Source organism: Sciurus carolinensis (assembly GCF_902686445.1).
Source record: "Sciurus carolinensis chromosome 14 unlocalized genomic scaffold, mSciCar1.2 SUPER_6_x, whole genome shotgun sequence".
Taxonomy (NCBI): domain Eukaryota; kingdom Metazoa; phylum Chordata; class Mammalia; order Rodentia; family Sciuridae; genus Sciurus; species Sciurus carolinensis.
Window position 1 is genome coordinate 824,877 of NW_025920104.1, and position 72,089 is coordinate 896,965.

General features: G+C 36.9%; 6 pseudogenes; 4 read left to right on the plus strand and 2 right to left on the minus strand.

The window, feature by feature from the left end:
- The first annotated feature begins 2,064 nt into the window (after nucleotides 1–2,064).
- On the plus strand, nucleotides 2,065–3,007 carry LOC124973136 (integral membrane protein GPR137C-like; annotated as a pseudogene).
- A 7,924-nt stretch (nucleotides 3,008–10,931) lies between these two features.
- Nucleotides 10,932–11,710, minus strand: LOC124973138 (BAG family molecular chaperone regulator 1-like; annotated as a pseudogene).
- A 6,921-nt stretch (nucleotides 11,711–18,631) lies between these two features.
- On the plus strand, nucleotides 18,632–20,479 carry LOC124973128 (afadin- and alpha-actinin-binding protein-like; annotated as a pseudogene).
- A 16,104-nt stretch (nucleotides 20,480–36,583) lies between these two features.
- On the minus strand, nucleotides 36,584–37,386 carry LOC124973125 (tetraspanin-17-like; annotated as a pseudogene).
- LOC124973139 (zinc finger protein 212-like) lies at nucleotides 37,385–40,136 on the plus strand (annotated as a pseudogene).
- A 5,029-nt stretch (nucleotides 40,137–45,165) lies between these two features.
- Nucleotides 45,166–46,682, plus strand: LOC124973140 (protein mono-ADP-ribosyltransferase PARP16-like; annotated as a pseudogene).
- The last annotated feature ends 25,407 nt before the right edge of the window (nucleotides 46,683–72,089 follow it).

The window sequence follows — 72,089 nt, forward strand, 5'->3', positions numbered from 1 at the left end:
AAATAATCTGCTGTTGAATACCTTCATAGTTTCCTTCTCCTGTTAGCATTTCTACATTTTTGGGGGGAAAGCCTGTGGCAGCATTATGTCATGCCATTTCTAATGAGGCTTCCTGCCATGCAGTTTTCCACACTAGGTACTGCCCCCCTGATAGCACAGCTTTACATAGCCTTTTCCAATCTTCCAGCACTAGATGCAGCCCCACTACTGATTCCAACATACGAATTGTAAATGGGTCCTGTGGACCATATGTAGCCACTGCCTCCTTAAATTTTTTTACTGTTTTGAAATCCAGAGGTTGGTGGAATCTTTGTCTATTTTGATTCTCTAGTACAGGGAACAATTGTGGGACTGCTGAGGTTTCCTTAAGGGGGGTTTCTTCTCCCCATGGTGAAAAATCCATCTGATTTATAGCATGAGAACTCCCCCCAAGGGTACTTTGGGGGACATAGGGGGCAGGCTGCTTGAGGGGGAGTGGCTGCCTCCAGGAAGGGATTGGTATTCCTTCCTGATATAACTCATGGGGGCGACCATGTCCTTGATGCTCTTTCTAATTCCTCCCCAGTAAGCCCCTCCTCCTCTTCTTCCTCTTTATGAGAAGTTACACTTAGTTGTTTCTTTATCTCTTCCAAACACATACTTCCTTTTTTTACTAAAGTTATTATTTTACCTTTTTTAGATGTTAGACATTCCTTAATGAGCTGCCACATGGGAAAAGTACCTCTAGGTAATGGGGATTGCTTTTCTGCTTTAATAAGATCCTCTTTATCATGTTCCCATTGTGGAATATTTAGGACTCCCTCTTCCAAAAACCAAGGACTAACCTTGGCCAGTGTAGTTACATATGCTCTTACAGTAGATCATTTTACGGCAGTTCCATTAGCCTTAAGTACATCTTGTATGATTCCTATCATTTGATTTCTAGACACTTGTGACCCCATCCTAGAGTTACGAGACCTCCCTTTACTGGGGCTATGCAGATTCCCTTCACTGAGGTTATGTGGCCTCCCTTTACCGGGGTTATGCAGACGCCCTTTACCAGGGTTATTTGGCCTTCCTTTACTGGGGTTATGCAGACTCCCTTTAATGGGGATATGTGGCCTCCCTTTATCAGAGTTATTCTACAGTTTTCCTATAGCTTACCTAAAGTTACTTAGTTTTTCTATTGCTTACCTTAAGTTACTTACATGGGAGGATGCAGAGGGAGGAAGAAGCTCCTCCTGCGGGCCACTACTTGTTCCATCCAGCGGAACCGGTGCAGAGAAAGGAGACACCACCAATCTTTAGTTGACCAGATTTATTGCTCCTCCCTGTTTTTCTACCTCCTTTGTTCTGCTACTATCTCCCCTCTTCTACCCTCTCCCTCTCTTCTCCCCCAGGCTCCTAGCTTATCAGCCAATTATAGCAAAGCTTTCTCTCACACAGGAGAGCATGCAGAGGAATGTCAGCATAGCACTCTATGAATCATGAACTCTCCATGCATGGCATGATATTAGATAGCCAATCCTAGAGTCTGGCAGTCAACATGTCATAAGTCTCCAAGGAAGTAGTAGGCAAGCAACCTTTTTTGGTACTTCCTTATTTTGGTATCCAGTGCCCTTTGGCTCACTGCCAGGGGCCATCTTGTCCAAGATGGCCCTCAACAATCACTGTTCACTGTTATTTTTTCTCTTAAAACTGTAAACCTTATTTTAAATGAGTAGTCTTCTTAAAGTAGTAGTTAAACATAGATATAACTTTGAGGAGACAATAAAATGTAAAGACACTCATTGCAACCTTAGCTTAAAAGGTTTATCTAGAGCAGAGAGTTGTTTTTTGCAGCTATGGAGCAGAGCAGCAACAGGAGGAGCCTAGACCCCTGGGGGGGAGGGGGGCGGAGAAGAGAAGGCTGGGTCCAGGAGCTGCAGCTGCTCTGCAAGAGGCTCCAGGTCCTGTCAAGGCGCTTCCAGGGGTTGGAGGCTGGGGTGGGTGAGGGGTAAGAGGGTAATCCTTCTCCCCCTCGACTGTGGCCCGGGATCTGACCCCTTTCTTCCTGCGCTCCCTCTCTCGTCCCCCAGCCCCCTCATGAGGGTGTCAGGGCCTGGTCCAGCGACCACCGTCGCCCCCACTGCCAGCCGCAAACCCTCTACACTGGGCGCCAGCGGCAGAGGAGGTGTCATCGCTAGTGCCTCTGGCGCAGGGGTGCCGGGCTCCGTGCAGCTGGCGCTGAGCGTCCTGCATGCCCTGCTCTAAGCCACGCTCTTAGCCTTTGCCTACCTGCAGCTGTGGCGGCTGCTCCTCTACCGCTAGCGGCGGCTGAGTTACCAGAGCCTCTGCCTCTTCCTCTGCCTCCTGTGGGCAAGGCTCAGGACCACCCTCTTCTCTGCCGCCTTCCTCGCTCAGCCCCTGCCCCTGCTCCGGCCGCCTGCTCACCTGCACTTCTTCCCCCACTGGCTGCTCTACTGCTTTCCCTCCTGTCTCCAGTTCTCCACACTCTGTCTCCTCAACCTCTACCTGGCAGAGTTAGTTACATATGCAAAATTACAAAAATGTCATCAGCAAATGTCTACCTGGATCAAAGAGTATGTCTCTGTGCCAGACTGTGGTCGTAGGTTCTGTAGTCATTCTTCTCTACTCGTCCAGAGCTTGTTATAATTTGGTGGTGATCACTATATCTCAGGATACATTAGAAAGTTCTTTTAATTATGGTTGGGATAATCTTTGAGATAAGGCACCTGCCGGCATGATAAACAGTCACAATTATAGTTCCAGAGCTTACTTTTTTGACAATCCAAGATGATATGATAGTGATGATGGCTTGCCAAGACTAGGAAGTTCAAGAGAAGGAAGTTTATCAAATTCGCAAAGTTTCGGTTGGTATAGCACCATGACTGGGTGTGGCAGCAACACTTACACAGTCACTCCCCACCTGAATGGACCTGTGACTGATATGGCTTCTTTGCTCTTTACTTGTAGCAATTTAGATATGAGCAGTCACCATAGCTTATATGTAACACCACAAAACTGATAGCATTACCAAGTTATGATTCTCAAATTGTTTTTCATGAATATGTATATTCAACGTGTTTAAATCCCATCTACGTGAACATTCCACTATCTGTTGCAACTGAAAACAAAATCTGGAAACCTGGCTGTGCTTGGTGAAGAACACAGCTATTACTTTTGACCTCTGCTTAGTAAAATCAAGTAAAATAGAAAGTTTGGAGCAGAAGAGAGATTCAATTTTAAGGCCTCTAAACATCCTGACTTAGGAACATCAACCACATATTTGCATATTTGCACTTTTATCTTTGTTCTGAAAGAGTACACTGCAGTCCCCAATGTCATACTCCAGTGTTCACATTGGAATATTATGTACACCAAATTGGAAGCCTAGTTTTCTACAAAAATTAAAGCGTATATACTTTGTGGTGTACTCTGTGGACTTTTTACTCAATACAATTTTATGGTGTGAGCAGTGCACAGTTAAGGCATAAAAATACATCATTCATTTTAAAATTTACTAGATATATGTAATCATTGAAGACATTTCTTTTAAACATGAGCTTAAAATACCAAATGAAATAATTCAAACAATCATTTTAAACAACTAATAGTAGTAATCCTTTACAGTGATGACTAGCAGTGTTCTTTGGAAAGCCACAGTAATTTCTTCAAGAAGAAAATATACCAGTGAAATTTGTGTGGCTACTTTGAGTAGAATTGGTCAAGTGATTATTTTGGACAATTAGGATATATATGTAGTAGTTTAAGCATGATTCTTCAAGAAAGCAATAGTGATTTATGCATAGGGAGATTTTGGTAGAAACTTCTTGGGACTAAACAAGTTTACAGATGCATTTAAGAATTGTTCATAAAAGATGCATCATCCTAAATTTAAATGCAAATATTTTCAAAAGCATCTGATCTAAAACAAAATAGTTGATCTTACCTATTGAATCAGGATTGTCCTCAGGTAAATTCAATCATGAAACATTTTTGCAGTGAACTTAAGTGCAATACTTTGTAAGGCATATAATTCCTCCTTTAGTTTTTACATTTTTATACATTGTATATGGTTTGGAAAATAAATTGAATTCAAATTAATTCCAGCACTGTACTAAATGAGCAAACTTAACATAAAAGTATGAACTAAGTATGTATAAAACCTGAGGTTAACAATATTGGAATATTTTAGAATTACATTGAAACTGTATTGAATGAACAACACCAAGTCTAAAACATATATACATATCGTAGGCTAAGACAATACAGAATTTTAAAATGCACATTCTACCAGTGTCTATATGAAAAGTAGATGCTGAATACCTCAAGAAGCCAAGGGAACAGGCAACAGGGAAGTTGTTACAACATGCTTAATGATGATTTTATACAATTGTCTTCTGATCTTTTTCTTCAGAATTGGAAATAATACAACTGTCCTTTTTCTTCTACTTTGGCTAGAAAGTTGTTTTATATCTACTCCTATTTAAAATATCTGTCAGCTTTTTAATAAATGATACAGGAACTTCACAAAAGTTTAACAGTAGATGAAACTCTTAAGAAAAAAATGAAATTGTTAATGCTTTTTATCTTTAGGGAGGCTAGTACAAAGCCAAACAAATTTTCTCTTTTTATGACACAAAGGATTTTAAATTCAGTAGATGTGCTGCCAAATTGAGCATGAAAGGCCTTTACATTCAATCAGATGCATATTTATAAATGTTGCCTGGTATTTATTTATAAATTCTCCTATACTGAAATTATTTAAAATTTTATAGTGAAAAAGTAAACCTTGGTATTAAGGTGACAACAAAGCAGTATATTTTTACTACATCCTCAGTTACTAGATTTCAGAATGCCAACTATTTATTTTGTTGATGATGTTAGGTATCTAAATATCTACAGCTGTCTGAAAAGATCTGTGTTGTCTTTCTTAAGCCTCAAGTTCTAGGTGATAAAATAAAATTTTTTAGATCAAATTTCCCATTTGACCAGGTAAACAAAGATTAGTTTAATTTTTTTCTCAGATAAAACTACTTGGTTCTTTTAGTTGCATTAGTTGACTACATCAAATTTGGAATTTGTACATTTTTCCTGTTATCACTGACTAGGATACCTAAATTCTTGCATTTCTCTCCTGATACACATCTCATACAATACATCACCAAAGACAAAGAAAGATAAACTCTGGCCCAATTTTTGCTTAAAAATTCCAAAGCACTAGGAGCACTTTAAGTTTGGTCTTGAAAGCAGTTGTTTATAGAATCAAAGGGCTACCAAGTCCCTGTTAATCCTGCACTGAAGCACATGATGACAAATTCAGACCTTTCTTTTGTATTCATTAATTAGGAAAGTGAATTTCATTGCTTAAATGTGTAATTCTACAGTGACTAGCAATATTTGTTATTTCATTTGAATGGTCATTAATTTCAAAACTCTTACCACTCATTGTAGCTGGTTGTAGTTTTATGGAAGATGTAATTTATAGCTAAAGTGGCTTTTTTATGCATAGCTGCTTTTTTATTGTTTATCAGTGTTTCTCAGCTATATAATCAGTTTTAAACTGGTTATAAAAGTATAACTGTGGCCAATGAATGTATTTATTTGTTGTTTCACTAAATTGTAACAAAACACTACTATTAAAAATAAAAAAAGGTCTATCTATTGCAGAATGTGGGAGCCAATTTTATCCTTTTACCACAAGCTCAATTAGATGTAGAGAGTATGCAGCAGGAAAATATTATCTTTTCTTCAAATGAGAATTTAACGAAAATGTCTTGCAAAGTCCATTGCTTCTGTTTTTCTACCAGATATAATTAGTATTTCATCAATATGGATTCGGTGACTGAAGTCTGGGAACAGGATGCGGCAGAACATATCACCTTGGAGGTTACTTTGTGGAATATTAATCATAAAAATCACCCAAATACTAGTTTGAGAATTTATCTAGTAGCTCCAAATCTCAAGAAATGATATGATTTTCTCACTTTATGACTATTCTCAAAGTTTGTTGATCTTTTCTTTTACATCCCAGTCCCGTTATCACACTTTCTTTCCCTTAAAGTATGACCATGATCATAAGCGTACTATCCTAATGGTCTCGTTATTGAGGTCCCTGATTTACTCCTAACATCCCTTCCCGGCACTAGGACACCAATTTCATAATGCAAAAAAGCTTATTTTTTTGGTACATTCCTTGGGTAAGGGTTTTCATATATTAAAAAATATGAACAAATACCACTATTTCAACATAAAAAATGGAAAGAAATACACACCAGAATTTATGTTTCATTAAAACATGTAGAAAACCATAACTGTAGAGTGCAGTGTTTAATCCTGAAATATTTATTTGGTATTAACCTTTATCAGAATGCTTTCTTTGTTACTTTCTCATATTATCATGTCCATAATATATATACATACATATATATATTAATATATATAATTTGTTTGACTATGACCAATCCAGTCTCTTTTGTTTGTAGGCCAAAGAGAATCTCCTGACATTCCTGGTTTCTAATTTTAAAGTTTAGCACTTAATTTGCCATTTTAGTGTGGATATCCTATATCTTAAATTTACCCTAAAAACACTTTGGGTTATTTTATTTTTTTCTGCTAGAACTGCTGTGTCTTGAATCCACTGCCATTGATTTTCCATAGACAAACAACTGAATGCTACCTAACTTAGAGATTCCATTGCCTCACTGGTAATCAACATTTCACACATAGTCATTTTTTTGATCCTTAAAACAATTAGCCTACACTAAAAAATGCTAGTTCCTTCCATAAAGTTAGTTTTCATTTTAAAATAATTGTATTCCTGCATAGTGAGCTTCATTTACTAAGTAAGTCCTAACCAAATTTCAAGTAAGCAAACATTATGTACTCTCATCTCTTTGAGCATATTTCTCTCCTGTATCTTATCTAAGTAAAACTTCAACTATGTAAAACCCTTTTAACTCTTCAAAACTCAATTGAGTTCATAAAATTGATTGCACCTACAACCTTTCCAAAAATCAAAGCTTTCATTTTCTTATTGCAAATATTTCAAACCAATTCATTCTAAATTAGGTGAGGATAACCAATAGTAATTTACCTAGAGGTAGTTCACTTTAACAGTTTGTTAATGTCAATTTATTTTCACTTATATAGTTTCAGAAGTTTATATATTCTCTAAAAAATCAAAATGGAAATGTCCTCAGTGAGACAAAGACATATCCCAGGAAGGTACTTGTTCTCCACTTACTGAGTCATATGATCACAGCCCTTAGAATCATCTGGCTCAGCTCAACTTTACCACTCCTTGGTGTCTATCCCAAAAGAATCAAAGACATCAGATGACAGTGGCACATGCAAACACACAACTGTCAAACTATGGAACCAGGCTAAGTATTCATCAACTGATGAATGGTTAAAGAAAATGTGGTACATATATAGGAAGGAGTTTTACAAAGTCGTTAAAAAAATGATGAAATCCCATAATTTGTAGGAAAATGACAGAACTTGAAACCATCATGTCAATTCAAAGCAGCCAAACTCAGAATGTAGAGCTGCATGTTTTCTCCTATACATGGAAGCCAGAGAGGAAAAAGGAAAAGAAAGATGTGGTTGGGTTTCCTTGAAAATTAAAGGAAAACCAGTGGAAAGAGACCAGGGTGGGATTTAGAGAGGAGGGGAAGAGGGAATAGAGGGGAATGATATTGGCCACATTCTGCTGTTGCCCTGTGTGCATGCACAAACATGCCACAACAAATGTCACCATCATGCACAACTACAGTGCACCAAAAACAACAAAAAGGAGTGGAGAGAAGAATCTTTGAGTTCTCTGATAAAAAAAAAAAATCATGTGCTTTAATGTCTGATTTTTCTAATTGAAAAAGCTTGTGCCCCAGAGATCAGGGTTATCCATCACGTAACCTACGATTCCTGAATTTCATTTCACTCCTTACCTCTGAACCCACAGATTCTGGAAACTCTTTTACATACCAAATCTTAATAGTAGTGCCCCAGATTTTCATATCTAGGAGCTGTGTGTAGAGCGAGTTTCTTAAGAAAGTGAGCATGAGTAGTTTTACATTCCAAGTCTACCTGGGATTTATATTGTATCTAACTAAATACCAAACAACAGATATTCTCAGTATTCATAACATCCCTAAGAAAGTTGAGGACCATTTTTATGTTCATTTCATGGAGGAATAAAGTTGCTTACAGTCTTGTGGTCTATTCATCCCTCATATTAAATCTTTTGTTTAAAATTGTCATGTCTGCCTTTGTGGAGAAAAGAAAAGTTAAATTTAGACTTTGTATACAATGTTAGAGTCAAGAGAAATTACATGCTATATTTAGAAAATAATTTAAAATTCAAATTCTAGTTATTTTTTCTGCATATGCTTTAAAGCTAATTGCTACATACACTTAAACAAATTAAAAGTTACTCAAGTGGCATATACATTGTAAATGAGTATCTCATTTAAGAATCAAATAATAAGCACAATAAAAAATGCAATTAAGGAACAGATGGGGAAAAAAAGCACTTTTATACTCAATTCTGTAGTTTTCACCTGTAGCTCTACATCAGGAGTTGCAGGGTAGGGATTATCCAATTCTTCACTTATTTTTCAAGTTGTATCTCTTATCTACTCGGTGATTAGATATAAAAAGGAAAAAGAGAGTCAAGTTCCAAAGCAAAAACAGCACTTTGTTCTATTTTGTCTCCATGTCTTATTATTTCCAGGAGTTTTAGGCCCCCTGCAATGGGATTGTTTGGTTTTGGTCTTGGGAATTGAACCCAGGGACCCTTAACCACTGACTCACATCCTCAGTCCTTTTCATTTATGTATCCACTTTAATTTTGAAACAGGGTCTCACTAAATTGCTTAGGCTTCACTATTTGCCCAGGCTGACTGAATTTGCCATCCTCCTGGCTCAGCCTCCTGAGTAGAGTCTGCTGGGATTACAGGCTTGCGCCACCACCCCACAGGGGCTCTGGATTTTTATCTCAGGAAAGTGGAATGAATTTGCTCAAATGAGGGAAGGGAGGCGAGGGGAAGTCTGGGCTAGGTCACCACAGCGCGCAGGGCCTGCAGGGAAGGCTCAGAGATTTTCTGCAGCAGAGATTTCATCTGCCTTCGGGAGCAGACTGATCACCAACAGAATAAGAAGTCAGGTATGGAGGGCCAGGTCCCTGGCTGCTGATGGAAGTTGGCGGAGGGTGGGAGCCTGGACGCTGGGGCAGGGGCTTCCAAGGGCGGTGGGTTTGCTTACTCTGCTGCCCCAGATGCAGGGCAGCAGGGCCAGTACGACGAAGAAAGCCCCCCCGGGACTGAGCATGGAAAGGCGCCTCACCAACTCTGCTAGGCCTCTAGGTTCAGCGCTCAGGAAATGCTTCGTCCGCGAGAAGTCACCCAAGCCCGAGCACCCAGCGACCCTGGCAGGGTCTGTGGCACTCAGAGGCCAGGGAACATGCCCGCCTCCCACACAACCACCTGCCCAGAAGGCAACGAGACAGGTACCCTGCTCTCAGTACCTGGAACATCTCCAGGAACAGGCTACCAGAGTTATGGATGAATGTTTCCAAAGACTGCGTGAGTAACCAAAGGGAAGGGGCTTTATAAATGTGTAGCTAGTGTATTTTTATTTTTTTGTCCACATATAGGTTATTATTATTATTATTATTATTATTATTATTATTATTTAGTAGAGCATTAGTAATAACACTATAAGTAATCAAAGAAAATCATATACATGGGTTATGATTTTGAAAAATGTTTAAGAAATATAAATGGGGCCTTTGAGATTAGTACATTTTAAGAACAATTTCTTACCATTAAGTCACACTTAGGTTACTGTATTTTTCACATAGTCACAATTTTTATAATTTGAAACTGGACAAATCAACACTTATTTTAAATTCACTGGTTTATAAAATAGTTGACATGACTTGAAGGAAGGTCATGAGAGGGCTATAGGTACATTGTTGTAACAAGCAACTTCTTGAGTTTGCAAAAGAGTAGCTATTTTGAAGTAGAAAAAACAGGTTTGTTGAAATTATAACAGATGACATATCACTATTAATATGTTCTGGTTAGATACCTAGTTTTTGTTTGTTGCTGAGGCTGATTATAAACACTGGTATTGATAGCAATGGAGGTGGAAGGAAACTCATGAAACAAAGGACAGCCTTGAAGATTTCAGAAGGGAATGGTTAATAGAAACATCCTTGAAGGAATCATATGACACTCCAGCTCTCTACCCTTACTGCTTTATTCATTGTGGCTCCCCCTCTTTGTCCTTTCTGAGCCACGTCTCCATCCTGCTGTCAAGCAAAGACTGAAGTGAACACTTGAACACACTGAGGGTCTGCTTAGGGGCAAAAGTCCATGTACCAAGTCACCCCAGGAATGCTCCCTGGTATCTTAAGACCTGTGACTGGGCAGGGCCACTGGGAAGTGAGGACAAGGGTCTTTAAACCAACAATCCAGTCAGATGTTCAGGAATTAGATCTCAAGGGACACTGTGGATTATTTGTGTGCCAAACACCCATTCCAAGACATTCTCAACATTCCTCACTAGTAATTCTGGTTTTACATCTACAGGCCTCTGGAATTACAAAGTCAAGAAAGTCCTCAAATGTCTGAAAACCAGGGTGCCCTATAAACCTGTAACCAAATCAGGATACACAAGAGTTCTCACCAGCCTAAGAAGGCACCTGAAGGTCAAAAGAACTGGGAAATGGCAGCTGCTGAATTGTACAGCCACACAGAAACAGAATAAGAAAAGAGACAGGAGCTCTACTTAAGGTTGCAAATATAATACTTTTTCATGGAGAATTGATGTCAGAGTAGGAAAATTGATAACTGGCCAGTTGCCTTTAATGACCCTGGAGAAGGCAACTTCTGTTCCAGAGAGGACAGAGCCACTTTTCAGTCAGCCCCTTTCTCCACTGCACCTCACTCAGCAAGGGCCAAGTTTGTAGCTGGCAGCCCCTGAGTTTTCCCACAGATGCTCTGCTCCACTCTGTCACACTCAGCTGGGAATGCCTCAACTTTTTTCACCAAATCCTTCTTTTTAGTCTACTGTCCTTGAAGTTTTCTGGTAGGATCATCATGTCAATCTCCTCTAACATCTTCATAAACTGCTCAATTGTGCCTTTTACTGCCTATCAAGTTTGCAGAGAGCTTCAGCTCACAAATCCTTGGCCAGAAAACCCTGCTAGGTTCCAGTAAGTTCTTGATTCAAATCTTCCAGGTGGTCAGCTGTCTTCTTTGCTGACTTCTTCAAATCTTCCAATTTCTTTAGTTTAGCCTCTTCCTCTGGACTGTTCTTTATTCCAAATAACATGACCTGCAAATCATTTTGTATTCCAAGTGCTGAAAATGGTGTTTCCATTTCCTTCAAAGATTTTCCCTTAAATGTGAGTTTCTTAAAATCCAGTGAAACCCCTATGGCCTTTTCAACAACTAGGGCCAGGTCCTGGACAACGCGTTCACTGCTGCCGTGCTGTGGGGGAACATGAAGGTCGTACTTCTCAGGGTTGTGGGTGATGGTCACACCAAGCTCAGCTGCTACTATTTCCTGGGTTCTATCAGAGCCTCCTCCTCTTCCTGGGTCACCTCCTTGCCCCCCAGGCTACTTCTGGGCCTGGTTCACCTTCTTGCTTGGGTTGGTCTGGGACGTGACTTCTTTATCCTGGGCCTGCAAGCAACAGCGCACCTGGTGGATTGGTCATATCTGCTGGTTGCACTCCAGAAAGATGGACACTGAGAGCAAGGTAGGTTGCCCTGGGACTGGGATCCCAAGTGGTACAACTGCCCACCAGACTGAGGGGAGCACCGTGGGTGGTCAGGTACTCCAGGTCACCTCATAGCTTCTGCTTGCTGCCCTACTCCAACAAGGCCTGCACTTGTTGACTGCCCCCCTAGTTTTAAGATTAAGAATATTTTCTTTCCAGTCACAATGGCAATTTTCAAGAACATAAGCAAAACTAAGTGTTGGCGAGGATGTGGGGAAAAAAGTACACTCATAAATTGCTGGTGGGAATGCAAATTGGTTCAACCACTCTGGAAAGCAGTATGAAGATTCCTCAGAAAACTTGGAATGAAACTACCATTTGACCCAGGTAGCCCACTCCTTTGTCTATACCTAAAGGACTTAAAATAAGCATACTGCAGTGACACAACCACATTAATATTCATAAAAGCTCAATTCACAATAACTATACTATGGAACCAATGTACTTGCCCTTCAACAGATTAATAAATAAAGAAAATGTGGTACATATACACAATAGAGCATTACTCAGTCTTAAGAATGAAATTATGGCATTTGCCAGTAAATGGGTGGAGCTGGAGAATATCATGCTAAGTAAAATAAGCCAAACCCTAAAAACAAAGGCTGAATGTTTTCTCTGATAAGTAGATGCTGATCCATAATGGGGGAGAGGGAGGAAGGGAAGAATGGAATAACTCTGAATTGGGCAGAAGGGAGTCAGGAGAGGGGAGGGCATGATATCTGGGTGAGAAGGATGGTGGAATGAGAGAGGCATTATTATCCTATATTTATGTATGATTACAGTACCAGTGTGACTCTAAGCCAGAGGAAAGAGAATTTGTATAATGTGTACAATGTGTCAACATGCACTGTACTGTCCTGTATAACTAATTAGAATAAATTAAAAAATAAAAATAAGCAATAAAAATGTATCATTAATATTCATTTTAATACTTTTGGCATATGCATCATCTACACACAATACACCCTTCTCTTTCCTCTAAATACAATAAACTAACACATACATCATATAAACGGGGACTAGGAATAAAGAATATTTTATGTCAGAACCCCAATGTTAGCAAAATAATCTTTCTACAATGTATACTCCACAGAAAACTTCCTTCTGTAGGTTGATTATTCTCATATATAATTTTGGAATAGAAATTGTGTACATATTACTGTTACTTAGATCCTCTTCAAAATTCTGAGCTTATCACATGTAAAAAATTTAAAAACACCCAAAGTAAAAATGCTTTCCTCTTTGAAATATAAAAGCACAAAATGACTTCTTTCTCTGAGCATATGATTAAGAATCTAATAACCAATTAACCTTTCAAACTATTAGAAAAAATATAACATGGGTCACTATCATTCTGTTATTAATTGCTGAATATTCCTAAATAAACTCAGTGATATTAGCATGATACACATTTCTGTAGTAAATCATTCTTACATTTTCTATTGAAATACTTCAGTGATTTTCTTTTGAAATTTAGGTTTTAGTGCATCCTTACAATTCCAAGGTTGGTATAAGTAACATATAATGTAGGTAATCCAACATTATCATCTGTTAAAGAAATACACTGAACTAGAATACAATTTGGTGTCACATTTTTGCTTAATAGGCAAACCATATATGTTTGATACACAAAGTTTGGCTCACAAATCAGCATTATGAGTATCACTTGGGTAACAATTAGAAATTCAGAGTTGCAGTTGAGTCTGCATTATAACAATGTCCTCCAGTGATTCATAAACAAAATGAAGTTTGAGAAGCCATAGTATAGATTTTAAAGAAAATTATTGAGCCAGCATGTTATGCATTACTCCTCAAAAGTAAAGATACAATTATTTTTCCCTGTGTTGGAATGGGTGAGGGTAGATTACATTTAAAGGTGAGCATGGACATTTTTAGGATGTGGGTGTGAATTGTTGACTTGATTGTATTAAGAGAAGCCTTAGATTAAGAGGTTTCTGGGTATGTTCTGGGTATGTCTATGAGGGTGTCTCTAGGATTCACTTGTGGGAAAACAAACTGAGGGAGAGATTGACTCTAAATGTGGGCAGTACAGTTCAACAGTTTGGGGACCTGGATGGAACACAAAGGTAGAAGAACAAAAAGGTGGAAACAGCAGCAGACACAAGCTCAATTTTTCTTGAATGGGTTCTTTGATTGTAGCTGAGATCATCTGAAGACCTCAGACTCAAGTTCCTTCAGGGTCCCAAAGTAGACTGGAGACTTTCCAGGGAAATTCCAGGCCTTTGTTCCAGGTCTTTGGTCCTGGATTTTGATATATGACTTTTGGTATTCATGCCATGTAACTAGTTAAGCTATAAGGGAAGAGAGAATGGAGAGAGAAGGCCATCAAGGAACAAACCTTAAGTCATTCCACTTTATGCTGTTAAGTAGAGATGCACCAGAGAAAACTGACAAGCAAAAGAGTTTTCAGTTTTATAAGTATGGATTGCTAGAATTTATATTGCTTAATATTTTTAGAGTTTATTGGTGGTTTTCACTTCATATATATTTCTAAAAATGAATAAATATGTGGTAATATGATAAATTAATTTGAAAACACCATTTAATTATATATTATATTTAATTTGTTAGATTAATTTCAACATATTAACAGTATTTATTTTTTATTATTGGTGATATTACTCTTGTTTCTTAATATCATATACATGTAATAGTCCTAAATCTTAAGTAAACTTATTTAATGCTTTTATGTTAATGTATTGATGCATTAATGTATTTATATTTGGCATTTATAATTGATGTTACTTCATGTATAATATTTGTAGTAATTTTATTAGATTACATGTATTGTTCTGTCATTTGCTCATGTGATTATGTGATTGGCCTAATGTTCTCATGTAGATTGTTTCCCAATTGCAGACCACTGTCAATGACTGTTAGAAGAGAGGTAAAAAGAGCACCTTTTTCTATACTCTAGGCATTCACAAATATCCCATTGTGCTTTAGTATATTTTCCCCATCTACTCATTAATGAACAATATTAAATGATTTAAAAGTCATAAGTTATCTTGAATGAATTTCTGTAGGATTGCAAGTCACCTGTGTGCAATGAAATACCATTCAATTATATGGACTTGTATTTTTTAAAAATGAACTTGATTTATCTTGCAAGTTTTTAATTATTACTCCAGATGGAAGTTTCCTTTTTTACTTTCTTTCATTCACATCTTATACACTTTAGCTCTTTTTCCCTTTGAGACCAATCTGAGCTTTATTTCTTTGATGTTTAGAAATTTTTCCAGTTTTTTTTTCAATTGCCTCAAAAAGACAGAAAAAAACAAAACAAAACAAAACAAACAAATCAAAACCATGTAAGGCTACATGAGTGGAAGGGAAGAGAGATCCTTCCTGCTGTGCCTTTAGAAGTCATAAATTTTGATCCTGTGCCTGATAGAAGAAAAAGTAGACCCAAATTTCTATCATGTCAGATTAGGAATCAAACTAAAAAGTTTCTTCACAGAAAAGGAAACAATCAAGAACATGAAGAAAAGTCTACAGAATGGGAGAAAATCTTTACCATACGCACCTCAGATAGAGCATTAATAATCTCCAGAAACATAAAGAACTCAAAAAACTTAACTCCCAAACAACAAATAACCCACTCAATAAATGGGCACAGGAACTGAACACTTTGCAGAGGAAGAAATATTCAGTCAACAAATATGTTAAAAACTGTTCAACATCTCTAGCAATTAGGGAAATGCAAATTAAAACTACAGTGAGATTTCATGTCACTCCAGTCAGGACAGCAATTATCAGCAATACAAGCAACAACAAATATTGGTGATGACGTGGGGAAAAGGTACTCTCATGCATTGCTGGTGGGACTGCAAATTGGTGCAACCACTCTGTAAAGCAGTGTGAAGATTTCTAGGAAAATGGGGAATGGAAACACCATTTGACCCAGCTATCCCATTCCTCAGTTTACACCCAGTGACTTAAAATCAGCATACTATAGTGACACAGCCACATCAATGTTTATAGCAGTTCAATCCACAATAGCTTAACTATGAAGCCAACCTAGGTGCCCTTCAACAGATGAATGGACAAAGAAAATGTGGTGCATTTACACAATGGAGTATTACTCATCTTAAGGAAGAATGAAATTAAGGCATTTGCCAGTAAATGGATGGAACTATAGAATATCATGCTAAGCAAAATGAGCTAATTCCAAAGAACCAAAGGCTGAATGTTTTCTCTGTTATGCGGATGCTAATTCACAATAACCAGGTGGAGGCTAGTGCAGAATAGAGGCACTTTGGATTAGACAGAGGAGAGTGAAGGGAGGAGAGTGACCGTGAGGGTAGGAAGGATAGTAGAGTGAATCAGGCATTATTACCATATGTGCATATATGATTGATTACATGATTGGTATAATTCTGTATCATGTACAACCAGAAAAATGAGAAGATACACTCTACTTATGTATGGTGTGTCAAAATGCATTCTATTGTGATGTATAACTATTAGAACAAATAAAAAGAGTTCTGAAAATGAAGGAATAAATTTTACTTTTTCATCTTTTCTCCTGAATGTGTACAAACATTTTGATAAGAGTGTGAATGGTAAGCAAAACCAGCTAGAAAACTCAGTGAGGAGGGCAGAACCAACTATCCATCACTGCAAGGCCTACATACTCTGAGAAGCACACACCCAGGCAGTATTAAATGTTTAAAGATTTTATTAGTGAAAAAAACCTTGTTTGAGGGAAAATGACAAGAGTGCAGGATCAAGATGTGTACTTACAAGAAGACAAAAGAAGTCTGAGCTTGAGGAATGTTGAAAAACTGTGTGAAAGCATCTTACAAGGAAGTTTCAGGAAGGTTTCAGGATGTCCTTAAAGCAAATTCAAACTTTAGGGGAAGCCTGATACAAGGCCCAAATTAATACAACTAATGCATTCTGGCATTTGCTGGGACCAAACCATGGGAAGAAAAATCTGGACACAAATGTGAGGAATGATTTCACATTGCAGTGCTTGAAGTTCTTCATTGATTACAGTCCCATGGGTGTATGTCAGCTGCTGATGTCTCCTGGATGACACATGTGGAATATTATTTTAAAATATAAACAAATTTCTTCCATGTGGAGAGGCTGCATTTGGCTTTTAATGTATAATAAAAGCATATCACATATAGAAAAGTGGCTTTGCTTTTAAGAAAATCATCTAAAGTGAACTTATAATAATAATACAGGGTTTTAAAAATCAGTTTCCTTGGAAAAGCAAGTATGAAAATATGCATTTGTGGCATATTACCCCAATTTTACTTTGAAACACTTGAATGTTTTAAAATGAATTACAATTTTTAAATGTTTAAAAATAAAGAGGTCTGAGAGAGACCACCTTGAACAAATGACTAATCTCAGCACCACCTATGTTGTAGCAACCTGACACTTTGTCCCCTAATGTGATACTCTGCAAAGTTCAGAGTATTGATGAAAATGGAAAAGTAATAAACCAAAATGTGAAATTAGTTACTTCAGAGTGCTGAAATTCTGGGTAATTTTTACATTATGATCTATGATTTTCTGAAACTTCCAGGGTTATTTCTATGTGTTTAATAACCAACAGAAGACTTTAGAGTCTTTCTTCAGATCACTTAATGTTATGAAGACTGTGAGTGTTGATTTTGACACATTTTCCTCCCATGATAACCTGATTCTGGGTGGCAATGTGAATCCACATCACTCTCAAGAACTGAGACTGACACTTTATCATACTCTCTGTATTGTTCATAGATGTAGTTTTCTTTCATCTATGAGAAACACCCTTCATTTTTGCATATAACCCTTAACTCCACTCTATCTTCAGCTCTATTTTCATGGCAGTTTGCCTATACCTAGATGACAGAGCAAAATATCATTTCTCCTTGTCAAATACTGTTTGACAATGTAATATTGAAATCTGTTACATTTATGAATTCTCTAGAACATATTCAGTAAAATGAAACAAAATAAATTAATGATACTTATAATAATAGTTGACATTGAGAAATATAATATCATCATCCATTATTGATATGACTTCTTGGGTGGAAGACACAGAGAAGTCTACAGGTATACCATTAGAACTGGTAAGAAAACTTATGAGTACTGCAAAATTGTACAAGAAAAAACAATCCCATGTGATATCTATAAACAACTAGAAAATACAATTTTAAAGTAATTATGCCAAAGTATGAGAAAACATTGATAAAATCCTAAGAACAAATCTAACAAGAGTTTTGCAAAACTCACATACAGTGAATGGTAAATGTACTATTGACAGATTTAAGAGAAACATAAAGAAATGATGGGATACATAACTCTGCTCTATGCATATGAAATAAATGACAAATGTATAATATAAATATGTACAGGCAAGCTGTATATTTGGAGAGTATTATTTCTGAAATATAAGCCATTGGATAGAACATAGGAATAAATTTAGCCAAAAGGCATTCAAGACCTCCACACAGGAAGCTCCAAAAATGTTCAAATAAATTAAGTAAATTTATAAATTTTTGGTACCAGTTATTGATTATATTTATCTTCATTTTTCAACAGATTTTCTATTTTGTGTTCAACCTTGTTTTTCTTCATTTTTTACCCCTTTCTCTTGAGTTTTGTACTTGTTCTTGAAGGTATAACTTATTTTAGTTTCCCATTTTTTAATGTTATCTATTATCTCTACAAATATATTTTGACATTGTTATTTCTACCCTTCTTCTGGAACTAATTTTATACTCATTCCATAAATCAATGACAATTCACTTCAGTAACCATACTTCCAGAAGTCAGCCAATCAATAAACAAAAGCAAAACTCCATTAAACATGCTTAGGCTCTGGAAATTTCTATGGGAGATTGCATGACCATTACAGATCCAGGTCTGTCTGCAGAAGTAAAAATATCTCTCAATATACCTCAGAAACAAAGATGTCTCCATAAAGTCTATACTCACAGCAAGTGCTATGTTTTTCAATACCTTTATCAAAAAATGTGCACAACTTTTTCAATGCCTTCTGCACAAAAGAGAATATTGAACAAAGTATTTCATATCTTCATCAGGAATTGACTACTTTTGGTTTTCCCTCATTATATGAAGAATCCAAAAGTAAAGAGACAAAGAGAAAATTAAATATAGTTGCTGTTTTAAATTGTATGAATGAGCTACTTGTACTTCAGTGGAAGAACGTTCTAGCTCAGGAAAATGTGGAAACAAAGAATCTGAAACTGGGAAGTGATATGGACCATCTACAGAACTGCTATGCAAAACTTAAGGAACAACTGGAAACCTGCAAGTGCGAAATGATTGAGCTTCAGGAGAGAGACAGACAGTTGCAATTCAAGAACAGGAATTTGCATCAGCTCCTGAAAAATGAGAAAGATGAGGTACAGAAATTACAAAATATCATTGCAAGTGGAGTTACTCAGTATAATCATGATATGAAGAGAAAAGAGCATGAATATAATAAACTAAAGGAATGTTTGCATCAACTTGTTATGAACAAGAAGGATAAAAAAATAAGCACAGGTGTTTTAAATTATGTGGGGGGAGCTGATGGAAAAAGAGGCTCCTGGAGGACCCGTAAAACAGAAGCCAGGAATGAAGATGAAATGTATAAAATTCTTTTGAATGATTATGAATATCGTCAGAAACAAATCCTAAATGGAAAATGCTGAACTTAAGAAGGTTCTTCAGCAAATGAAAAAGGAAATGATTTCTTTTCTTTCTCCCCAAAAGAAGAGACCTAGAGAAAGAGCAGATGATAGCACAGGAACAGTTAACTCTGATGTTGAAAAAGATGCTGGAGAACTAACCAAAGAGAGTATGTGGGACATTTCCTGTGAAAATGTGAGAAAGCAGCTTACAAACAGCATCCAAAAGCAGTGGAGAATTTTGAAAAGTCATGTAGAAAAACTTGATAACCAAGTTTCAAAGGTACACTTAGAAGGTTTTAATGATGAAGATGTGATATCACAACAAGTCCATGAACAAGAAACTGAGAAACTGGAGTTAGAAATTCAGCAATGTAAAGAAATGATTAAAACACAGCAGCAACTTTGACAGCAGCAGCTCGCTACTGCATGTGATGATGATATCACTTCACTATTATGAGACTGTTATTTGTTGGAAGAAAAGGAATGCCTCAAAGAAGAATGGTTCCTTTTTAAAGAGCAAAAAAAAAATAATTTTGAGAAAGAAAGACAAAGCTTTACAGAGGTTACTATTCTCCTAGGATTGGAGAGAAAGGTTTTTGAAGAAGAAAGAGCCAGTTGGCTAAAGCTGCACTTTTCAAATATGACTACATTTGACCACCAGAACTCAGAAAATGTGAAACTTTTCAGTGCCTTCTCAGGAAGTTCTGATTGGGACAATCTTACAGTGCACTCAGGGACACAGCAAAAGAAGCCTCACAGTATGTCTAATGGGTCTCCAGTTTGCATGTCTAAACTGACTAAATCTCTTACTGCTTCACCTTCTACTTCAGACTTTTGCCTAACACGTTCCTGTGTATCTGAACATAGTTCAATCAATGTACTGAATATAACTCCTGAAGAAACTACACCAAATCAGGTTGGAAGAGAATGTATAAATCAGAAGTGTAGTGTGGCATCAAGACCCGGGTCACAGGAAAGTTGCTACAGTGGATGCTCCTTGACCTATACAAATTTTCATGTAGAAAAAGATGACTTACCTTAGACATGTAGATGGGATTTTTTTTTCATTAAGATTCATCAGATTTCACATTTAATTTGAAACAGGGTATGTCATAAAATCAGTCATCTTTAATAATTCAGGATGGTCTGAGTTATTTGTTTGAACTTCCCTGTCTTTCCCCAAAGAGATGCTAAATGCTAAATAAATGCTAAATCTATTTAAAAGGATATAAAAGTTTTGCATATGTATTTTTAGGAATAAATAGAAACATCTGGTTCTGTGAATAAAGGAATGTATAGATGTTTGGATGGAAACAAAAGCACTAGAATAAGTTTCCTCTTTATAGGTATTAAAAATAGCACTTTCAGAAAACTGATTATTGTAAATGTTTAATTTTTGTCCCACACATAGTTGGCATTGGAAGTTTAATCTTTACTTGAATGTATACTGTAGATTTTTAACAAAGCAGGTTCTATATTTATTATGTTTAGTGTGATTTTAAAATTACCTCTTTCATATGTTTTAAATAAAATGAAATTTATGTATGTTTTGTACATAGATATACATGATTATGTTAAGAGACTTTAAGACTCAAAAACTTCTACACAACCATGAGTATGGCAAGATTTTTCAGTTGTATTCTGTTTACAGGTGTGTTAGGACCATTGCCACATTGCATTTAAGATTTTTTTTAAATCCATATGGGCAATAAATATTCAAAAATCTGAAAAAAAGAGTCATAGGGATAAAAGGTATCTGTGAGTCCTTTTGTTTCATCTTCAAGATCTGCTTCAGTTTCACAAAACAATTTGAGCTCTGATGTATTGATGTTCTGTTTCTCAAATATATTTTATCCAGAATTCATAAGCAAATAGGTTTTTACATAAATTAATTAGATGTTTGGATCAGAAGAACAAAATTTGAGATTAGTCTGTTTTTTTATTAATATTTGTACTCTTCCTTTTTGTAAAACAAACTTTTATGTAGAATAATCTACATTCACAGAGAAAAAAACAGAAAGGAAAATTTGAAGTTTTCATATCTTCCTTCTTGATTTTTCCCTATTATTAGCAGTACTATGTAAGTATGGTACAATTGTTATAACTAATGAACTTATATGATATGTTATGATTAATGAAGTATTTAACTTACTAAAAATTCTTTAGCTTTTTTTTTCATTTAACTTTCATTTTGTGTTCTAGGATATCATCTAAAATGAATTATATGTAGTCACCATGTTTTCTTGGCTGTGTCAGTTATTACTTATTATTTTGTTATGTGAAATTGTATTAACATTTAATTATGTTTTCCCTTTTGAGTTGGTGAGGGAATAGGTGAAGACATAGACTTGGTGAGTCTCAAATTCATGTAGCCCAAATGACTCATTTTAAATTCATTCATCTGATGTTAATTCACAAAAAGAAAATTTCTCACATTTTGCATTGTGTTTCTATCGAAACTTAGGATATTCTCTGATAAAAAAGAAAAAATCCCAAATTAGGACCACTTTTCTTATTCTGTATTTTACAATCAATAATAGGTGAGATTTTAATTTTAACATTATCTGTTGTCTCTGCTTAGGCAGGAAACAGATGTATTAAACATTCATGCTATAATTTAATGGTTTCCATCTTATGTGTTCATGACTTCATCTACAAGAAAGATACAATTATCACAATGAGTCCCAATTTTATGTATAATTATAATGTACTAATGAAAAGAACGTTCATAAAAATGAAAAAAGGAGGACCAGAAGAGGAGAGGACTGGAAAGAGGGGGAGGGAGGAAAGGTGGAATGGGGAGATACTGAGAAATAAGTAATGTCATGAGCACATGTGACTATGTTGCAATGAATCCCACTATTATGAATAATTATAATGCACTAATGAAAACACTTAAAAAGAAAGCTGGTATTTCTTCCAAAAGAATTCTCTCAACAAAAGCATAACTTCCTCCTTTATGTTGATATTTCACCTAAATATTCACAAAGATATATAGAATGACAAAGTTGACAGATGTGCATATTTGCAAAACCATTTCAAACAACTGGAGAGGATAACAAATATAAAGAATCGGTGATCACAACCTAACACTACAGCTCAAAGCCCTAGAAAAAAAAGAACAGATCAACACCAAAAGTAGTAGAAGACAAAAAATAGTTAAACTCAGAGCTGAAATCAATGAAATTGAAAAAAAAAAGAAATAATACAAAAAATTGACAAAATAAATAGTTAGTTCTTTGAAAAAATAAACAAAATTGATAAACCCTTAGCCACACCAACAAAGAGAAGATGAGAGAAAACCCAAATCACTAAAATTCAGAATGAACAAGGAAATATCACAACAGACACGACTGAAATACAAAACATAATTAGAAGTTATTTTGAAAATCTATAATCCAAAAAATAGAAAATTTCAAAGACATAAAGAGGTTTCTAGACACATATGAATTGCCTAAACTGAATGAGGAGGACACACACAATTTAAATAGACCAATTTCAAGTAATGAAATAGAAGAAGTCATCAAAAGCCTACCAACAAAGAAAAGTCCAGGATCAGATGGGTTCTCAGTCGAGTTCTACAAAATCTTTAAAGAAGAGCTCATTCCAATACTTCTCAAAGTATTCCATAAAATAGAAGAGGAGGGAACCCTCCCAAACTCATTCTATGAAGCCAATATTACCCTGATACCGAAAACAGACAGAGACACATCGAGGAAAGAAAATTTCAGACCAATATCCTTAATGAACATCGATGCAAAAATTCTCAACAAAATTTTAGCAAATTGCATACAAAAACATATTAAAAAGATAGTGCACCATGATCAAGTGGGTTTCAGCCCAGGGATGCAAGGTTGGTTCAACATCAGGAAATCAATAAATGTAATTCACCATATCAATAGATTTAAAGGCAAGAATCACATGATTATTTCAATAGATGCAGAGAAAGCATTTGATAAAATACAGCACCCCTTCATTATCAAAACACTAGAAAAAATAGGGATAGTGGGAACATTCTTTAACATTGTAAAGGCCATCTATGCTAAGCCCATGGCTAATATCATTCTAAATGGTGAAAAACTGAAAGCATTCCCTCTAAAAACTGGAACAAGGCAGGGATGCCCTCTTTCACCACTTCTTTTCAATATCATCCTTGAAACTCTAGCCAGAGCAATTAGACAGACCAAAGAAATTAAAGGGATATGAATAGGAAAAGAAGAACTCAAACTATCCCTATTTGCTGATGATATAATTATATACTTAGAGGAACCAGGAAATTTCACCAGAAAACTTTTAGATCTCATAAGTGAATTCAGTAAACTAGTGGGTTATAAGATCAATGCACACAAATCTAAGGCATTTTTATACATAAGTGATGAATCTTCAGAAAGAGAAATTAGGAAAACTACCCCATACACTATAGCATCGAAAAAAATAAAATACTTGGGAATCAATCTCACAAAAGAGGTGAAAGACCTCTACAACGAGAACTACAGAACACTAAAGAAAGAAATTAAAGAAAACCTTAGAAGATGGAAAGATCTTGGATAGGAAGAATTAATATTGTCAAAATGGCCATACTACCAAATGTTCTATACAGATTCAATGCAATTCCAATCAAAATCCCAATGATGTACCTTACAAATATAGAGCAAGCAATTATGAAATTCATCTGGAGGAATAAAAAACCCAGAATAACTAAAGCAATCCTTGGCAGAAAGAGTGAAGCAGGGGGTATCGCAATACCAGATCTTTAACTGTACTACAAAGCAATAGTAACAAAAACAGCATGGTATTGGTACCAAAATAGAAAGGTGGATCAATGGTACAGAATAGAGGACATGGACACAAACCCAAATAGATACAATTTTCTCATACTAGACAAAGGGGCCAAAAATATGCTATGGAGAAAAGATAGCCTCTTCAACAAATGGTGCTGGGAGAATTGGAAATCCATATGCAACAGAATGAAACTAAACCCATATCTCTCACCATGCATGAAACTAAACTCAAAATGGATTAAGGATCTTGGAATCAGACCAGAGACCTTGCATCTTATAGAAGAAAAAGTAGGTCCAGATCTTCAACATGTCGGCTTAGGACCAGACTTCCTCAACAGGATTCCCAGAGCACAAGAAATAAAAGCAAGAATCAATAACTGGGATAGATTCAAACTAAAGCGCTTTCTCTCAGCAAAGGAAACCATCAGCAATGTGAAGAAAGAGCCTATAGAGTGGGAGAAAATATTTGCCAATCATACTTCAGATAGAGCACTAATCTCCAGAATCTATAAAGAACTCAAAAAACTACAAGAATGCAAATAATCCAATTGACAAATGGGCTAAGGAAATTAACAGACACTTCACAGAAGAAGATCAACAAGCAATCAACAAACATATGAAAAAAAGTTCAACATGTCTAGTAATAAGAGAAATGCAAATCAAAACCACCCTAAGATTCCATCTCACCCCAATTAGAATGGTGATTATCAAGAATACAAGCAACAACAGGTGTTGGTGAGGATGTGGGGAGAAAGGTACACTCACACATTGCTGGTGGGGTTGCAAATTAGTGCAGCCACTCTGGAAAGCAGTGTGGAAACTCATTGGAAAACTTGGAATGGAACCACCATTTGACCCAGCTATCCCACTCCTTGGTCTATACCCAAAGGACTTAAAATCAGCATATTACAGAGATACAGCCACATCAATGTTCATAGCTGCTCAGTTCACAATAGCCAGATTGTGGAACCAACCTAGATGTCCTTCAATTGATGAAATGATAAAGGAACTGTGGTATATATACACAATGGAATATTACTCAGCCATAAAGAATGATAAAATTATGGCATTTGCAGGCAAATGGATGAAATTGGAGAATATCATGCTAAGTGAAATAAGCCAATCTCACAAAACCAAAGGACGAATGATATCACTAATAAGTGGATGATGACACATAATTGGAGGGTGGGAGGGGTTAGTGTTAGGGTTAGAGTTAGGGTTAGGGAGGGGGGCAAGAATTGAGTAAGGAAGGACTGTATAGAGGGAAAAGAGTGGTGAGAGGGGTGGGGAGAAGGGAAAAAATAACAAAGTGAATCAAACAACATTACCCTATGTAAATTTATGATTACACAAATGGTATGTCTTTATGCCATGTACAAACAGAGAAACAGCATATATCCCATTTGTTTACAATAAAAAAAAAGAATCAGTGATCAACTTTCTTAGATTTGCATCTTGAGGCCTCAAAATTAAAGATATGTTCTTTTCTATTCTCTCTAGTGATAGTCTATATTAAACATGCTCTAACCAGATTAAAGGAAAATTTAAAAGACTTTACATTTGTTCAAACACATTTAAACCTAGGCTTCTTAAGTTGTCTCACTCCTTGTATTTGTTTTATTCTAATAATTAAAAGGAAATGAAAACATAAATCTTTCTCCTTTGTTCTGCCCCTTACCCTGACTTCTGTAAATGAGCTAACCATTCATTAATCTGTGTGTTTGTGTGTATGTGTGTGTGTGTTTCTCCTTTCCTCTAAGGCAAAAGGAAAAGAAGCATTTCAATATACATATTCCATAAAATTTCCTGGGTCAGATTTTGGATCTGTACAATTTAAATTTAAAACTCAGAATATAGCAAATTCAGGTCACTAATTAAAGATTTTCTTAAATTTCAGGAAAATGTGGAAATTTTCTTCAGAATAAGGATTTTGATAAATGCCACTTAATGACTAGTTTACAGATTTATTGGCACCCTACAGGGGAATTATTATAAAAATCAGTATAATATAAAAATTCAACAGAATATATAAATAGTATAGGTTATCAGCATTCAAATAAATTAATATGAAGTTAAAAGTATAATACTGGCAATATAAAACTATTTCATTAAGATAGACAGTTGACAGTTGAAATTGCAAACAGTAAATGACATAGAGTTTCAACAAATGACTGAAAATAGATAAGAAAATGAAAATATAGTGCTTTCCATAAAGGATACAGAGTAACCTGTGGTATTTATGACTTGAGAACTTAGAGACACTTTATAATAGACAAGCAAAAGAGAGCAACTAGGAAACCACTATTACATATTTGCTATGGAAAAAAAGGGAGAAAACAATTTAAAATACAATAAATCAGGCTGCTATAAGAAGTGTAAAATATAAAATAAATTCTTGCCCTGGCTCTAAGGACCCAAATGTTGTTGTCCATAAATTTATACAAAAATAAGTTTGCTTTCTATCTCTGTATTTAATCCCTGTATCACAGATCATCCAATTCCTTGGAGCACTAAAAGATCCAGTAGTAGATACTTTTAACAAGTGCAAAGTTCTTTCCTGTCTCCAACTGTCCAACTGTTGCATTAAAAGCTCCATCATTAGAATACTCATCTATTTTTTGGGTGGATTTTCTAAAATCAAATAAATTGTGTTTTTGTGAATTGAAATACCAGATACAGCTGCACTGTGGCCTGATCTCTAAGATGGTGCCTGGCAGCTTGCCAGACATAGCTGCACTCATATACAAGTTTTAGGAAGTAACTCTGGTTGGCTGTTGTACATGAGGCAATCCTGGTATCTGCCTGGAGACTGCTCCTTGATAGGCTTACTTTCCTGGTAGTCTACTCTCTGATAGGCTGATGTTCTCAATATAAGTCTGAGACTTGTGGAATAAACGCTTTTGGTTCCTGTGATCAAGAGCGTACATGTTGTGATTGTCCCCGTGGGTGGTGGGCGATCATAAGTGGTGCCGAAACCCGGGAACTCGAGTTACAAAGAAGGAACTGATTGGGTAAATACAGGGAAAGTAAAGTACAGTCTGGCCAGGTTCAAGTTCGCAGGATAAGCGACAAGTTAAAGTTCACGGGAAAAGTGACGAGTTAAAGTTTTCGGGAAAAGCGACGAGTTAAAGTTTGCGGGATAAGCGACGAGTTAAAGTTCGCAGGATAAGGGACGGAGATTGAGTGTTTGTAAGTGCTTTCACTTTTGTTTTGCTAGTTAAAGTGCTTTGCATTGTTAGTTTAATAGAGAAATATGGACACTGAAATGTCACGAATGCACATGGAAGGTCCCTTAAAGGATTTGCTCCAGGCCAATGGAATTTCTCTTGAAACTAAAACAGCCCTAAACTTTTTACGCACAGTGGAAGATATTGTGCCATGGTTCTTGGACAAGGGATTACTGAATATCCCTCAATGGGAGCTTCTAGGGGAGGATTTGAGAGCGACAGAGAGAGTAAAACCATTACCCCTGGGAACCATGGCCATATGGATGTTAGAGGGTGTTTAGATACTCCTAATACCAAATCCAGAGAGGAAATAAAACAAGGGGAAGAGGTTTTGGAGGAAATAAAAGAGGAAAGGTCTAAAGCATCAGAAAGGGCGTCAATAAGATCAGAGACAGACAAGGAAAATGAAACTGGGTGTGAGGATAGTTCAGATGAAGAGGAGGATTTACTATGCAGAACAAAAAATCTTACTATTACAGGATCTACTAAATCAAATGTAGCAGTTAAAAGGAAAACTCACAGACTTACACCATCTGCTCCCCCACCATATAATTATGAGCATTTAGGGGGACAAAAATGTTATTGTAGCCATCCTAATTCTAATTCAACAGGATGGGACTTCCTACAACAAGATGCAACAGTATTCCCAGTGTTTGAGGATCAAAATAATCAGAGATATCATCAACCTTTAGATTTTAAATTAGTAAAACAATTAAAAGAGGCTGTCATAACCTATGGCCCCCAAGCAGCCTTTACTTTATCACTTGTAGAATCCATAGGGGGAATGAATCTTACTCCTGATGATTGGGGTAACGTGGCATGAGCCACGTTGTCAGGGGGGCAATATCTGGTTTGGAAAATGGCGTGGTAGGAGCATTCCAACGATACTGCATGCCGCAACGCTGCAACAGGAAATCCTCAGGGGAATTTAGAGATGCTTATGGGAATGGGAGTATTCACAGGACAACAGGCTCAAATTGGCTATAATCCTGCAGTGTACATTCAGGTTTCTGCAGCCGCTGTAAAAGCATGGAAAAGTATACAAGGGAGTGGGGACTTGCAAGGTCAACTGTCAAAAGTTATTCAGGGATCAAACGAGCCATATGCTGATTTCGTAGTGAGGCTGATGCAAGCAGCAGGCCGCATCTTTGGGGATGTGGATCAAGCTATGCCCTTGGTAAAACAGTTAGCTTATGAACAGGCTAATAAATGGTGTATGGATGCCATTCGTCCCTGGAAAAATAAGTATTTAAGTGCATATATCAAAGTGTGTAGAGATATCAATGAGACTGTGATTCAAGGAGAAGTTATGGCAGCAGCCATTGCACAAGGATCACAAGGTTCTATAGGAGGGTCTCCAGGAACTTGTTTTTATTGTAAACAACCTGGACATTTCAAAAAGGACTGTCCACAATTGAGGGACCCTAATTGACCCCCTAGAAGACCTAAGCCTCAGCGTTGTCCTAGATGTAGAAAAGGTAATCATTGGGCATCTGAAAGTAGATCTATGATAGATATAGATGGAGTTCCTCTGCCCCCTCATGGACAGACAAAAAACGGGAGTTGGGACCCAACTCCCCGGGGCCCCTCAAAAGTATATGGGGTGATTCAACAGGTACACAGGACTCACCAACCATTGACAAGCCAAGGAGAGTCACCACAGTGAACACAGGATTGGACCTCTGTGCCACTGCCAGAGCAATACTAACTCCAGAAATGGGAGTCTAACCTATCCCTACAGACCTAAAAGGTCCCTTACCTCCTGATACTGTTGGAATTTTATTAGGTAGGAGCTCTAGTGCACTCAGGGGACTTATAGTTGTCCCTGGAGTTATTGACTTTGATTTTACAGGAGAAATTAAGGTTCTTGCACATTCTCCTCAAGGAATTATCTGCATATCACCTGGGGACCTCATAGCTCAGCTTTTGATTATTCCCAGCCTTCATAATAATTTTCCATCAACCACAGCAACCAGGGGAACTGCAGGTTTGGGATCTTCTGGAGTTGATTTTGCCTGTCTTACCATGGACTTAAAAAATAGGCCAATGCTTAAAATAAAGATTTAAAATAGAGAATTTTTGGGACTCCTAGATACAGGAGCTGATACTAGCATTATGACCCTAAAAGATTGGCCAAAAGAATGGTCTCTACAAGTAGCGGAACAAACCCTGAGGGGATTGGGTGTAGCTACTAGCCCACAAAGTAGTAGTTCTGTATTGACATGGAAAAATGATGAGGGCCAACAGGGAACATTTCAACCTTATGTCTTAGATCATTTACCTGTTAATTTATTGGGCAGAGATATTCTCATGCAAATTGATTTAGTACTCACTACAGAAGGCCATTATAGCCAAGAGGCTCAAAATCTAATGGTAAAACAAGGTCATAAATGGGACAAGGGGCTTGGCCTCTATGGCCAGGGAAATACCCAGCCAATTAGTGTTAAGGGCAATCAAGGTCGCCAAGGCTTGGGTTTTTCTTTGGGGCCACTGAAAAAAAGTATGTAAAAATAACTTGGAAATCCAATGCACCAGTGTGGGTCTCTCAGTCGCCCCTGACATTAGAAAAACTTAAAGCGGCCCAAGAACTGGTACAACAACAATTAGAAGCAAATCATATTAGACCTTCAACTTCTCCTTGGAATACCCCTATTTTTGTCATAAAAAAGAAATCAGGAAAATGGAGGCTCCTTCATGACTTAAGAGCTATTAATGCTACTATGCAGTCTATGGGGCCAACTCAGTTAGGGCTTCCAGTCCTTACTGCTTTACCAAAAGATTGGCCTACAATAATTATAGACATAAAAGACTTTTTTCTCTATTCCATTAGATCCTCGCGATTGTGAGAGATTTGCATTCCCTCTCCCATCTCTAAATCATCAACAACCTAATCAACGATATGAATGGGTTGTTTTGCCACAAGGTATGACCAATAGCCCCACTATGTGTCAAATTTATGTTGATCAGGCATTAAAGCCCATTTGACAAAAATACTCCAAACTTATTATCTATCATTATATGGATGATATATTATTATGCCACTCTGAGGAAGATATTTTAAAGGATATTTATTCTGAATTAATAGAACAACTCAAATTATGGGGACTCATTATAACCCCTGAAAAGTTCAAGTTGGTACTACCCAAGAATTCTTAGGAGCCCAATTAAACAGGGCTGTAGTAAAGCCACTAAAAACTGTCATCAGGGTAGATCATCTAAAAACATTAAATCATTTTCAAAAGCTACTAGGGGATATAAATTGGATTCATCCATATTTGAGGCTTTCCACAGGAGAACTACTTCCTCTTTTTAATATATTACAAGGGGATCCCCATCCCATATCTCCCAGTGAGCTCACTCCTGAAGCACGTCTGGTTTTGAATATTATACAAAAAAGATTAGATGAGGCCCAAGTAGATCGTATTGATCTCTCTCAGCCATTACAATTCATTGTTATTCCTAACAAGAAACTACCCACTGGAGTCTTTTGGCAAGATGGTCCCTTGTTTTGGGTCCATCTAGCCTGTTCACCCAATAAAACTCTCTTACCCTGCCCTGAAGCAGTAGCTCAAGTAATCCTAAAGGCACTTAAATCATCTATCACAGTGTTTGGAATTCATCCAGCTACTATCATTATTCCCTATGATAAGCATCAACTTTCTTGGTTATGTAATTTCATGGATTCTTGTACTGTTGTTAGATGCTCCACTCAAGCTAACTTTGATATTCACTATCCTAAACATCCTTATATACAATTTTGTAGTAATAATTCTGTAATATTTCTAATAGTTACCAGACAACAACCTATTCCTAAGGCTCCTGTGATTTTCACTGATGGATCAAAAACAGGGACTGGAGCTATTTGTTCTCAAGATGAAGTCCAAACATTCCTTTTCCCTAACTCTTCTGCTCAACAAACCGAACTCTTAACAGTTCTTGAAGTTTTTAAAATGTTCCCTAATATTCCATTCAGTGTTTACTCAGATAGTTTATATGTAGTTCAAGCTCTCAGTAACTTAGAATGTGCAGGGTTCATTGCCTCAAACTCTACTATTTTTCATCCTTTACGGACTTTACAACAAATGATTTGGGATCATTATAATCCTTTCTTTATTGGACATATCAGAGCACATACCAATTTACCTGGACCTTTAGCTCTAGGGAATAATGTAGCAGACATAGCAACAAAGGATCCCCACATTTTTTCCATTTTTTCTGTGTTTGAGGCAGCAAAAAATTATCATCAACAATTCCATGTTAATTCTACAACATTGAAACTGAAGTTTCCCATTACTAAAGAAGATGCACATGCTATTGTTAAATCTTGTGGCCAGTGTACAGTCCTCCATCATCCACCTTCTATAGGAGTTAATCCTAAAGGACTGTTATCTAATCATCTATGGCAAATGGATGTTACTCACATTCCTGAATTTGGTAACCTTAAATATGTACATGTATCTGTAGACACATGTTCAGATATCATCTTTGTGTCGCTACACAGCAGAGAAAATGTCAAAGATGTCATTTCCCACTGTCTCCAGGCTTTCACAGCCTGGGGACTTCCTAAACAACTTAAAATGGACAATGGCCCTGCTTATACTTCAACCTCTTTTAACCAATTTCTCACTAAATTTGAAATAACTCTAATCACAGGTATACCTTATAACCCACAAGGACAAGGTATTGTTGAACATGCACATCTCACCCTCAAAAATACTCTTTATAAACAAAAAGGGGGAATAGGGGAGACCTTCAGGTCTCCTAAAGATAAGCTTTCTCTTTGCCTCTTTATTTTAAATTTTTTAACTCTGGATAATGAGGATTGCTGTGCCACTGAGAGACATGGCAATCATAAACAACATGATAGAGCGATGGTAAAATGGAAGGATGTTCTTACAGGACAATGGATCGGCCCGGACCCGGTGCTTTACTGGAGTCGCAGTTCAGTTTGTGTGTTTCCACAGGCTAAAACATCGCCTATCTGGGTTCCTGAGCGACTAACTCAACCAGTGCCAATGTTACCAACAAGTAATTCAGACCAACATACTTCTGATGACCATGATGCTCGTAGCCCCCCTTGAACTAACTTACAACCTCTTTTTAGTCTCTTAGGATGCTATCTCTCTCAATGTTGGAATGCTTCTAGGTTCCCAATCTGCAGTCTTAATGTGTGTTCCTACCTTCCTACCAGTCCCAGTCTCTGTTACAGATGCGGAATTGCCAGTGTTGGTATCACAGCGGCTGTGGTCACCACAGTAGCAGTCTCTGCAGCGGCAGTCACAACCACAGAAGCAGCACTGACACAACCATACAGACAGCAACAACAATCACTTGGCCGAAAATACAGCTGCAGCCTTACAGACTAAAGAGACCCTAAACCAACATCTAACAGCAGGCATACTCCTTGTAAATCAAAGAGTGGACTTACTACAAGAACAAGTGGATATCTTGCAAGAACTTTTGGGACTGGGATGTGTTTATCCTTTAAGAGCAGTGTGTGTCACCCCTATTGCTTATAATAACCTTAGCTCTGTGGTTATGTTGTCTAAAAATCTCTCTGTCTACCTTACTGGTAATTGGTCATCTACATTTGATACTCAGAGTCAATGCCACCAGGGTTCAAGTTGCATCAGTATTCGAGATGTTCTCTTTGTTAACAGTGGGCTGGAACAGTAGCTGTTCTGATTATTATCTGCTTAGGGGTAGCCTATGTTATACGCAGCCAAATCAGATCTCGCCAAGATGCCCGAAGTCATCAACGGGCTATAGTACAGACTTTGACAGCCATTGAGACAGGCACATCCCCCCAAGTATGGCTAAGCATGCTGGACCAGTAGTCAAAGATGGGTAAGATCCGTGGAAATGCATACCAACCTAAGACAGGGTTCTGATGCCTGGAGGTCAGAATTCCAATGACGGGTAAGGATGTAATTTTCCATGGACAACCTAAGACAGGCATGGTCCCAAGTCATCTTTTCTTTATTTAAAGAATAAGGGGGAGATTCAGGGGCGGGCTCTGAGGGTCCCAGAGCCGCACCATGGCCTGATCTCTAAGATGGTGCCTGGCAGCTTGCCAGATATAGCTGCACTCATATACAAGTTTTAGGAAGTAACTCTGGTTGGCTGTTGTACATGAGGCAATCCTGGTATCTGCCTGGAGACTGTTCCTTGATAGGCTGACTTTCCTGGTAGTCTACTCTTTGATAGGCTGATGTTCTCAATATAAGTCTGAGACTTGTGGAATAAACGCTTTTGGTTCCTATGATCAAAAGCGTACGTGTTGTGATTGTCCCCACAGGCGGTGGGCGATCACAGTGCTCTATTTTGGCATACTCCAGAAAACTTTTCTATATTCATGGTTAATTTACAACTAACCTTGACATCACTATGTAAATACAGAAAGCAATGCAATAAATAACAAAACATAGACTTCAGGATTTTAGTACCTTGCAGTTTTCTTTGATGATATACTTTTCTGTCTCTTATAAACTTCAAATCTTCTCTGCTTATGGCTTAATGGAAAGAGATGCTCCTTAGAAGGTCCAAACTTTCCTTCTCCAATGACACAACATGGAATCCATATTAACAGCCAATGTTCCAAAAATATCCATATCATCTATTAGGAATTGGATTGTGTCTCCTCAGGACTCATGAATTGAAAGGTTCTAAGTATCTCACTTTAGACTGGATTTGAAGAGAGAGTGTTTCATAGTATTCAATGTTAAAAAAGGTGGCAAGATACAGTGGCACATGCCTTTAATTGCAGTGACTCAGGAGACTGAGGCAGAAGGATCTCTAGTTGAAGCCAGCCTGGGCAACTTATCAAAAAAAAAAAAAGGGTTGGAGGTATAGCTAAGTAGTAGAGCTTTCCGAGGTCCAATCCCCAGCACTCACCTTTGAAACAAAGTTAAATGAGGTAATTAGGGAGGTCTCTAGTCAAATACTACTCATGTCCTCAAAGAAGTTAGCATACAGACATACAGAGGGAAGACCATGGGAAAATACCAGGGAAAGATAGCTCACTCCTAGATGGGAAGGGATGCTTTAGGAAAAATCCAACCTTTGTCTCTAACCAAAAATATGATTGCAGATGTCTAACTTTCACTTTTTTGACAAGATGAATTTGTGCCAGCCAATCTGTGGTGCTTTACTGTGAACCCCAGTGAATGAATACGATACTTCTATCTTCCCTGCCAAGAATGAAAATGTTGTAAAGGGCTGGGCTTCATATCACATTTACATTAATGAAGGCTGTATTTAACTCAAGGAAAACATCACACCTGACTAAGTTATTTAAAATGACTCATTTCACTAGCTATTTTAATCATATTGTCTTCAAAAACTATTTTATTTTCATTTAGAAGCTCTTCTTCTGCAAAGAGTGAGTGAAAAACAGAATTACCCAAGTAAAACAGATATATTACTTGCAGTTTAAAAATTGAATTGAAAACCATAAGGTGAATATGTGAATTGTATTTTCTAATTAAATGTTCTTTTCATTTTAATACTACATATCACTTAACCTTTTAGTATGTTATAACCCTTCATTTTTTTGTATTTTTTTTTGTATTTTTTTGTTCATGTTTATAGCATGAACAAACCACCCACAGTCAATGCCTGTCAGGAACCCTAGGACCCTGCCCAGCTTGTACCGTGAACAAGGGTTCTGGGTGTGTGCCTCACATCCTGCCATGTGACAGCAGCTCCCAGCATACCTGAATGGCTAAGCAGCCAGGGTCCCAGTGAGGACTGTCCCCAAGGGATCTATGGTGGCATAGGGGCTAAAGCTGGGTCCTATGATGTTTGTTTGGCTTATAGAGTTAATTTTTAACTAGTTGCCAACAACTTAAAAATCTGGACTATCTCACATCGAAATCTGTTTGTGGCTTCTCTGTAATTCTGATGTCAGACCTGCATTCCTCTATCACAACAGCCAGCTACAACTGAATAGCAGCTACCACCTTCTGATGAAGACCTGTGTTTTGTCACAGCCTCCAGGACATCCTGTTCTCCAAAGCAAGTTGCCACTTTCAACTGGATTGCACAAACATTTCTCATCTCAAGGTACAACATCTCTGTGTCTGGTCTTCAGGTGGTCAAGTCAAACTGAAGTAGGCATCATGACTCTAAAACCATCTTCATTCATTTGTATAACCTACCAGACCTCTGTACTAGTTCACCACCTCCCCCTCTTCATCTATGGCCTAGGGAAGGGTGGGGCAGAGTCATTCCACACACATGTAGTTGATAAGAGGCAGACTTCCCAAGTCTGAGCTAGTTTGCTCCATTAGAAGTTTTCAAATTCTGCAAGCCTGGAAGCACTAATAAGCAGGATAGGCACCTGACTTCACTGGGGTGAGTGAGGTTGCAGGAGGAAGCCAGACCCATGGAATGCTGTGCTGGTTCACCCTTTGGTGGCCAGCAGATAGCTTTGCAGGCCCCAGGGAAGATTTTCAAACATGATTCCAAGTCCAGGAACTAACCATCAACAGCTTCCCAAACAGGTTCCTTTTAACTTCATGGGGTCATGCTTTGGGCTTCCAGTTGATCCTTTGCAAAATCTTCTTGACTGCCATCCTACCATTCAGCCATTCCCTGGGTATTGTGTCACCCACCTCAGTCCCCAGCAGGGCCTAACTCCTTCCAGGCAGACCCTCTTTGGGTGGGGTACAGCATCCTCATTCTTCATATCCCTGTGCTTTTCTTGAGTCGTGGCCACAGCAACCTTGTGACATTTTCAGGGAATAATCCACAGGCAGGGGAAGACAACTCCCAGCCTATAGGGGCTCAGGCAGGGCACTTAAGTGAGAATAGGCCAGGGAGAATATCAGTGACCAAGGAAACTTATGTCCCAAGTAATGTTGCCACTGAAGAGCTGGTGTGGCCCAATGGTCATTCTTCAAGAGAAGCAGGGAATCTGGTCTTTCATGTGAAATGTACCAATTTTTAAAAATTGCCTCAAATGTATAAACTACACAGGCCAAAGAAACCTTGTAGAGAGGTTGGATATGAGTCAAGGGCCCTCACTGGAGAGCTATGTTGAGGTCTCACAGCTGATAGAAACTCCAAGATGGTGGGCACAAGCCAGTGATTTTCAAAGTTTTATCTGAGTAGTTTGTAGCCATCATCATGTTTGATTCAGTTAGCTTTCACTGCCTTGATGTCGCTCACAAGGTTCTGGGTGAGGCAGATGCCAAAGATCTGGAGGAGGACAATGCCCACAAAGACTCCAGCAACAACAATTAGGTTGTCCTGCAGCCACTTCTCCAACTGTTCCACACAACCTTTGGTGTGGATGGAGCCCTGCTGCTCCAGTTCCAGTTTGAGCTGGACATCATAGCCACACTGAGTGTTGAGGACATCCTCGGAAGGGTCCCTGATACAGCAGAAGGGGACCCCACAGCGCTACTGCTTGGGTTCAAGTCAGTGTGGTTGAAAGAGATATTGAGGTTTCAGTCATTGGGTCCCTGGGCTCCACAGCAAGACCAATATTCCTGAGCAAAGTCAATGAGGTTCTGGAGGTCAGTGTCATCCTGGTAGACCTTGACATTGCTGTTGATGAAGAGGTTGAGCTGGTCTCAAATCCAGTCCTTGAAGACAAAGACTAGGATCCCTGTTGCCAGATCCAGGAAGAAAATGCAGCCAAGGAACAGAAAAAAACTTAAGCAGGAAGGTGTTCTCCCGGAGGGCCCCAATGCAGCCTGCAAAACCCAGCACAGACATGACACCTCCAACCACCACAAACAGCCATACTGGGTCGAGGCCTCCCAGATGTGTCAGCGCTAAGATGTTGAAGAGAACACCCTTCTCACCCAGACCCAGAGGCCAATGGCCAGGAACAGGGCTCCCAGCACCCAAAAGACAATGTTGACGCCCAATAGGAAGTATTTCCCGCAGCAGCTGACCTCGGGCTCCTGGAAGTGCTGGTACTTGCAGGACATGGTGAGTGGCCACCCTTCGGCCCGGGAACTGAAGCCAGGAGTGGGTCCATCCCTGGCCCTCAGCGGGCCGCCCTGGGCTAGAGCTGCCCAGGCCTAGCCTGGCGGCTGCGGCTTCATAGCTGCAACCACACAGCATGCCCGCCTGTCCTGCAGGAACGGCCCCCGGCGCCCTGGATGCCCAGCCTGCAGAGCTGATCCCCATATATTTTATGATATATATGATCACCATTTCATTCAGTGGTATGGTAGAATAGGCCATACACCATAATTTTTGTTAGTAGGTCAGTGGCCTAAGACTATAAATCACAACTATGCTGTGATGATTAGTTTATTCTGAGGAATTGGTTGTGTCACTCACTGTGTTTACCATTTTAGGAAAAGTACCCCACCTCTTCATTCCTTAAACTCCCCGTTTAAAGATATAATGACAAGTCTGGTGCTCAACTTGCAGAGCTGTTGTAAGACAAGATAATCCACAATAGGTCAAATATCCTAAGAGTGCTTGGTACCCTGTAATGAATTAAATAAATGAATTATTATCAAAATAATTATCATCATTAGCATCAATGGCAAGGCCAACATTCAACTTTGCATTTTATCTCAAGTTATGTCAGGTATTTCTAAAATTCAAAGTTGAACACATTTCCAATCTTATCTATTTTTTTACCTCATTTTCTTTATAAAAATATGTTGTGATTCATTACAGTCTATTTTATAAGTACATACACACAGTACACACTTGTACATAAACATAACATCATGCATGCACAAGCATGTACTATAAATTTTAATGATGGGGAAGATGATTGGAGAATTTGAACGTGTGATTTTGCACGTATTGTTTTGATTGCTTCAATAATGACTTTCATAGTACAAGATAATAATTTAAAATGTAAGTTTTAGATAATTCTGATTATAATGAGGACTCCACATATATCAAGTCTGTGAAAGATGGAATAGAGAAAAATTCTTAATGGAAACCTTGCACTTTAATTTGGAAAAAAAAACAATTGAATCATAATTTGGAAGCATAAATTAATACATACAGATAAAAATGTAGGAAGCACCAATCGACATTACTTTTATAAAACAAAAGTCCAATTCAATTTTTCTTGCTTCAAAATTGAAGAAATGTGCCCCTCACGTCAACACGGCAGCTTACCGGAGCGGCGGGCGCTGGCGGACTGGCGCGCAGCTCCATGACTCTCAGGCTGCCCTGCTGTTGAGCAGCGACTGGAGACACGGCGGAGGCAGCGCCTACTCGGCTTAGATGAAAACGGCGCTCTTCATCCTTAACAACTTCAACACCTTCACAAGCAACAGAAAAAAGCTCATATTTTCAGGCCACAGAGATCTTGCTCGGGACAGTGGTAACTGCTATTCAGTCTGTGGAGAAGAAGATGGAGTCCCAGGCGGCCTGGCTACAGAGCCTGGAGGGACGACGCACGGGACAGCTGAGAAGTTGGCCAACTATGAGAAGACGCCATGGAGTTCGGCAACCAGCTGGAGGGCAAGTGGGCGTGCTGGGGTCCCTGCTGCAGGAGTACCGGCTGCAGCAGTAGCGGCTGGAGAAGGTGGAGAACCTGCTGCGCACCAGGAGCTCCTGGGTCCTGCAACTGCCCCTCCCTCCCACCCCCCGCAGCGAAGGGGAGACCCCCCAAGGTGTCCAGGTCACTTGAGAATGATGGCATGTGTTTCTCTGAGCAGAACCTGGAGGACTGGCAGAAGGCGCTCTACAGGAACGTCATGGAGAGCAATTATGAGACGCTGGTCTCTCTGAAGGTCCTTGGCCAGTCAGAGGGAGAAGCGGACTTGGGTACAGAAATGCTGGGTGACCTGGAGGAGGAAGGCCCTGGTGGTGCCCGCCCTGGTGGTGCCCAACCTGCGGATGGGGCTGTGGTCAAGCAGGAGTTGCTGTACAAGCAGGAGGGGCTCTGCGGGCCTCCCTGGTACATTCTCAGGTGCTGCTGAAGAGCAGGCTTTGCTGGGCCCAGAGCATTTTGAGCTCTGGGATGGTCAGGTTGGACCTGTTCTCTTGGAGTCAGGCCCTGGGGACTCTAATCTTGAGTATCCTACTGAGGAGAGTAAAGCCCCCCTGACCAGTGGCAGAATTCTGGGCTGCTCCACAAAGCAGAAATCCCACAAGCAGGTCCAGCTGGGTCAGGAATGTGGACAGGGCCTGAAGCTGAAAAAGGACACTTCCAGTCCTATGAATGTTCTGAGTGTGAGATTGGTTTCCTCTACAAGCAGCATCTGGTCACACATCTGCAGAGTCACTGAGCGTGGGAGTCTTTCCCCACCATAGAGCCAGAGGAGAGCCTCAGGCCCAGGCCACGACTGAAACCACCGGCCAAGAAGGCAAAGCTGCATCAGTGTGAGGTGTGTCAGAGGAGCTTCAACTGCTAGGTAAACCTCCTCACTCACCAGCGCTGCCACCTTCAGGAGTTGCCTAGTGCTAGTCCACGCATCCAGGAGAGGTTCTCACCCAACAGCCTTGTTGCCTTGCCTGGTCACATCCCTTGGAGGAAAAGCCTGAGTTCGCTCATCTGTGGGTACTGTGGTAAGAGCTTCAGCCACCTGTCTGACCTAGTGTGGCACCAGTGCATCCACACTGGCGAGCGGCCCTACAAGTGCCTCGAGTGTGAGAAGAGTTTTGTCCAGAAGCACACCACCTGCAGCACCAGAAGATCCACCAGCAGGAGCAGGGTGGACAGACCCTGGACCCTGGAAGGCCCAATGGCCTTCTTTAAGGGTGCCAACACTCGCTGTCTGGGGGCAGAGGGGGTTGACATTGGTCCCCCCAGAAAAGACACTGTGTGCAGCCAGGGACTAACTTGTTCCTGAGGGCCATTGCTTCTGAATTGCCTTCCCTTGTCCAAGTGTCAGGCCAAGCCCCAAGGCTTTCCTGAAAATCACGTGGAAGAGGAATCTTAGGGCCTGGCCTATCTTAGCCATGTTAAGCCTGACATTGGGTGTGTTCTTTCTTTGTCCCAGTTAAATCTGGTTTTCCCATCCATCTGATACTTTGGGGCTGGGGTTGGCATTGTGACCCCACAGGGATTGGTGGCTGGTTCCAGGGCCAGTCCCAGCAGTGCACATCTTCCCATGGGTTAAATTGGACTCCAGGCAAGCAGGTACTGGAGGAGTTTGGGGAAGAGTAACACTTCACTTCCTCTTTTTTTGTAGTCTCTTTGTTAATAACAAGTAGAAGGGATAATTTACATGAACCCTGCTCTGAAGATCTTTTTTGGAGTTAGATTCTAGTTGATTTAAGAACTATATATAGTCTGACATTTTTTTTTTTAATTTCCAGAGTTGTACAATTTTTTCCCAACATGGGGACTGGGCCTACCTCTAAGAGGAAATAGTTTATGGGCCATTTTAACTTGACCACACTGAGGCCAGACACTGGGGACACAGTGTTGGGCTCCCTCTAATGGGTGTTCTTGGCCCTCTTAAATGGGGTTAATGATCTCAGAAGGACCAAGAGGAAAGGAACAGGAGAGGAAGCCCCTGAAGCCCCTGCTGGATTTCTGTGAAGGAGTGGGAAGTAGGGTTCTGGTCCTGGGAGTGTCGGTGTCTTACATACCCCTCTCCAGCCCCGAATCTGCTGTTTGTGCAGCCTCCCAGGTGGAAGACTACTTTATTTCTTGAAGTGTTCTGCTTGTGCCAGTAGTTATTTGAGTTTGTACCTTTTACATCAGTTGTTACTTGAGGTTGTTCAGATTGCACTTCCAAAGTCTGTCCCAGAGATGGGAAAAAAGCACATAGATGCTTGTAGCAGGAGTATTGACTAGCTGCTCCACTGTCATTTGTGGGGATGGCAGTGGACTCCTGGGTCATATATGAATGTCCCCTTGGATGGTTTACAGTTGCCTAGAATAAAAACAAAATTTTAAAAATCCTCAAAAAATTGAAGAAATGTCTGTGAAGAATCTTCAATGTGTTTCTCTCTCATACAGCATAATTATTTTCAAAAAAAGATGCTTCTTGGATGCTCTTCGAAAGAAACCTGAATGCTTATGTCTTATCCAGATTTTTTTTCAAAAGACAGATTATTAAGGTAATTCCATTAGAGGAAGTAAAATAATTATAAAAGTAACAGGTAAGGAATGTGTAATTGTTTGTCTTACCTATATACAATTTTTAGTATTATATTGGATGACAATGAAATAAATTGTACAATCATGTAAAACACTAAGTTGCATACTGTATTGGGAAGCAGAGATGTGTTGTGAAGTATTTCTGTCAAGCAAAGATAAGCCAGTGCTTTATCTCTGAAAACCAACTATTCTTTTTCTCTGCATCTAGAGGGCTTAAATTTTGAATTCAACACCTAAAGGAATGTTATACATTATTTACTTCCCAAGTTTTCTTCACATGTAGACTTTAAAAATTTGTAGTGCTTCTTAACTTTTTTGAATAACATCAGTACATTTATATTGAGGGAACCAGCCCTGATAAATGCCAATTTTCTTCACAAACAAGCCACAAATATATACTAAAAGGATATGTGCCGATATGGGATACAAATAAGTATAATTATTCTCACTTCTCAAATTCGAGTTCACTTATAATGGCCAGTTCATATGATTCTCCAGCATGTACCCTGACATAGTGCTGTATTTTGTCACTTGGCATTGATGGTTGTTTGCCAAAATGATGGTCAAGCATAAGCTCACACATTGTCCTTTCCATCCTTCCCAATCCCTGCCTTCAGCACTGTGGCAGCATCTCTAATCCCTCAGTCAGTATCCAAGATGAGAAAATTTAAAAACAAAAATTGAACAAAATGAAAAAAATTAATTCCTCCTTTTCCTTTAAGAAAACATCTTTTGGAAGGTTGATAAAGCAAAGTATAAAGTGCTTTTATAGAAAATTGGAAGTATCGTACCAGCAGAACTTCAAGGTACCCCTCAAACTTCATGAATATGATGACTTCTAGTTCTGGAAGTGCAAGTGTAAATGATTATGAAAACTTGGAAATTGAAGTCTTAAGACAATGTCTTTCCAATTGTTTCTGCTTTGGTTTGGATTTGAAGAAGCTAGTATGTAAGACCTCTAATGCACAGCAGAGTTTGGCATTCATAAGACACACATAAAAATCAGGCAGATGGAAATGTGTCAACATTTTAATGATAAACCCCAGTCTGGAGAACATGTTTTCAGAGAGCCAGCTAAGCAGACCTAGAGAAAGTTACCTTAGAATGAGTTCTAAGTTTCCAGTGTAAGTATAGGGGGAAATGTCCCTCAAATTTTTCCAAGGGAAAAAAAAAATAGGAAGAAACTAAATCCCTCTTCATTAATTAGATTCCACCAAACTATAAATGTATATCAATTGTTATAATTTATCAGTTGTATAATTCAGTAGACCTCCTCTGTAAAGTGTTGTAATAAATGAGGGAAGAAGGTAAAGCATGCTGAAATCAAATTCATCCTCACAGAAGTCAATGTAATCCATAGTTCTCTCCTTTGGTTACAGTCATTTTGCACAAAAGGAGAGGTATTTACACATTTACTCTTGCTATTTTTATGTGTAATTTGCTTTATTTTTAATAAAATTTTTCTTTTAAGATAACTTTAAATTTACAGAATTATTGCAAGGAAGGGGCCCAGAGTTCCTAAAAACCCATCAACCATGTATTTGTCAAAACTGAGAAATTCAAACTAGTATTCTATATTGATTAAACAAATATTTTATTTGGTTTTCACTTTTTATTTCACTCCCAGGAACAACAACAACTAAAGGACATTAGTGAAAAAAATGTGGGTTTGTTAATTCTCAGGTATTCTGAGGCCTCCAGATCTGGAGAAGATGCCACCAAAAGATTGTGTCTCACAATTCTCAAGAGAAGCAGACTTGCCACACCATGCAAGATTACCTGAGAAAGCAGCAGAATTGGTCAGGAGACATATGAGTAAGGGGGAAACACTACACGAATGCTCATCATTCTGTGCAAAGGGATAGGCAAGGCAGAGTACATGGAATAATCGGGTCTAGGATTGGGCCATTTGATTAAAACAGTGGGCTTTGCAGTACAAGGGATTTCTGTGATTATTTGATAATTGTCCCCAGGACAATTAGGGGAAGAGCATGGTAGCCCCAGATATGAGAGATCTCCAAGAGCCTGATTTAGAAGATGGTTGGGGTGTGGGCTTCAAATTGGTTGGTCCCATATAGAAGGTGGTTTCTGGACTGAGTTTTTTATACATTTTAGGAATAGTTAATCCTGGAAAAGGAAGTCTCTCTAATGTCGGCAAAACCTTAATGTATTAAAGAAACCAAATAAAAACACATGCTTAATACAATCACTGACACCATTATAAAAGAAGTGAATTTTGCTTTTGAGTACATACACATACACACAATCTCTTCCCTCTCACTCCTCTTGTTCTCACTCTTTTTTCTTTTTTCTCTCTCTATCCTTCCCCTTCAATCTCTCTTTATCTCTCTCTCTCTCTCTCTCTCTCTCTCTCTCTCTCTCTCTCTCACACACACACACACACACACACAGTTCAAACTCCTATACTCCCTCAGTTATTACTTTAAATATTGTTTCTATGATGAAATCTCTCTAGTACCACTGATAAAAAACATCCTTCCCATTTATGTCAAGTTATCACTCTGTACTTCCCCTTCATTGAACTCACACAAGTCTAATTAAATAAGTGAATGCGTAATTAGTAGTTTAAAGGATTGCTGCTCCAAGAGATTGGAAACTGTGATGTCAGGCAAGGACTATCTGTTTTGTTCTCTTTGTTTCCCATTAGTATGCAACATGGCTCTATACATTAACTATATGAATAACAATTTACTCTTAAGGTGAATAAAGTTATATTTACATTGAAATTCTCACCACTGGTTTTCTATTTGAAAGTCAAGTTTTGTTATATAACATGTTGGTATGTAAATCAAATATCATTTACAATTTGCTATATTTGATAAATTTATCTGTGTGTCCATGTGTGTACATCTTTATTATGCATTTAATTATTGTGGGCCATAGGAAACTTAGTTGAAGAAATCCTGTCATGTCATCCTAAACACTTCATCAGATATCTCTTAAGAATAATCATATTCTGTATCAGAACCAAAATGTAACTATTATATTCAACAAAATATGAATTCACTAAAATTCCTTAGTATACAATTCACCATTATTTAAAACCAGAATCCAAATAAGATCTATGTTTCTATGAACTAGTTTGTTATTGCTGTGGGATGAATGTCTCATGTGTTCAAAACTGAAACTGCAAAGCAACACTGTTGGAAATGGGACATAGTGGAAGGTATTTAGGTGGGATAGCTATCCACTCATGAAAGGGCTAATGTCAGTTATAAAAGGGTTCTTGTTTGGCAGTTTTGCCTTGCTCTTTCTTTGCTCTTCTGCCAGATTCAAACATTGTGTGATGTTCCAACCCACAGGAAATCAACGAGGACGGCGAACCTAAGAGAGAAGGAATGAAGGGACAAGAGACACAAGGAGTGACAGCAAGACAGGAGTTCTGATCAAGCTGCAAATTTTTATTATTCACACAGGGGTATATTTATATGCTGAGGGAATGAGGGGTATGACGATGTGCAGGCTGGTTGGCTGTGTTCTGCTATTGGGCTCCTGATAGGGTGCAAGTTCACACCGGCAGAAAGGTAAAATCCCAGAAGAGAAGCAGGGACTGTGCCCTATCTCAGAACTATTAGATGGGAGCGGGAAGGGGTGTGCCTTGTAAATCCATCAGCCGCCAGCTGCAGGGTGTCCAAGCAGGGGAAGCAACCGCAAAATGTTCCCTGGGCTGCCGCCCATCCAATGTTCTCAGAATGAGAACTTCCTATTGGTCCCTGACAGTGTGATGTTGGCCCCCTTGATCTTGGACTTTCCAGAATCAGAACTATGAGCCAATAAATGGTTGTTCATTTTGAATTATTCAGTCTGAGGTATTCTGTTACAGCAGCAAGAAAATGGACTAAGTTGATTTTCTGAATTCAATTTTGATTAAATGCATCCCTGTCTTATCTCATGATTTCCCAAGAAGTAGAACAGAAACTGATGGAAGCTAACTAATCATTACAAAGGTAAGAAAACACAGGAAGTGAGGAAATGACACAGAAAAGAGAAAAGTACCCAGTAAAACGGGTATTCCCATGCCAGCTACCATTGTGAGCCACCATCTGGTCCTAATCTCTACAGAAAAACTCCAAAAGCAAAAGTGTAGCACACAACTCTGATGTATCCGCTGTTCTTCACCCAGGAGGATAGAAGACCTAGAGTATTTATATCTCACTATCATCAATCTTTTTTTTTTCTTCTTGAAGATGTCTTAAAACATTAATCCCCTGACACGTGATACTTTCCTGAATGAAAGGCAGAAAAAGGTACAAGAGAAAGCTCTCAGGAAGCTAAATGAGGTGCTGTGTGTGCAACCAGATGGTCGCATGCAGAAGCGGTAAAAACAAGTGAGGTAGTGTTCACCGCACTAGTACTCTCATACTCTTTATTTTCCAATGATCACTTGGCCGTGTCAGAGGGCCAGGCCAGTTGTATTAAAATTAAATACCTCCAGTATGACTTTGTCTACTTGTCTCATGATGTCTTCTAAATTGTTTCTATACTTACCGAATTTCTTAAAAAATAAAAATTAGGGGGAGGAGCGCGGAGCAGCATGGGAGCTCGGGGGCGGGGTGGGGAGCTGCTCCTCAGGCCTGGGAACCCGGGCTCAGGTCTTTTGTCTACCATAGGCTGGGCCCTCGCCCCTGACCCACGTGTCTCCCTCAGCAATGCGCCCCCACCCCACCCTGTAGGGCGGCTGCCAAGGAGCTGGCAGGCCTCCATGTGCTGGTCCCGGACCTCCGGGACAGCCTTTTCGATGCCTCTGCGCTGCAGAGCTACAAGCGCGACATGGTGCTGCAGCCCCTCCCCGCCTCCTATACGCACCACAACTCTAAGGACTTTGAGGCCCTGCTTGCAGATGCCAGCAAGTTACACAACCTGAAGGAACTTCTCCAATCGCCTGGAGATGAAGACCAATGGGTCCGGGACCTGGTGAGCTGGATTTTATCCTCAGAGGTCCTGAAAATCCACAGTGCAGGGAAGGCAGAGTTTGAAAAGATCCAGCAGCTGACGGGTGACCCTCACATGCCTGTCCCCACTCTGGACTTCCTATTTAAAGTTGAATACTTCGAACCAGCCAACGCCAAGTTTTATGAGACCAAAGGAGAATGAGACCTAATCTTCACCTTCCAGGGTAACCGCCTAGAAAACTTCCATTCCATCATCCATAATGACTGCACTGCCACCTGAACAAGGGCTTCAAGCCAGCTCTCCTGGTTTTCCAGTCATTGGCTTATGGTCATGATGTTCCTGTATCTGCTGTTGCTGCTCATAGTGAGTGTCATCAACTCCTCTGCTTTCCAACACTTTTGGAATCGTGTTAAAAGATAATTCTTCTGGGTCTGGGGTGGGGACCACCTCAACCATGTGCCTTATGATATTGTTTCCTACCTCCTGTGCCTCATGTCCAACCAGGTCAAGCCTGGGGACTAGTTGGGGGCAACAGGACAATTTTTTAATATACCATAAATGCATTGATTGTCTTTGATGATGCTCCCAGTCACACTCCAGTCAATTGGGACCCCTGGTCCCTCACTTATAGTTTTCCAGGGAGCCCTCCCATCTGCTCCTTCCTAAGCAGAACTAGGGAGTTGGTTCTTCAGCCAGGACCAAAGCAAAAAGTCCTGCTGCATTTAACAACAAAGTGTCCTAGCTGTCAATGGTATATTTACAATCATTGCTGGTGGAGGTTGGCCCTTTCTCTAATGACTTCAAGAAGGTGGGAAAGTGTGTAGGGGTATTAAATCACTAGGCAGTAGTTGCCTTGTGTTGGCTTGAGACACCCAAGAAGGACAGTCATGTTTTTCATAAAAATCAGTGCAATGGCTTTTGGATTCCATCCATTCTTTTATTTGAGTGCAAAACATTTTAACAGTTTTCTCAAATCAACAGTCTTCTGCTATAGCTGTACCTCCCTCCCTGCAAACCATGCATGAGAAAGGAGGGAGTCAGGTCCCTGATTTTTAAAAGAAATATAGACTTAACAATATAGAGCATCTCAAGACATCTTTTTCTAAAAATTATCAACTGTTGATTATAGCTGAAATGGAACCAAATGTTTGTTTTCTGACTTTTTAAGAATAGCTACTTAACAAATTAGTCTTTGTGAGCTAAGAAAAGGAAATTTCTAAACCTAGAGCACCCTTTGACTGGGATGCACAGCCTCTCTCCTGGCTGTATTCTATAGTGAGGGATCTGAGCCTCAGGCTTGCTCCTGTTCATATTCTCATGAAGCTGCCTTGATTGTGACCTGCCAGCTGCAAGTGCCACATTGTAGGCCATCAGTGGGATGCTGGCCTTGGAAAGAGAGGCCCACTCAGTGTGTCACAAATCCCTATGATTGAGCCTCCTTCAGAGGACTCAACCTGGGCTTTAATGTGTAGAAAAAGCTTTGGCTGCCCAGAGAGCTGCAGCCTGCCTTTGCTGTGTTGTGTGTTCCCTTTTACCTTTTGAGTTACAGCTGTAATGGAGTCCTGTCCAATTTCAGAGTGAAATTGCTGTAAAGAGGGGGAAGAATCATTTTTCTACAATTTATAAATTATGAAAAAGCCAATAACATTGTATTTACATTGCTATTGAAACATTTCAAAAATAATACAGATATTTTCCTAATTAAAAAATTTAAAAATTAGTACTCACAACTGAAATTTTTGCAAAGATATTCCACAAAAGACACTGTACTTCTTCATGCTCTATCATATTATCTGTAAAATGTCCAATTCTCCTATTTTTATGATGTACCCTTTAGTCATCCACTTATGGTTGTAACCACTGGATTCTTTCATGATAAAGGTAACTTTTTTTTTTTTTTTTGTCATGGCTACAGCTAGCAAGGAAACTACGAGCTAATATTTTTGTACTTGGAATTAACCAGCATTCATTACTTCTTCAAATTTTAGTTTTTTTTTTTATATCCACTGATGATTCTTGTCTGAGTAAATTATTTCAGAGAAGTAACAAAGGTGATATTTCACTAACATTTATTTTTCAAGTATTATCTAGATTTCTCCTGTTTATCTGTTATTTGTTGTTTAAAAAGAGAGAAGAAAGGGGGAGAAACACTCTTTCTTCAAAGGGAATAAATCATAGATTCTTTTAAAAAGATAACCTAAATGTTTAGATGAAAATTTCTTTTCCTTTACTTAAGACACTTCGCTGTAAAAATTTGGTTTTATAGTGCTATAATATAGGGCATAATAGTGAGCACCTGTAGTCCCCAACCCAGGAGTTCTAGTATAGCCTACACAATAATAGTCTGTTTTTAAATTTCTGTAGTACCACTCTGTGTGATTAAATGAGACTCCCAAATACTTTCCTTCATCTATACTAAGTAATCTTCCAAAGCAAAGTATCCCTCCCAGTGCCTTCATAGAAAGCACTGCACCAGCTGCAGGCTGGCTGTGGAGATATGAGACAAGGTTGAGGCAGCTTGGAAAAGTACAAAGAAACCAAACTAGACATGGTGGTACACAGTCTGTAACTGCAGCAGCTCTGGAGACTGAGGCAGGAGGATCACAAGTTCATGGCCAGCGTAGACAATGGGTAAGACCTATCTAAAAAGTAAACTTTAATAATGAGTAGGAATGTAGCTCAGAGGTAGAATGCAGGCCCTGGATTCAATTCCCAGTACTGCAAGGAAAGGAAAAAGGAAAAAAGTATCTGGATTCAGAGTAGACTCTTATAAGTGTAGCATATAAACCGTACAATTGTAGTAAATAGAACTTTACTAGCAGTACTTTACTATCAATAAAACAGGGCTTGGACATCTGACAATGTACTCTACAAATGTGGGAGATGCAAAGAGCCATTAAGTCTCAAAGTATCCATGGAAACAAGGTGATATTCAAGAAGGGAATAAAATCAGGAAAAATATACCATTTTGGCAAGGTATCTGGACAGCAGACTATTGTAGATTATTACCAAGTAATGCAGCTACTCCGAGTCAAACATTCAGAGACAAGAGTTTTGAGGTATCAAAACATTACTGCTCTTTGAACTATGCTTCAGTTTCCAATGTGTAGAACATTGGTTCTTATCCTTTATTCTTACATTCTGTCATCTGACTAAAACCGACCCAGTATTGTTCTAATAATTGTCCAGCTAAATCCTTTCAGTGAAACTATTCACTGGATTTGCTTCCTATTCTTTACTTCAGGTGTTTACCTACAGTTCAATACATTCCATTGACACTGTCAATAATGATCAGCCACTTTAGTATTGTCCTTTCTCCCACACAGATCCAGTCATACCCAATTACTGCCTGCACAAAAAATAAAAAAGGATTGGGGGCCACATTTGTGAATAGCAGTTCTAATGGTGAAAACAGGAAGCCCTTAATAAAGAGAAAAACAAGTGACTTGGTTCATCTTTCCACATAGTTTTTTGTGAGAACCTTCTGAGAGTTATCACCACAAGAGGTTGGCCAAAATATACACCTAGTTAAAGTTATAACTAATACAGAGACAGAGAATTGCAATAAAATTTAGTAGAGATAAAGTAAGATACGTCTCTTTTATGATGCAGGAAAATCTAAACATATATAAAAACTCTTCATTTCAAATACTGTATGTAAAATTATTGAATGTTGCATTCCTATAGCCTCTGTTATCAGAAATGTGTATCATAAACAACTCGTATCTCCAGAACATAATTCTGCATACTAAAGTACACAAAGTGTAGTTTACGGGTTTTTAATTTTTTTTTTCCTAATTAACACAATAACCCTAATGCTGCCAGGCAAAGTATTTTTACTAAGAACCTACTAGATGGATTAAAGAGAAAGTTATTTACCTCCTCAAATCAAACTGCATTTCCTCTCATTTAAATCACAGGGAATTCATTTTCATGGATGTTCTTTCAGAAATGCTTTACTATATTAATGTACACGAGTTATTTTGGGGAGAAAATGTTCCTCATTCAAATACATTTTATTTTGCTATAGCTATCCAAGCAAGATAAAAATATAAATAAGTCTAAAGATATTTTAAGGTAGATGGAGTTTCAATCTTAAAGAAGTAGCTATTTTAGACATTTTTAGACTTTACTAGACCTCATTATAAAATGATTTGCTGAGTATCTGAGCAAGGATCTAGTCTGCCTTACTTATTTTTAAAATCATGCCTCTGTATTCACAAAGAAGACCATAACAAATGATAATTAAATGTTTCTTTAATTAGCTACTATATTAATTTATAATATTTTTAAATCACTAGATGTAATCACTAATTTATTCTCTTCATAGCCAGTTTTACTTCATATTACTCCATTTTTATCCACTTTTATTTAAAAATGTTTACTCAAATGTCATGTGCTCTCATCTAATTTTAACTTCCTTGTAATATGCTATTTGCTTTTATTTTTTTAACATTTTTAAAAGTTAGATTCATTGTACACAACTGGTGTACAACTTTTGTTTCTCTGGTTGCACATGAAGTAGAGTCACACTGTGTAATCATACATGTACATAGGGTAATGATGTTTGTCTCATTCTATTATCTTTCCTTCCCGTCCCTTCTCCCCACCCCTCATTTTCCACTATATGATTTATCCTTTCTCTATTCTTACCTCCACCCATTATATATCATCATCTACTTTTCAGAGAAATCATTCAGCTTTTGGTTTTCTGGGATTGGTTGATTTCACTTAGCATGATATTCTCCAACTCCATCCATTTACCTGCAAATGCCAAAATTTTATTCTTCTTCATTTTGAATAATATTCCATTATGTATGTATACCACAGTTTCTTTATTCATTCATCAATTGAAGGGCATCTAGATTGGTTCCACAATCATAGAAATAGAGAAGACAATCATGAAACTCATTTGGAAAAATAAGAGACCCAGAATAGCCAAAGTGATCCTTAGCATGAAGCACGAAACAGGTTGTATCATAATACCAGAGCTTCAACTATACTACAGAGCAATAGTAAAAAAATGGCATGATATTGGCAACAAAATAGACAGGTAGACCAATGGTACAGAATAGAGGACACAGAAACTAACCCACATAAATACCATTATACTAGACAAAGGCGCTAAAAACATACAATGGAGAAAAGATAACATCTTCAACAAACGGTTCTGGAAAAACTGGAAGTCCATATGCAGCAAAATGAAACTAAACCCTTATCTCTCACCCTGTGCAAAATTCAACTCAAAATGGATCAAGGACCTAGGAATCTGATCAGAGACCCTGCACCTAATAGAAGAAAAGCTAGGTTCAAATCTTCATCATGTTGACTTAGGACCAGACTTCCTTAACATGACTCCCAAAACACAAGAAATAAAAGTAGGAAACAACAAATGGGATGGATTGAAAATAAAAAGCTTTTGCTCTGCAATGGAAACAATCAACAATGTGAAGAGAGAGATGTTTGCTTTTAAATGTAGCATCTACTATTAATAAAAATGGGTTAAATATAGAAACATCTTAGTATTTAGAAGTTAATATCTGTATTTTCACATACAATAAGTTTATCTATTCCATTATCTAAGCCATGGTTTTCCAGTCCTGGGCTAAATTTCTTGGGACCATATAGTATCATGTTTGCTGCTTCTGCCTATTGAAAGGGATATCCTTCACCACCTGTACTCCTCCATAGCAATGCCTGAGTGTGGATAGAGTGTGGCAATTTCCCAGTTTCTGGTAGTTCCAGAATTTTGTGCCTGGTATGCATACCTATCTGCAAATCAGTACTGAATATTTGTTTTGTCAGTTACCTGGTTATAGAGAACAATACAAGAGGCCACACATATGGACAAAGGGAGAGGAGACAAAGTTATAGGTGTAAGAATGAGGCTTAAGCCTCTTGATCATGAAACTTATGCCTTCAGAATTATTTGGAGGTAACTTATGTACACAACTAACCTAGAGAGATAAAATGCTGTCACTATGGTTCACACCAACTTTATGGATGAATGGATCCAAATAATCATGGGATTATTTCTTGGCCAATGGTTAAGTCTTCTGTCTCTTCAGGGTCCATTGGTAAGAATCTTACCTGTGAACAATGGCATGGTTTCTCCCCTAACCCCAAAGAGTTGCCAGAGACTTCCAATTCATTAACAACCATTTTAACTTTGCATGGATGCTGAGGGGAGAGCAGTTTGTGCACATACCAGACCCCCTATAAAGTCTCCTTTTGCTCTAGGCACCACTTATGCCAGGCATCTTTCAGGAAAATCAGTACATGGCATGGACTATCAGGCACAGATTAAGTATATATTGTCCCTCAAATTCAGAAGTCCATGTATCATTATTTATTTCATGTTATTAGGAGGGACCAGATGCAGTAAACTTTTCTTTTCTCAGAAAGGATATCTCGTCAAGTTTCATACTTCTGGACTGCTAGAAATTTTTGAAACTTGGCAATTTCTGAATTTTTATGAATTTTTTCCTATCCTGTGGAATGTATATGTCTTGAAAAATTCAAGTAATGTGATATTATTGTTATGATGAACTGAATGAACCAAGATGATTTTTTTTCATGATGGATAGATGCTCCAGGTAGCTGGAGAGTAGATTGGTACAGTAGGGAGAACAGATATATCCCTGAATTGGGACATTTAAAATGTATTGCTACTATTGAAAGTTGAAGCAAACTGCTTCTTATTGTCTTTACAAATGGACAGAGCACAAAGCACTCTCTAGGTCAATAGCGGTATACAGGTGGTAAAGGTTGAATTTTATGCATGAGTAAAGATACCATATTAAGACTAAAATTATGATACAAATCACCAGTTAATTAAGTTAATAATATTCTACATTTTTTCCTCCAAAAATCATTTGCTTGTATGGTTACTCTTCATGATGGTTACTTCATCCAAATTTCACTGACGTGCTTATATTTCACTCATCAATTGAGATCCACTTTCTCAAGGAGCTCGCTTATAACTTCAGAAATTGGATCATGCCCCTGTTTTAACCACACTTTTCATCACTTGAAAAAAGACCTGACAAAAAAAGCATAGGGGAAGAAAGTTTATTTTGTCTCATGGATTCAAAGGTATACAATTTCTACATGTATACACATAAGTAAATTATGAAAATATTATGAATTAGAATTTAACAATCATTTCACAGGATTTTTCATGATTTAATAATTTCTTAGATTATTAAACATTTGTATTTCAAGATAAGTTTAATAGAATTATTTTTCATTTTGTTTCTCATACATGTAACCAACAAGTTTAAAATACAGGTATACTGTCCATGGTCAGTGGACTTCATAATTCTGAGCACAAGTTAAGGCAGAATATCATGGCATTAGGTGCCAAAGAAGAAAGCAGCTCTGTACATGGCAAGATCTCAAAAGGGATAAAATACAACATGTAAATTCCTAATCACCTATTTCCTCTGGGCCAAATCTACCTGCCTACAATTACCATCCAGTAAATCCATATCCATGGGTTATTCATGATTAGGTTAATACAATCATTTCACCTCTGTACATTCTTGCATTATCTCATACATGAGCTTTTGGGAGATACCATATATCTAAGCCATAGCACTGCTATTACAAATTATTTTGTCACTCAGATGCTGTCTTCAAAAGTACTATTGAAGTATGTAAATGTGATATTTCTATTTGGCTATATAATTCATGGCTAGATCACTATCACTAAAAGTTATAAAATAATAACTAAAAGTTATTGAAAAACTATACCAGTTAGACACTATAGTCAAAGGCATTATATATATTTTATATACCTATGCTATTCTTTTTTTGTGTACATATGATGTGTATATTTATACATATACATTACATATATATACATATGCCTATACATAATCTCATTTGGTATTAAGGACAGGCAGATATAATTGTACAACATAGTAACTTCAGACCACTGATGTCTATTTCTGACCTTAATTTTCCTCATTTTTTACACAAAGCCCCTTGAATGACTATTGGTGGATCCAAAGAGAATGAGATCTATTATATAGGATATCTCAGTAGTGTAACTATACTCTACATTAGAAAATTTTATAATTATTTACAGTAATCAATTCAAAAACTTAGAACAACCACAGGTAATATTAATAGGAAAACAATATTCACCATAGTGCACAACTTTTTAAATAACATTGTAAAATAGATATGGGAAATATCTTCCTTTCTTTTAGAACCTAGAAAAATATTTTAGCACAAATACTACATTAAATTTCAAAGTAGGCATGAAATGTGATAAACATCTACACTATCATCAGAAACAAACAAGATATCCTTTATGAATTTCATTAGTCATTATCACTCTAAAGTTCAGAGTCAGAGCACAAATGTTTGAAAATGTAGTTATAAAAACAACATATTAGTTGAATTTTTGTTGCCAGGGCCAATTTTCTGATAAGAACAATAAAGAGAAGAAAAGTTTATTTTGGCTCATTGTTTCAGATATTTAGTCCGTTGTGGGCTGACTTCAAAAGTGTGGGCCCTTATGAAAGAGAACATCATGGCATATCAGAGGAAAGGCACTTAGCTAATGTCACCCAGGAAGAAGAAAGAGAGTATGAAGGTCCAGGGACAAAGTATAATCCCCATAGAAATGCTTGCAAAGACCTACTTCTAGTCATGACCCAGCATCCTACAATTACTACCCCAGCATACATTTGAATCATTAATTCATCAAATTGATTAATTCACTATTATGAGAGGGTACAGCTCTCATAATTTAGTCATTTCACATCTGAATATTTTTGTTACTATATAAACATTTCAGGAGACATCTCATATCCAAACCATTACATTCTATCTCTAGTCCTAAAAGCTCATGTTCATTTCAAGATGAAAAATTTATTTAGTCAATATTTAAGAGTTCCCATAGTCTTAACAGTTTCATCATTGCATAAAAGCCCAAGTCCAAAGTCTCCTCCAAGACTTAAAGCAAACTCTTGGCAGTTCCTGTAAAGATCAAATACAGACTACATCAATTCAATATCCAATGGCACAAAGTAAACATTTCCATTAAAAGAGGAAGAAATTTTTCTGTGTGCGTTAGTAAGTTTTTATTATTGTAGCCAGAATATCTGACAAGAATAACTTAGATGAGGAAAAGTTTATTTTGGTTCACAATTTCAGTGATTCAGTACATGAATGACCACGTCTATTGATCTGAATCTGAGGGGAGAAAGAATATCATGGAAGAAGGGCATAGCAGAGAATAGAGTCACTGATCATAGGAGTCTGTGAAGAAGAGGGAAAGCATGGAGAGCCTTGGACAAAATACAATCCACAAAGGCACACCATCTTCAAAAGACCTCCCCAAAGGCACACCATCAATTACCTCCTTCCAGCTAAACCCCACCAAGTTACAAATACCACCCTCTAGTAATTAATCAAATTATTAATCCATCAAATGGATTAGCTCAGTGATGAGTTTATAGTGACCATAATCTAATTATTTCACCTCTGAATATTTCTGCATTGACCCATGAACTTTTTAGTGAACTTCTCATATATAAACCATAATAATCAATACAAAACTTATTAACAATTCCAGATATTTTTTCAATATATCAATAATACACTACAAGATATATTATAATGAGAAAAATTAAGAAAATTATGTACAAGATTTATTACTAAAATAAGTCTAGCAAGATCTGAAAAAATGTGTAAGGCATTATAATAATAAGTAATTATTGTGAGCTTATTTTGTATATTGCACTGTTCTACATTATTTGTATTGACTTATTTAACTCCTAGCAAAACTCTAAAGCAGAAAAAGAGATTTTTAATTTTTCATGGTCAAGACTCAAAATAAAAGGTGATTTCTGGGTTGATATTCTTTTTAAATATTTGTGTTGCATTGACTTATTATGAGACACAAAATACAGAAATAAATAGGATGACTGATTTTATTTTGGAAGATTTGCTAGTATAATAAATATGGGTTCATATCAACTCAATTTAAGCATTTCATGAAATCCAATGCATAATGTGGTGAGGATCTTTTTAAAGCTATATTTTTTCTAAAATTACACACAGAATTAGAAATATAAAGAAGGTATAAATAAAAAAATCAAAAAAGGAAAGTTTTAATATATTCTATAGGGTATCCAAATAAACTTACCTGGTATACCTATAGAGATAGTATATAAGAGAGCAGTGAAAGATAATTAATGAATAGAAGGTCTAAAGTATAGAATACACATGCATATGTAGAATTATTGTTAATGAAAATAATGTTTTAATTAATTATCAGAAGCATTAATTATTAAATGAACAGTATTGAGAAATCTCATATTTTTATGAGAAAAAGATGGTTTTACTTTTTGTAAAAACATCATTTTACTTTTTGTCTTACATACATACAAAATAAAATTCAAATTATTAAAGACCAAGGTATAAAAAAGGGACAAAATTTTTAAAGGTTAGAGTTGCTTTAAAAAACCAAAAGTTGAGTATAATTTGTCTCTGATATAAAGAAGTCTTTAAAAAATCTCACACAAGTGATCAGTTTAATAATTATGATGACATTGAATTTTTAATATCTTTTCTACATAGAAACTCCAAATACGTTGGTTAAGAAATACATGTCTCTTCACTGACATCATTGAATTAGACAAAGCTGAGCCCACTGTGTGGTAGTGATACCCTCAGTTTTGTGCAGGTGCTGGGAACTAAATGTGTGAATACAAGTGGCTATTTTCAGACCCAGTTTTCTACTGGGCAGAAATCTAATATATAGTCAGGATTTTTTTTTATAATTTAGGATCCATTGAAAGTGAATCTATAGACTGTATCCTTTTATGAGCATCATTTAAAAAAAGAAATTGAAACTTTTGGAAAATAGCACAAGTAAATAGGGTGAATCAATATTTGTATATATCCTTTCATAATCATAAAATTCCTGTAGCCTACTTAAAAATTAATCCATGTAAGGTCATATGTTTTATTAACTTGTACATCCTTGAAATCTCAACACATAATTTATATTGAAGGAAAAGTTTTAGAATCAAAGACATTCCTTAATAATCCAGTCTGGAAGGAATCTAATTCAACTATTAAATTCTAAAATGAAATAGCAAAATAATTACTTATATAACCAGTTCACTGGATCTTAAAGGCCTAGCAATTTCAAAAGGCTTTGGATTTATCATTCACAGGTGATTCCTCTTGGAGGTTTTAGTGTACTGATACCATTCTGGAACACCCTACATAAAAAAATAAAAAAACAGCAGTTATCATTTGCCTAAGACTTTGTTGCATTACAATCATGATCTTCTCTTTTAGAGAATATTACTCGTCAGAAACAAGTAAATGTTTTCCACTCTTTATGGTGATAGCAATGAGAATTCAACTTAGAATGGTAATTTTGCTGGTGATTGATGTACTTATTTTTAAACTTTTTATATGACCTTTGTTTGTTAAATGCACCTTACTAACTGCTTGCTTCATTATTGGATTGAATTATTTACATAATTTTTCAAATCTGTGTAAGAAATGAATATAAATTTAACAGAGGAATATATGTGTAATTATTTTTTCAGTCTTTTCCTGCAGAAACAGTCTGCTGTGTTTCAAGACCAAGAAGTATTTTATTACTACTCCTTCTTGGCATTCAAAAAAGTTAAAAAGGATGAAGAAATGTTTCAACATAGCACATTATTTTGGTCTCCAAGTGATTTGTGTCATGCATCATTATCAATTTAAAAATACTGAGTTATAACCCTAAAATGTGATTATTTGTTGATATTTGCAGTTTTCCTTTATTTTTATGACACTACAAAAGAAATACAAATATCAATGTTTAAAATAATGAGATAAAGATAAGATAAACTGATTTAAATGTTTTGATATGGACAAATAAAATGTAAAGTCATGATTAAATACTAACAATTTTTCTTTAAATGTTTTAGCTTAATACTTGATGAAATAACTATTTGAAGACAAGGTTCTCTTTACAGTTTATTTCCATTATTTTAAAATTATAATTAAAAATATTTTCTAAAAGAAACCTAACTTTAAAGGAATAAAAGCCTTTTTGGTGGTATTTGCTGAAATGATCACTTTCATTTTCCAGTATGAACTGCCTGCTGTGCAAAATCTTTTAAAATATATGTCAATTAGACAATTTGGGAGGGGAATTAAAAACTTTCCCAGGTTCATATTTAATAAATTTTATTTATCATATTAGAAAGTATGATTTTACAGTATTTTAAATAGAAATTTGAGCATGTTAACAACTGATTGACTTTCCAGGTTGTACCATCTATTTTCCTTGAGAAAATCAGTTAAAAAAAATCTCTGTGAGACTCGGACTAATTCTAATCTTATTCTCCATTTTTGTCACCTTGCACTTAAAATTGTTGACTATGTAAATTTGTTGCATATTTTCTTAAAATGGGGATTCACAGAGATTTCAGTGGACTAATTGACATGATTATATTTCCTGCTTGAAAAATCACTCTGGCTTCTCATAAGAACTGTGTGGAACAGAGGAGGAAGCGGACATATGGCCTAGGATATTTAACATTGTAGGCAAGAGATAATGGTGACTCAGAAGTAGAAAAAGAACAACTGGGGTATATTCAAAGATGACATTAATAACATTTCCCATTGAATTGGGAAATGTTTTTCTAGTTTAGCTGACTGTGTAAGCCTTACTCTATCATCCTAACAGTTATTAAGAGTGTTTCACTTCAATTTCAAATGTGAATAAAGCTATTTCATTTAACCAATTGTATTCAAAATTTAGATTAAAGGTTACTGAAAGCTGATTGTTTGAAACAAATATTAGGTAAAAACATAGAAAATATAATTATTATTTTATGAAAAATCATAAAATACTAGTTTTTCATATATATTCTTAATTTCTATTTTTTTGTGGACGGGGTACCTGGTATTGAACTCAGGGACAATGGACCACTGAACCACATCCACAGTCCTATTTTATATTTTATTTAGAGATAGGGTATCACTGAGTTGCTTACCACCCACCATTTCTGAGACTGGCTTTGAAATAGCGATCCTCCTGCTTCAACCTTCTGAGCTGCTGGAAGTACAGGCATGTGCCACCACGCTGGGCTTCTGTTAATATTTTCTTTACAAACTTAGTTAATAGAGTTTCTAACAGCATTCATTATGATGTTTGTATCAGTATTTATATGTATTTTTTAAATGTGGAAATATATTTGATTCTATCTATTACACTGTGATTCTACTGTGTCTCTGGATTACTTTTATTAATCAAGTATTCCTTGTTCTTTCTGAGTTTATAATATACTATTATATTATTTAGTATCTCAGAGAACACCAACATATTCCATAGCCCTGTGGGGCAGAAACAACTAGGAAAATAGAGAAATATGATACAAAATGGTGTATGACATAAGACTATCTGAGCTTCACCTGATTCTATAGCTAAAGACATACATGAATTCAATTTGTAAGCTTCAAATATAGTTTAATAGAATTAACTGTTACCTTATAGTTTTCTAACTTGTTTGATTTCAGTCTCTACCTGATTTTAAGTTCTGTGCACATACCTTCATTTTAAGTTAAATGTTATTTGCCTCAGGAAACAGATATGTTTATAAATGTATCATAAAAGAGGTGATAGAAATGAAAGTGCTGCATATTAAAATCTTCTTTAATGGCTAATTTGTAACATGAAGAAAACTGTGGAGGAAGCAAATGGGAGTTTTCTATAAAATGAAATATTTTTTATCTGAAATATTTCCATAAATATTAAATGTGTATCATTACAGATAATGGGTTATTTGTCTTTTTTAAGTTTACAGTATTTAATGTTCACAGTTTGTAACAAGAATTCCAGTCAGCATACCTGTAATCCCGGCAGTTTTAGGAGACTGAGGCAGAAGGATAGTGGGTTCAAAGCCAGCCTCAGCAATGCGGTGAGATACTAAATAACTCAGTGAGACTCGATCTCCAAATAAAATACAAAGTAGGGCTGGGGATGTGGTTCAGTGGTTGAGTGTCCTTGAGTTCAGTCCCCATTATCAAATTAAAAAAAAGAAGTTCCAGAAGAAGGCAAGCATTTAAAGTAAGGTCTGAACACTCACAGAACTACAGAGCCAACTATTCAAGACCAACAATCTGTGAACATGTAATTCAGAAATTATATTGCAAATTATTACTTTTGGAAAAGCAGTTTGAATACTGTAATAATCAATATATTTGTAGTTGTTTATAGTTATTTACACTTGTTTTGATAAGAATTTATAGTGATTTTGATGGCAATATATTTATTAATTCATCATGTAAAATGTTCAACTCTCTTAACACTAACTTCGTGAGAAGCATAGAGAATGTATACATTGATGAAATATTTGTGAATAATTTGACAAGAGAGTACAAAAAAGTTATTGATTACCCCAAATAGTGACTCAATAAGGAGGGTCAATTTTTATGACCCAATTGCCAATTTGTATCTAGAGGGTTATGTTTTGTTTTTTGTTTTTGTTTTTGGTTTTTTGGCACTGGGATTGAACTCAGGGCACATTACCACTTAGCTGTATCCCCAATCCTTTTAATTTTTTTTTATTTTATGACAGAGTCTCACTAAGTTGCTGAAACTGAACCCTTGAACTCATGCTCCTCCTGCCTCAGAGTCTCAAATTGCTGGAGTTACAGGTGTGCACCTCTGTGCCCAGCATCTATCCTAGAGTGGTTTAAACATGCTTCTCGTTATGAGCACCACTGAGCAATACTCTGATACTAATGTTTTCTTACATTTGTCCAAAATTGATAGGAGTTGTTTAAGAACATTGAAAGAAAAAGCATTAGTTGTTTTTAAGAGGTCTTTTTTTTCCAAATGGATATAGATTTCAAAAGCCTAAGAAGTAGGAATTGTACAGATTGTTGTTAATCTCACCTCCAAAACTGATGAAGAAGAGTTTGAAAGAAGGCTGTCTGAACCTCTGAGCTAATAAATCACTGTTACTGAACCATATGCTTAATATTTCAGTCTAATTGTAACCACTACATTTCTGCTTTTTGAACCACTAATATCATGCTCTGAGCAGGAGTTGACCACACTGAATTTCTGAGTCCATGAACTGCAAGGACTTTCATTTAATAAATGGAGCTTAGTGGGAGGTATAATCTACCTCATTTTAAGGCTTATGACATACATACCTTAAATCAAGAAAGTTTGCTATTTGCATAAAAATAAGACTCATAAATTAATGGTACAGAGTCCATAATGATATGAATATGGGCACTTATTTTTACAATGGTGCCAAAGTAATTCAATGAGAGAAATAAAATTATTTTCAAACAAACAAAAAAAGGAACACAACTTACAGTGTCTGCTGCCTTCTTGACTCTGCTATTGCAACAAATGTACTGGGTGCTCAGTCTCTTCTGGCTTTGAATATTATGATATGCTTACTGACATTAGCTAAAATATTGACCTTCAATGCTGGTCTGAATCTGGGTTTCTGCTGTCTAAAAATAGAATTTACAGACCTCAAAGGGCATCCTTCCTGTAAATTTAAGCATGAATGCAACATGCATAGTTGAATATTGCTTTCTCACCTTATGTTATTTTTTCTGTTAAATTATTTTGGTCTTCAAAAAGTACTTCTTTCTATCATAAGAAATATAATGCCATCCTTAGACTCAATAGTTTCCATTTGACTTCCAGCTGGATTCAGTCAACTGTCTGAAGTAATTGATGAAACTTTCCTTATGACCTCCAATGTCCCATTTAGTACATATTTTAGCTGAAGTTGTGTGCACTTTCTGGATTCATGACCTTGTCCCTTCTAAATTATAAAATGAGATGATGGGATAGTACAGATATTCAACACCCTTTGATTTTATAAGTATCTAGTAGTCAATAAATAAATCAAATAATTAATAATTGAATATCATATATTTTATATAAAATATTTTTTAATGAAAATATGTGAAGTCCCATAAAATATATTTGGCATTACACCATTATTATATATGGAAGCTATGACTTTACTTAAAAGAACAAAGTTTTTTTTTACTTTTACAAGGTCTTAGGTTTCAAAAACTTAATTTCACATGCAAATGATCACACCCACAACCCCAATACACATGGACAGAAATAAACACATGCACACACAAACGTCTAAGCTTGTACTTAAAATCAAATTGTTTGTGTGTATGTTTGTATATATCTATGTATGTATATGTGTTTGTATGTGTGTGTGTGTGTGTGTGTACACACACACACAATATATATATATATACACACACACGCACACACATGTATGTGCATTCCTGCATCTAATGATAGTCTTCAATGTGAAAGTATGGTGTTCTTTAGTGTGGAGTTCTTCCAGAATCTCCACTTAGCTTTCTTGGTTGTAAGAATATCCTCCTGGAACATTCCTGATGTTCAATGCACATGGCTATGTGTCAAGTCACCAGGTGAAAGACATCCCTTGCATATTCTCTAGAAGAATGAATAAACTTAATGAGAGTCTTCTAGACTTACTGTCATACAACAGATTCCAGCTATAGATTTATGTGAGTTATATTTCTACATAAGAGATAACACAGAAAGTGATCATGAAAAAGTGAATAATAATAAAGACTTCTTCAAACAAGGGATTTCTTATAAAAGTGAAATTTCTTGGTTATTAAAATAAAAATTTTAATGCATAGAATCTGTAAATTCAGAAAAATGTTATAAAAAGAGTTTAAAATCAATACCAAATCTCTAATCTAAAAAATTAATCCAAATTTATAGATATTTTTTAACATCAACCTTGTTACTGTAACAAAATACATGAGGGCAGGCTAACTGTATAAAGAAAGAGAATTATTTTGTCCATTGTCCCCTAGGTTGAAGGGCATGGCAATTGTATGAGTTTCACTCTGGTCAAGGACTCCAGGATTAATGGCATCAAAATGGCAAGAGCAAGAGATTACACAGCCAAGTAGGGAGTCAAAGAGCCACTTGTGTTGCCCAGTTCTCTCCAAGGCACATCCTCAATTGTTCTATGCATCTCCCAGTATGTGCCACTTCTGAAAAGGCCCCACACCACCCTGCTCATCATCAAGCCAAGGACGAATCTTTTAGCTCATGAACCTTGGGCGACAGACTTGAATCACATTCAAACCATAGCGTGTCAATAACCTGGAATAATGTACCCATATGGGTATCATTTTCCCATTGTTATAATACACAAAACATTTAGTGACTTACATTAGTACAAATTAATTGACTTATAGCTCTGGAAATGAGACATCCAAATCACTGGGCTCAAATAAATCTGTAGCAGGAATTTTTCATTCTAGAGGTCCAAAGTGCAATGTTTGACTCTAATATTTCTCAGATTTCAGTGTCCTCTGCCTTCTTTAGAGTTGGTTGCTTCCCTCATCTTTAAAAGCATCACTCTAATCAAAGCTTCAGTCTTCACAACACCTTCTTCTCTGACTCTGACTCCCAATGTGTCTCTTTTAAAAGTACCAGTGTGATACTTAAGACCAATCTGAATCATCCACAAAAGTCTCCAGACTTTTAAGATTCTTATCTTCATCACAACTTCTGTCCTTTTTACTACACAATACAATATCCACAGGTTACTTTCTAAAATTTTGAAAGACAAAATTGTAGAATTTTTAACATAATGCTGAGTTTAGTTCCATTGACTCCACACATTTTATCCTGTGTGAGAAATTTTCACATCTGTTGATATTAAAATTAACAATAAAACTCTAACATGCAGTTTCTCATCTTATTACATAATTTTCCTTTTTTAGAAGTGAAAAAAGAAGAAGGAAGAGAGAGGGAATAAGTTAATAAAGTTGAGTTAAATATTGTCACCAATGTTCCATAAATGTTCAGGATTTATTGCAGGATCCTAGTCTGTTACTTTGGTTGATGTGTATGTTTGTATGCTAAAAAATAATTTATTTTGATTACTGTATCTTTGTAGAAGATATTAATGGAGGTGGGGTGATGCCTTCAAGTTATTTCCTTTTATTCAAGATAACTTTGGCAATTGTGCATAGGAATTTCATGGTTTTTGTTTCTATTTATTCAAATATATAAACTTAACTTTGATAGAAAGGTTATTATATCTTGCTATAGCTTTGAGCAGTATGTACATTTTAACATTAATTCCTATGATCCATAAACATGGCATATCTTACAATTTTTTTCTGTTTTGCTCTATTTCTTTCATTAGTGTTTTATAGCTTTTAGTTTATGTAGATCTTTCACTCATGTGTTTAAATTCTTGACTAATAATGTTTTATTGCTTTTCTTCTTTTTCTTGTTAATTCTAATGGAAATATTTTCATAGTTTATCATTTGAATAGATTTTTTGGTATTTTAGAAAGTCACAACTGCTTTTTGTATGGTAATTTTATATTCTGTAACTTTACTGAATTTATTAGTTTAACAACATTGGTGTGGAGTATTTAGAATTCTCTATATTTAAGATTAGAGTTTAATGTTAATGAAGACATTTTGATTTTCTCCTTTTCTATCAGGATTCCCTTATGTTTTGTTCCCTTGTTTTGGCTAAAACTTCTAGTTCTATGTTGAAAAGATATGGTGGTAATGGCCACTCCTGCATTATTCCTGATCTTTGCTGAAAGTCTTTAATTTTTCATCACTAGATTGTAAGTTTAACATTTATGACTTGCATTTTTTAAGTGGAATTTTTTACTGGGATTTTTGCTAATTAATTAAAAAACAATAAATTACAAAAGACAGTTGAATTTATAGATTGTTATTACAGGTTCTACTCATAGTGCTTTGAACTCCCTACCATTTATTTTGCATGTAAATATTCTTGCTGAGAGGACCTAGCCTTAATATTTCTTTCCCTTTTTTTTTCTTTTCTTTCACATTTCTTATTGGTGCATTATAGATATACATAATTTTGGGATTTGATGTTACATATTCATACACACAAATTTAACAATTTAATTTGACCAATATAAGTCTCCATCTCCCCCACTTCCCTCCCTACCTTCTGCTGTCTGGTCCCTTACCTCTACTGATCTTCCTTTGATTTTAATGAGATCTCTCCCCATCTTTTGTTTACTTTTTCTTCTCTAGGTCTCACATATGAGAGATATATGAGTTGCACTGTATTAAGGTATGTTCATTCTATACTTGCCCTGTTGAATAATTTTTCTCATGAAGGAATATTGAATTTCATCAAAAAAATTTTTGCACATACTGAGAAGATGACACTGGTTTTCAAGAAAAATACAAAGAATACTTAATTGGGAAAGAACAGATGCTTCAAAAAGTACTACTGAGAAAACTGAATATCCTTATCCCATACAATATAAAATATAACTTAAACTGATTAAAGATTTTAATATGATCCCTGAAAACATAAAGTAACTAGAAGAAAACATGGGGAAAATGTCACCATAATTTCTTGGAAATTAGTTTGGATTTGACACCAAAACTTCAGGCAACAATAGGAAAAATAAGGAAATGAGATTCCACCAATCAAAAAGCTCTGTACAGCAGAGAAAACAATTGAATGATGTAAAACACAATTCAGTAAGTGAAAGTATTTGCCACCCATACATTCTGCAGGCTATGAAGATCAAAATATATAAACAGCTCAAATGACTTAGTGTCAAGAAATTAAATGGCTTGATTAAAGCATTATCAAAGACCTAAACAACATTTCTACAAAAAAGACAAGCAAATGACCAATAAGCATATGGAAAATGTTCCGTGTCACTGTAAGGGAAATGAAAATTAAGACCAACAGTAGATATATTCTCATACATGTTAGAACTGCTTTCATCAAAAATATGAAATATAAATGTTAGTGAGTATGCATAGAAAAGAGAACCCTTATTCACTGGTGAGAATGTGGACTAGTGCAGATATTATAAAAAATGGTAAAAATAAAATAGAAAAGATTAGAAAAAGAAATAAGTTAAATAGTAATTTTGTTGAAGTGACACGTGCATTCACAACTTTACACAAATGTAAAAATATTGTTTATTATAGTTTGCATATAAAAGTGTAAAACTCATGTGTTATGGCTTAGATAAAAGGTGTACCCCAAATGTTCATGCATGAGACAATCCAAAAAAGTGTAGAGGTGAAATGATTGAACTGTGAGAGCCTTAACCTATTTGGAGCATTTATCTCCTGATAGGAAAACTGTAGGGTGGCAAGAAATGACTGGAAGAGGTAGGTCATTGGGGGATGTGTTTTTGGAGTATATATTCCATTCTTGGTGAGTGGAGTTTTCTTCCATTCTCTCTCTCTCTCTCTCTCTCTCTCTCTCTCTCTCTCTCTCTCTCTCTCTCTCTCTCTCCTTCCTGTTTTTATGTCCTGAGTTGCTTTTCTCCATTACATCTTTCCACCATGATGTTCTACCTTACCTCAAACCCAGAGCAATGGAGTCAGCCATCTATAGACAGAGACCTCTGAAACCATGAGCTCCAAAATAAATTTTTACCCCTCTAATTATTCTTATCAGATCTTTTATGAAATGGTTGACTAAAACACTGTGGATCTGCACTATAATATAGTTTTGGTTTAGAACTGAAATTGCCCCCAAAGCATCATGTATTTGAGCCTTGGTCTCCAATGCAATAATGTTCAAAGTTGGGGTCCTAGGGAAGTGATTAGATAGTGAGGCTTTGAAATGATCTATTTATCAATTCATTAGTAGGTTCATAGCTGAGGGCTTTATTATAGGTGGTGGAAATTCTAAGATATGGGACCTATTTGGAGGAAGTAATTCACTGGAGCTTGCCTTTGAAGGGCATTTTGTTCCTAGCATTCTCCAGTTCTCTCTCTCTCTCTCTCTCTCTCTCTCTCTCTCTCTCTCTCTCTCTCTTTCTCTCTCTCTCTCTTTCTTTCTTTCTTTCTATTTCCTGGCTATCATGAGGTCAGCTCCTCTGTTCCATCACACCCTCTTTGCCATAGGCCTATATTAGTAAAACCAGCAAAACTTACACTGGACCTTCTGAAACCACAAACCAAAATATATCTTTCCATCATTAAGTTGATTTTCTCAGGTATTTCATCAAAGCAATAAAAAAAAATTCAAATATGAAAGCCCTCTGACCACAACCACAGATCCTTCATGATCAGGCTTATGACTAAATAGTCAATATCATCTTTTGAGAAACCCTGTACTTAATGTGCTATTCTAAGATTCTAATCAATCCATAATTCCTTCAACTAATTATGATTTATAGATTGATTCCAGATTCTCATTAATATCTTAACGCAGAAATTTTCTGCATCAATAATGTTAAGTGTGCTTCTCATACTTTAGCATTTTTCAAGATTACATTGCTGGGTTTACTCTACCAAAATATTTTTCAACATAAAATCACAGAATACTGAATTCAGTTTATCTGAGGTTAGGCCTGAACATTTTCGGGTGATGTTAGTAAAAAGTTTTCACTTGAGTTTCATTACTGTATCCCTTGTCTGGTCTCTCACTGTAAGCATATTTTTCTTATAGGTAAACCATATTTTATGAAACCATCTCTTGTAATATGGTTGTTTGGTTTTAATGGCCATTTCCTTAGATAGCAGGAAAAATATTAAATCTCTTTTTGGGGAAGAAATATTAAATTCATTCTTTTAACTAGAACACCTAGTTAACAAAGAGCAGAAGAGTAGGTGTTAAATATCTGTAATAAATGCCTTAATTGAAAATTTAATTTTAAAGGCTACACCATACTTGTTATTTTTTTTTTATATTTTGCCTTCATGTATTTAAAATTTTCAGCAGGAAAAGAACATGATGGTACATTGAGTGGAATTACAGCTTGCAAACATTCCAGGTGGTAATGAAATAGCACAGTGATAAAGATGAGAGCACAGAGAGCTATTTCTCAGTCCCTACTTAAATTTATAATAATGAGAGTCATCATGAAGACATTTTCAGAAGATATTATAAAAGCCAGTCTAAATGTCAGACAAAAGTTTTAAAGACCTAGTGTTCAATAAGTGAAGAAATGTTAGGAATAGAACTTAAGTTAATGTCACAATAAGTTTCAGTAATGTCACAAACTTCATTCAAATGAACACAGTTTTGTAAAGCCTGCAAAATGTATTTTGAAAGAAAGTAGATCATGAATCAAATTTTTTAACTTAAGATTTTGAAACAGGTTGTATGTTTTACCTTACAAACTGCAATTCATTTATTAATTCTGTGTCATGTGCAAGCTGCATTTTTCATACCATGTCCTATCATTGTGACAACTCTAAAAGCATAGTTATAAGACAGACTAAAAGTTTAAAATATATAAAATCCACTTAGATGTCATTTATACTTATATGTGTATGCTTATATGTATACATATATGTATATGTACTATAATTTATAAAACATGAAGTTGATGGTAAAAACAAAAATTCAATTAGGCAACCAAAATAGAATGAGCATTCAAAATTCATTCAAACTAAGGAAAACAAAGGCAGTTATCATGTAATTACATAAGAGAATATGTTAGAAAACACAACATAGTTATATAATTTACTAATATGGGAAATTGAAAATATCAAACTTTTTCATATCTACCCAAATGAACTCCTTTCTCTATTTTTCTTCAAGATCACTTGTAGCCATATCCATAATATAGTTTTCTATGCCTTCTCTATGAATCTACTACTGGATACTAATGCTGAAATTTCAGAATCGGCTTTTTGATTATAAAGATACCCTAACTGGTGTAAATTTATTGGATTACAGAACAAGAGTTTTAACTCTTCCTGTTTCCCAGACTTACCAGATAACATTACTTTACTATGAAACTTATATGCCAAAATATGGCATACTTGGTTCTAAAATACCCTCAAAATGTGATTCATTATCTTTCTTATGGATAAAAATCGAACATATAATTCTTATTTTTTACATCACACTAAGCGTTCCAAAAGATACCGAACATATAATTCTTATTTTTTACATCACACTAAGTGTTCCAAAAGATGTTGTACTTTTTGAATCCAGGAAGCTCATCAAATGTTAAACAGTAAACATTTATGAATTGACTATTCAACAGTCTCTGGCAGGTTTTTACTTAAGCATGGTATCCATATATCTTCTACATGTGCCTTCGACATCCCTATCAGCATGATGTAAACAATCTAGTCAAGATTTCTAAAAGAGGAATGAATTAAGTGATGACCCTGAATAATATTTTAGGGGATAAAGCCTGTGCTACCTAACAGATGTGACAAACAAATAATGAAAATCCTGAAGGCAGAATTTAACCAAATTATACAGTTATAGTTTGGAACTTAGATATCTCCCAAGGGGTCACATGTTTGCTTGCTCAGAGCTAATGGTTCTGTCTGGGGGAGTAGTTAGTGAGGGTGGAGGCCATTGGGAGGCAGTGAGTTCACTTTGGATGTACACTTGAAAGTAACATGAGGACCTCATTTACTTCCTCTCTTTTTCTACATGACCTCCTTGAGGTGAGCAACTTTGTTACGTAAAATATTCTCCACAAAGATTTTCTGCTTTGCCACAGACCAAAGGTGACTGGAAAATATAACCATGGACTGAAACCTATGAAGCTAGGAGTTAAAATAAATCTTTCCTCATTCGAACTTGTGTATTTCAGGCATTTTGTGACAATAGGATTCTGACAGACATATGGCTATTACCTAAAGTGTAAACATTTTAATTCAGAGATCAGCAATGTTTTCTGTAAAAGGTCAGATAGGAAATATTTTATGTTTGTGTGTCTTACCATCTTTCTCACAATTCTTCTATGTTATTGTGGTGTGAAAATTGCAGTAGAAGATACATTTTAAAGAGGTGCGGCAATATTGCTGTATTTGCAAAAAGAGGGATAAGAGGAATTTTCCATGTTTAATGACTTAGTTTATGTACCACAAGTAAAGGATATATGTTATGAAAATGATTAAAAAAAACATAAAGTTTGAAAGGTTTAATTTGCATTTAAAAACACAAAACATTTGAAAATAATAATGTAGTAAAAGACTGTCTTGCAAAGTATAAGAAAAATAAAGTATGCACAATTCCATTAAGAATGGAAAAATAAATTTTAAGGCAATAACTATTAAGAGTCCAAGATATTTCCTAAACATTATGTATTAAGTTAAAGTGATGTATATTAGTAAAAGCACATACCAACTGTTAGCATAATGTTGAAATATAAACAACAATTAAGCCAATAAGGTATTAGATCTAGATTGACACATTTACCAGAAAAATTAAATATATACTTAAGAAAATTCACTTGATCATAAACAATCATCTGATTGATAATAGATGAGATAGCCTACTACAATTCATTAAATGAGGAAACTATATTCAATAAACAGAGCTCAACCAATTAGATATCTAAATTCAAAATTAAATAAGTAAACTCTAACCAGTTCTTCATACTATATACAATAAATAATCTGAGGTTGATCATAGACCTGAACATGAATGATAAAGTTATCAAAAAAAGCAAAGTGAAACAAAAAAAATTAAATTTCTCTTCTTGAAAAAACTAAGATAATAATGTCTTGACCATGAATAGTAATTTTAAATGAGATAAATGTCCTTAAAATATGAATAAAATTGATTTCATTAAAATTAAGCATTATTTTTTATCCAGGAGCTACATTAAAGAAATGAAAGGCAGAGTTCCGCACGGCAAGCCGCCACCGACCACCATCCCAGGCAGCAGCATGTTGCACGGGGCCCCACTTCCCGCCACCCACCTTGAGCCCCATCTGGGCGGTCGCCTGCTCTCCACAGCCGCCACCCACATGATGCCAGCCCCCAACCAGCAGCCCGAGATCTTCTGCAACCAGATCTTCATAAACAATGAGTGGCATGATGCCATCAGCAAGAAAATATTCCCCACTGTCAATCCCTCCACTTGAGAGGTCATCTGTCAGGTAGCAGAAGGGAAAAAGGAAGATGTGAACAAGGCCCCGTGAAGGCTGCCCAGGCTGCCTTCCAGCTGGACTCGCCCTGGCGACACATGGATGCCTCTGACAGGGGCCAACTGCTCTACCGCCTGGATGATCTGATCGAAGGGGACCAGATCTGCCTGGCGGCCTTGGAGACCCTGGACAATGGCAAGCCCTATGTCATCTCCTACCTGGTAGATTTGGACATGGTCTTGAAATGTTTCCAGTATTATGCTGGCTGGGCTGATAAGTACCATGGGAAAATCATTCCTATGGATGGCGACTTTCAGCTACACCTGCCATGAGCCGGTGGGACTGTGTGGGCAGATCATTCCCTGGAACTTCCTGCTCCTGATGCAAGCGTGGAAGCTGGGCCCCACCTTGGTGACTGGAAATGTTGTCGTGATGAAGGTTGCTGAGCAGACACCACTCACCTCCTTCTATGTGGCCAACTTCATGAAGGAGGCAGGCTTCCCCCCTGGTGTGATCAATATTGTTCCTGGATTTGGCCCCACAGCTGGGGCTGCCATTGCCTCCCATGAAGATGTGGACAAAGTGGCATTCACGGGGTCCACTGAGGTTGGCCACTTCATCCAGGTTGCTGCGGGAAGCAACAACCTCAAGAGAGTGACCCTGGAGCTGGGGAGAAAGAGACCCAACATCATCATGATGGATGCTGACATGGACTGGGCAGTGGAACAGGCCACTTTGCCCTGTTCTTCAACCAAGGTCAGTGCTTGTTCCACCCAGCAGAACCA